The sequence below is a fragment of the Glycine max genome, chromosome 2, assembly GCF_000004515.6.
Source record: "Glycine max cultivar Williams 82 chromosome 2, Glycine_max_v4.0, whole genome shotgun sequence".
Classification (NCBI taxonomy): Eukaryota; Viridiplantae; Streptophyta; class Magnoliopsida; order Fabales; family Fabaceae; genus Glycine; species Glycine max.
Genome location: NC_016089.4, coordinates 44,837,272 through 44,901,263, shown reverse-complemented (window position 1 = coordinate 44,901,263; position 63,992 = coordinate 44,837,272). Strand labels below are relative to the sequence as shown.

The 63,992-nt window shown below is 31.5% G+C and overlaps 5 protein-coding genes, 1 long non-coding RNA gene and 1 pseudogene across 9 annotated transcripts; 3 read left to right on the top strand and 4 right to left on the bottom strand.

Annotated features, from left to right (window-relative positions):
- Positions 1-20,199: 20,199 nt before the first annotated feature.
- LOC121173379 (uncharacterized) lies at positions 20,200-21,119 on the bottom strand. Of its 2 annotated transcripts, none has more exons than XR_005888125.1 (2): positions 20,599-21,119; positions 20,200-20,512 (listed from the first exon to the last, which is right to left on the bottom strand). It is a non-coding gene; the product is annotated as an uncharacterized lncRNA (long non-coding RNA). The 2 variants fall into 2 exon arrangements; XR_005888124.1 differs by having other exon boundaries at positions 20,200-20,508.
- A 2,665-nt stretch (positions 21,120-23,784) lies between these two features.
- Positions 23,785-24,849, bottom strand: LOC100795806 (protein OPI10 homolog). The gene is made up of 2 exons (XM_003518318.5): positions 24,569-24,849; positions 23,785-24,464 (listed from the first exon to the last, which is right to left on the bottom strand). The coding sequence occupies exons 1-2, from the start codon at positions 24,669-24,671 to the stop codon at positions 23,998-24,000; spliced, it is 570 nt and encodes a 189-aa protein (XP_003518366.1). The 5' UTR covers positions 24,672-24,849; the 3' UTR covers positions 23,785-23,997.
- Positions 24,670-34,422, top strand: LOC100795268 (hydroxyisourate hydrolase-like; annotated as a pseudogene).
- Positions 34,423-39,382: 4,960 nt separating this feature from the next.
- LOC100788237 (pre-mRNA splicing factor SR-like 1) lies at positions 39,383-45,191 on the top strand. 3 transcript variants are annotated; one of them, XR_005888122.1, is made up of 7 exons: positions 39,383-39,539; positions 39,970-40,343; positions 41,464-41,544; positions 41,981-42,052; positions 42,206-42,380; positions 43,109-43,255; positions 44,197-44,306. XR_005888122.1 is itself a non-coding variant. In XM_026126378.2 (6 exons), exons 2-5 carry the CDS (start codon positions 40,056-40,058, stop codon positions 42,369-42,371), a joined length of 519 nt encoding a protein of 172 aa, XP_025982163.1. In that variant the 5' UTR covers positions 39,383-39,539; positions 39,970-40,055; the 3' UTR covers positions 42,372-42,380; positions 44,197-44,246. The 3 variants fall into 3 exon arrangements, 2 of the variants coding, with proteins under 2 accessions (XP_025982163.1, XP_003519321.1); XM_026126378.2 differs by lacking the exon at positions 43,109-43,255 and having other exon boundaries at positions 42,294-42,380; positions 44,197-44,246; XM_003519273.4 differs by lacking the exons at positions 42,206-42,380; positions 43,109-43,255 and having other exon boundaries at positions 39,384-39,539; positions 44,197-45,191.
- A 708-nt stretch (positions 45,192-45,899) lies between these two features.
- LOC100794738 (transmembrane 9 superfamily member 2) lies at positions 45,900-49,811 on the bottom strand. Its single transcript, XM_003518317.5, has 7 exons — positions 49,368-49,811; positions 48,475-48,515; positions 47,795-48,380; positions 47,555-47,692; positions 47,300-47,456; positions 46,509-46,993; positions 45,900-46,418 (listed from the first exon to the last, which is right to left on the bottom strand). Exons 1-7 carry the CDS (start codon positions 49,517-49,519, stop codon positions 46,199-46,201), a joined length of 1,779 nt encoding a protein of 592 aa, XP_003518365.2. The 5' UTR covers positions 49,520-49,811; the 3' UTR covers positions 45,900-46,198.
- A 4,789-nt stretch (positions 49,812-54,600) lies between these two features.
- On the bottom strand, positions 54,601-56,127 carry LOC100794213 (uncharacterized). Its single transcript, XM_006576029.4, has 5 exons — positions 56,002-56,127; positions 55,738-55,847; positions 55,599-55,647; positions 55,240-55,356; positions 54,601-55,035 (listed from the first exon to the last, which is right to left on the bottom strand). The coding sequence occupies exons 1-5, from the start codon at positions 56,090-56,092 to the stop codon at positions 54,770-54,772; spliced, it is 633 nt and encodes a 210-aa protein (XP_006576092.1). The 5' UTR covers positions 56,093-56,127; the 3' UTR covers positions 54,601-54,769.
- A 2,735-nt stretch (positions 56,128-58,862) lies between these two features.
- Positions 58,863-61,085, top strand: LOC100793691 (universal stress protein A-like protein). Its single transcript, XM_014769514.3, has 4 exons — positions 58,863-59,124; positions 59,777-59,886; positions 60,020-60,138; positions 60,742-61,085. The coding sequence occupies exons 2-4, from the start codon at positions 59,875-59,877 to the stop codon at positions 60,836-60,838; spliced, it is 228 nt and encodes a 75-aa protein (XP_014625000.1). The 5' UTR covers positions 58,863-59,124; positions 59,777-59,874; the 3' UTR covers positions 60,839-61,085.
- Positions 61,086-63,992: the final 2,907 nt, after the last annotated feature.

Sequence of the window (63,992 nt, the reverse complement as noted above, 5' to 3'; positions counted from 1 at the left end):
AATTAAATAAAACAACAATAAAAGCACTCTCTCTCACACACACAAAAACAAAAACATCTGTTTGACTTATGACTACAGTTTTTTCGTTGGCTTTTACATTGGTTTTTTTTTCTGTTTCTGAAAGCATATATATAGTAAGACTTTTCACCACAAATTTAATTCAAACATAGCTCTCTCTTTTTCTTGTTGTGAGAATATTTTATTGAAATTAAGGATGTACATTTAATGATTTTCTTTCCACTAAGTGCATTGTTGAAAATATAAAAAGGACTATTTTGTATTTTATTTCTTTATTAGTTGGAAAATTATTAGAAAATTGGGATTTTTTTTTAACGAGGACACATGTTAATGAATAAAATTAAATTATATTCATTAATTTAAACTAAATTATAAATTTTAAGGTCGACACTCCTGTTAGATTAATACTTTTACTTTTCATTTTATAATTTTCACTTTTACTAATATCTACATACACATGTAAACATTTTTTTTACAATTATTCTAAAAGATAAATTCATGTTCCAAATATATCCCTTTATTGTCTTAATTTCTTACAAAACTAATAAATAATTAAAGAGCTTTGTTGTATAACCATAGTGTCTTAATTTAGAAAATCAGGAGTATTTTAAGGAATTACAATTATTTAAAATTATATCCGGGGTTGATACTTTGCCCACTTTTTAATCCTTTAGCAAAGTTGAAGATTGTGTTAGGGTTTCCAAAACCCTAGGCTAAATCGAAGATAATCGTAAGTTATCTGTCATAAAAAAAATATGCATTAATCCATGACTCTTACAGTATATGGGGAACTAACCCCTTTCTTTAATTGCTGACACCGTAGATGACAAACAATGCTCTAAGCTTGCTCTTGGAGTCTCCGCTTTTTAATCAAGCAGTTATTAATGAAGGTTTATAGTTAGTGTCCCAGTGCCACCAACTCCAATGTTACCAAAGGAAAACACTAATTCAGAGGCACTGTTTGCGGGATTCATTAAATGCTAAAATTGGATACAGTGAAGTTCATTAATTTTCTTTATTTGTTCATGTAGTATTTGCAAAAGGATTTTTTAAAAAATAAATAAATGTACGTATGTTTTAGTTTAACATTACTAGTAATTTTTAAAATAAGAAACCAAATGATTAAGTAATACTACCACTATTAATGTAATGATTTTATTCATTTATTTTTATTAATATCACAACTATATAATTTTTTAATTTAAAATACAATATTTTTCTCCCTTTCCAAAACTCCCAAAGTAATAACCTTGTTTTCTCTTCCCCGCCAACGCTTCCAACCATTCTCTTACATTTCTCCGTCATCTTTTTGACGCGTGGTGGTTATAAATGGTCTTTACCCAACATGTACAGAAAAGTAGTTAAACAACATTTTATTCCTATTGTTCATTGTATAATGGCAAATATTAAATAATAACCTGTTTTACAGAGCATGATCATATAGTTACATAAGACCTTGAATCAGACTTTCTGTCTTCTCCATGCATGCTCAGGAATTTTCAGAAAGATTAAGTAATGATGGTATTTCATAAAAAAGTTTACTCCCTTCTTATTATTTGTTTTTAATTTAATCATGTTTCTGCTTAGCATAGCCAAAATAAATGCCTATTTTTAGAGGAAGTAGTATTAGGACCAGAGTTACTGCTTGAAATGAGATGAATAATTCGTTTCATTTGAAAATAATTGTTGTTTAAGATTTTGGACAGGGATTATGAAAGTCATTGAACATATTTAATTTTATAAAAATGTGTTTAATTTTTAAAATAAAGATGATAAAGTTTGAACTTTGATCAAATTCAAGTCAAATTAAGAATATCAAAAAGTAAATTTGATCATATAAATATGTATTTATTGAAGTATAATATTCTTTTATTTTGTTTGTGTTTGACAAGAAAAGAACAAACTTACAAAATAGTTAATTTTTTAATTTTATAAAATAATAAATAATTTGAAATAAACTGAAACTTCAAATGATTAATTAAATTCCTGTTCCTATTTCTGAAATGTATACATAAATAACTTTAGCTTTAACATTATAAAAACCCCATTTTAGTTTCTAAATTAATTTATAATATAGTTTATTTTAGTCTTATTAATTTGATGTAAATTGAGAAAAAAAATAAAAGTGAAAAGATTAATAAACGGCCTTTGGCAATAAGAAACTAAAAAGAGGATTTTGTAGAGTTAAGAAACTGAAATGATCTACGTTGATAAACAATATATCTATTTGATTGATAATGAGTTAGACATATCACAATCCTACAGCTGGTGTATATATATATTGACATCTATCTTATTGACATTATCATTGAATACTTTCTAAATTTGCTAACTCTATCTTATATATCAAATATTAAACTGAGTGGTAACTAAATCAAACTTGAGTTGCAATAATAATTTTGGTCATCAACTAGTATAATGTCATAATCACATTCATAATTTTAGTATCTTATCTCCAGTAGTTAAAATTGAAATTATCAACTTAAAAAGGTCAATGTTTGAAATTTCAACAGGAGTAGCGGGTGAAAACTTATCAGAAGGGGATATGTTACCTTTCCATTCGTACATCCATTATGGAAAGACTTAAGTAGATGTAGTTTTGTCAAAATTCTATGTAGTTCAAATTCTTCCTATTGTCAAAGCAGATTTTAAATGTAGTAGGAAAAAAAACATTTTTTTATGTAATAGTCAAACTGTCCTAAGGCTGATATATATGCATGAACATGCGGTATATGTTGGCACTCATAATAGTCACTACTTAGAAAAAGGATCCATTTGATCTGGTACTCTTATATATAGTTATGTGATCATTTGATCTAATGGTCAGAAATGTTATCACGCACGTCGGCAACTAGATCCTTTGGGTCAATTAACCAATTACAGTACAACTTTGCTGAAGGGGTTTGGCCAATGGAAACATATCAAATCAATCGGTAAATGTAAAGCAGCCAAGACATTGAATGTGATATTCCAATGCTAAAATATTTTTGGCTATGTTCCTATTAACCTTTTCACTATGATAAATTTCACGTGGAAGACATTGAGTCAATACTGGCAAACACTTCCAGTATAACATTCAAGGAATAAAACGCAAAAAAAGAAGAGCTAGAATTAGTTTTTCAAATTTGGTCCTGACTCCTAAAATAAGTTTATGGGATGCATGGCACAAGATCAATTGATCTTCTACTTTCATTTATTAAGATGAGTGGACGGGATATTTACCTTTGTTTCTTTAGAAGTCAGTAGAGAGAAAATGATCGAGAAGGGATAGAGAAAAAATAACTTTATGTTGTTTGAATAAGAAGATAGGACATAAAAATTAAGAAAATAAAGTCATAAAGTGAGTCTCATTTCAAAATAAAATATCTATTTTTTTAGTAATAAATTCTCTTTTTTGATGAGAAAAAATAAAGATAAAAAATATTTAACCCACGTTTAAATTACAATTTTAACATTGTTATTTTTTTCTATTTCACAAGCAATACGTACATATATTAAGTACAAAAATATATTTATACAACAAAATTTATTTTCTTTTTCTTCGCCTATTCAACCGAACTAATAAAGAGTAATTAAACTAATAATCAACTTAAAAAATTATCTGCTTTCTACTCATTCTACTCAATTTATCTTTTCTCTTGCTTCTTTTTATCCTACTTTTTTGCGTGTTTCTCTCTATCCAAACCAAGAATTTTAGTCAAATACCTTGAATTATTAAGATTCATTTAATAAATTGAGATTTTCACATAAATATTGATTCATACATAGACTTAATGATTGAAACTTAATCACATATTTAAATAAAATAATTATTTATCAATTATATCACACACACTATAAGTAAACAACTTAGTATGATTATAAAAATGAGTGGATCAATAAAATAAAATTAATTCTACTTTTTTAAGGAAAATACAATGTTACTAGGTCATTAAAAATAATCAATTATAATCGTGTATTTTTTAAAGTAACTCTATCACTGTTAAGTGATTTCAAATTTTAAACCGCCTCCACATAATATTAATTGTCAAAGATTAGTCTTTATAATATGATATTACTCTAATTGTTAATTGAGATAATAAGTTTTTTTTAACAATGAGATAATAAAATCACCCAAAGAAAAAAAAAAACAAAGAACAATGAGATAATAAATTAAGACGTATATATTTTTTTCCTTATTGTTTTGTTTTAATCTTTATAATATGTAAATCATTTGTCTTTAGTCTTTATCCGAAAAAATTCAAAGAGACTAATTCAAAATAAACAAAATATTATAAGAATTAAAACAAAAAATATAGGTGTATTGTAAGGAGTAAAATAAAATATTAAAAACCAAAAAAAAAATTACAAGGAAAGACCAAAACTAAAAAAACATTATATTTCAGAAACATATATAAGTCTTAATTTGTTTAAACTCAAATTAGACTCTATCAAAACTCAATAATATACGTGATAATGTCATATTATTAATCCAATTTGTTGACATTATATTATATATAAAAAATAACATTATGTATCACTAAATCATAGAATTAAAAAAAAAAATAACTCAATTATTTTTCACTTACTATTCCCAAAAGTAATTTCAAGTCATACTATTTTTTTTTATTTTTTTCTGAATTGTTCTTTTCTAATAGTAATAAGAATACATGTTTGAAGACATTTATTATATATTATAAAACCACATTTTGAAACTGTAAGTGTAGACAATGTCATATGTGATAACTATAGATTAATTTAGGTTCCTCTACAAATTTTTTCTGAATAAATAATAAAAAAAATATACAAACACTATAACTTTTTCTTGATGTAATTTTATACCTATATAAAATCATCTTATCAATTTGTTACATTTGATTTATCCTACAACAATTCAACGATTCTTATAATGATTTTGACTAGAGTTGACAAAATGAATTGGACCAATTAGATTGGTCTACTAGGTCAAATCGAATTCGACTAAAAAAATGTTGGCCCAAATAGAATTGGATTTATTTGAATCAGTTTGATGGTCGATGGAGTTAGACTAAATTTAAGAAATATAAATTTGAATTTAATCGAATCTATTTTAGTTTGATATTTTAAAAATATATATTTTTAATTTATATAAATTTAGATAAAATAATAATATGGGTCAACCCGATAGATTATCAGACCTAGTTAAACTTAAAAAAATAAGACTCATATAAAACATGAATTAATTCAACCCAATCTATTTTTCAAGATTGATCCGATGGATCATCCCGATTTGATCCATTCATTTTTCAACTCTACAAAAGACCATCTAACTAGACTTGAGTAAGTCTTTTATAGGCAACTATTTTTTTCTCCAATTATTTAACACAAATGAATATCTAAAATTTAAACTCAACATTACTAATTATTAAACTAAAACAATCTCATTCAATTCACATACACGCTCAGTAATTTCATATGGAGATATGATTTAAAACAGAATTATTTTATTTAATTATATAATTAGTTTACTAATTAATTTTTCTTTTTTGCCTTTTTAGTTTATTATGCTCAATAATATATGGTTTGACGTATAATAAAATTTTATATATTAGAATATATCAATTCAAATAAAATAATTAATTCCAAATTATAAAAGAATTTATATTACTTAACAAATTAATATGCACAAAGACTCCACAGACACCAATTACATAACTAATAAGAAAATGAACAAAAAAGGATTTTGATTCTTGCTTAATGACTGTCCTTGTCGTATTAACAGATTTCTTCATCACTCAGCGACAGACCTAAATGCGTTTAGGTCACTACTAGTTGTTAGCATAAACTTTAAAATTTATCAAAAAAGGGCTAAGAAGAATTGTTAGAAAAACTGGGCATGGAAAGACTTGGTCGACAACAAAATACAAGCTTTTGGAAGTTCCCCATTCATGATATTGTTTGTCATTATTGGAGAATTGAGTGAAGATTTTTCTCTCCCACATGATCACATTTATTGGTTGTCAGATTGACAAGAATGTATGGTAGAGAATATGGAATAGCGTGTATTATCATACTTAATATTTGGTACAGACCCTGTACCATGCAAATAATGCTCATTCCTCTCTTCAATCACTAACCAATATTCATCAACGGGGTCCCATGAAATGAAACATCGCCCCCACGTCTTAAAAATACTATAACACAAACACTAAATATGCATTTATACCTATATTATTTTATTTTATTGTTATCTAGTTACGATTAGAGCCCCTAAGAAAATTGCGATTAGAGTGTAATTAGATAAATTGCTGTTAGACGAATTAACTACGTACTCACTTTTTGCGGTGTGGAATTATAGATTGCAGGGATGTATCTGTCTACTTAGTGGTGTTTTGGTATGGAATCAGTATAGCTTTAAAGGTTGTATAGTTACATAATATCTCAGTTACTAACTGCTATGTTAGTCTTTTGGGTTAGGGAAGAAGGGAGGCTTAAATATACGTACATCATAGGCAACGTATGTTGATTATGGTTATTGTGTATTAATTTGTCATTGGATACACTTAAATACATAATAACCTACGGTGGCTTTGTGGCTTTGGAGGGTTGTAGTTTATCCATGTACATTTTATATGGATTTGAGTATCTCTTGTACTTGTTTTATAATATAATAATGTTATTTGCTTATAAAAAAAGTTAAACATCTCCATTTTAACTGTCTACTTATTGTAAGTTTTTCTATTACGAGTAGATTTTAAGTTTAATGTTGATAGATTAACTAATAGTTTTTACAAAGTCAATTAAGCAGAAATTATTATTGGTATAATTTTTAAGAAAATTATTATAAAAGTTAATAAATTTATTATAATAATTTATGATTAAATAATAATAAGATTATTTTACACGCTAAACATATAACATGTTTTCTCTCTTCTTTTGTGCAAAAGCTTTTCTTATCTTAAATTGAGACACCGTTATTTTTCCTTTAATTATTATTTTGTAACAAAAAACTCAGCGTAGAAGTGAAGCACCACATTCATTCAGCGTGCTTGAGCGGCCTAAGGCAATCTTTATGGGCTAGTTGCATGAAAATAGAAAGAAAAAAAAGTTCAGTCCAAATTAAAACAAGTTAATTAAAAAGAGAGAAGAGAGCTTCCCAATAGGGATCTTCGATCTATTCTAAAGACGGGATGTGAGGAAAATTAAGCTTGCAAACTCAACCTATGGCCATGAATCTTGGAACTCGGGTTCAATTTCCTAAGGTTTCATGGCCCTTCTGTCTTTTTACTTTTATCTTTGTTTTGTTTTGGATAATTTATGATAACTATATTACTTAAATTTTATTATTCAAATGACTACATCATTATATTTGATTTGAATAAGATTGCCTTTAATAGAAAATATTAGTCTATATTATAAAAATAACATGTTGTTCAAATTAATTTTTATAAATGTCTCAATCATATTAATTTGATTAAATATGATTTTTGACTTTGTAAAATGAGAACTTTATTTTGGTGCCTAAATTTTTTTATTTTTTTATCTCTCTAAGTTTTGAAATAGCTGTTTTTTATTCATGTAAAATGATTCAATTTTAGTTTTAGTCCTTGTACAATTCTTTGTTTTAATTTTTATCTCTCAAACATTTAAAATATTCTTTTAATCCCCGAAATTCATTTATTTTTTGTGTATAGCACTAAGGTTTAAACTTAAGATTTTGTGCATACTACCCCCAAACCCCACCACTAGCCTGACCCCACTGATTCATTTTAGGATACATAAATATCATCAATTTAGAGCTCAATAAATATTTTAGAGTCACAAGTTAAGTTAATATAATTGCATATTTTATCATTCCAGTATACCACTATTATCATTTCATAAATTTTATCAAGCAAATTATTTTTCTCATTTTATCATGATATTTTTCAAAATACTTGAAAATTTAAGATGAGGACTATTATCGTCTATTATATACAACTTTTTAGAGTTAAATATCAGTGTCATTTAATGAAATGGAATAATTTTGATATAGGACAAAAAAAATACCGTAATAAATGTCTATTTTCATTGTAAAAGATTCTAATGAAAAAAAACAAATTACAACAATATTTTTATTATTTTTTTATGAATCGTGAAATTACAGATAACTCTATCTTTTTTATTTATCTACACTAATTTTCCTTTAAATTTGAAAACATTAACACATTTTTATATGTTTAAAAGCGTTACACTAACGCTCCCTGTAGAGGTCGAAAGTAATGATTAAAACAGTATGTTTGAAAGCATTAACACCTCGTTTGAAAATATTATACTGACACTTCCAATATTACACTAGCATCCCCTGCTAAAATAAAAAGTAATGGTTAAAATAGTAGGAATATTTATGTTATCACACAAAATCTCGGGTTTTTCCTGTAATTTGATCAATGAAAAATTAATATGAACATTTGATAATTAAAACTGAAAAATTTACTACTTTAAAAAAGAAGGAAAAAAATGAATCACGTGTGCAATTAGAATAAATATATGACGTCTAAGCAAAGTCTTAAAAAAATATTACCCTAGAATAGTTAAGATCAAAAGTCATCTAAATATTACTCCGATCCATTATATTTGATTGATTATTTTTTTTTTGGAAAAGTATATTTAAAAATAATTTTAAAATATATTAAAAAATATTATAATATAAAAAGTATGATTTTAACACTTGTATATTTATTTTAATTAATTCAACAGTTTTGGTTTGATATGATGAGACATTTTGATTTATACAAAAATATGAGTTTGGTAGATCTGCTGCAGTAAGCAGGCCGACATAAACACCCTCTATTGATGTCATCCCCTGAGCATCCTAAGCCCTCTAGTTACATTTTTAACAATTAAATCTCTTACAGTAACTCTAAAAGGTACTATCAAGTGAGTGTCACTTAATTATATTTCTCAATGCTACAGGGACAACATATATTTCTCATTTATGAACAAGGTACTGATGGAAAGCTACTGTTGAGTGAATGAAGCCATACATGTTGATTGTACAAGAGATTGACTTTCTCTGTCACAGATTATACAGAGAAAAACACAGTTCTGAGGAACATGAACAAAATAGAAAATGAAAGTAGCCCGATATTAATATTGGTCCCCTCATACGAGGCACTTATGATGTTGAAAGAAAGAAAGAAAAAAAATATGTATGACAAACACAATTGTCCAAATTAAAGAAAGGAGGACTTCTTTTTGCTATGAATTGTTTGAATCCACAGACGTAAAATAACTGCTACATGAAAGTGCCTATGGAAACATTATGTAAAGGGAAATAAAGGGTACTAAATGGAACATAAGAAAAGGCAGAAAGATAATATAACAAAATGCATGAGTGCTAGCTCTCTAACTGTGTGTTTAATAGGGAGAGATATCAAAATGAATTAGAACAATATATGTCCACCTGCCAAGTTGTTCCTTACTTAAGGTATTTAGAAACTTTACAGCAATAATTGAAGTGATGATAGAAAATAAGAGTAAAAAAAGACTGATGAAAAACAGAATTGTTGTAATGTGATTTGATAGAGAGGGAGGAATAAAGATATGTGTCGGGAGAATAGGAATTATGTGAGACCGAGATAAAGATAACTAAGAGGACAAAGTTCTTGGTGCTTTTTTAGGTTGTATTATAAAAATAAATAAGGGATTGGAATGGAAGGAAAGGAAGGATATGTATAGATTTTCTTTTTTAAACTGATGAAAAGCTAGATTCCCGGAGGTCGATCACGCGAGAGAGAAAGATTAGAAAAAGATTGATATGTACAATCATTAACATAATACTCAGAATGTGTGCATGAATTAAAAAAATGGATTAAATCATTCACTACTTAATAATTTAGTTTATCGAGTGCTGATATTTGCTATTCTTTGAATTAATATTAACCTAAAACTCTAGTTTGTGTGTGAAGTTTGGTTGAAATATTAATTTAATCTCAAATGGTTTTTTCAACGTGATCTTAGAAGTAAAAGGGATTTTTTTGAATGTTTTTTTATTGATAAATATTAGTTGTTAGTTTATTAAATTTTTTTAATGGGACAATTCATACTCACACACTCTCTTTTCCTTTCACTCACCTTTTACCATTAAATCAACTTTATAATCTCTAATAGAATTTTGGGTTGATTGCATGATGTCCTAAAACAAACTTCATTATTCTTATAGCTAAATTATGCCTAAAAAAAAGATTTAATCTAAAAACATTATTAAGTGTAATCTGTCCTCTAAATCAATTTGAGATTATAAGGACGTGGATCATGCGATAAACAACCTCGACCTTCATCGAATCTCTATGGTCGTTACCTCAAGATCCATGGGCACATACCTCATGCGGTTATGGCCACCACCCAACTAGGAGGTTCAATGCCTACCGATTGAAGGGGTACACTTACCATAGAGAAAAATAAAATCAGCATTGTACTTCAATGTCATTCTTATGTGTCTCATTCCATATATATGTATTAATCCTTATTTTTTGTTCAATTATTTTTAAGTTTACATTAATGATAATAGTTTTTCATATTATTTTTCAAATTTTAAAAAATTTACATTTTAGTAGATGGATATGCCTATGAGAATAATTTGATGTGGAGTGTTATGTATGTGGGTGTACGTTCCTTCTCAAAGCTATCAAGGGTAATAGAGGGAATATATTGGGGAATGAAAGTCTCCGATGATTCTGGTGGACCCTACCTTTTGACTCTTTCAATTCCAAACTATATATATATATATATATATATATATATATATATATATATATATATATATATATATATATCAACATTTGCAAAGCAAAGCAAAAATATCTCCAAATTGTGTTTTCTTCATCTAGTCCATTATTATGTTAATGTGTTCGTGACTTTCTATGAATAAATTTTGTAACTTAATTTTAATTAAAAATAAACTCAAAACGGAGTAATTTATATTTACAAACCCTAGTCTCAAAAATAAATTTATAATGAAATTTAATATAAAATCAATTTGATGTAAAAGTAACTTTTTTTATTTTTTTTAATCAACCCTGCTTTGGAGAAGAAAAGCAATTTTAGATTATTTTGAAACTTAATTTGAAAATCTCCTACCATTTTTTCCAAACATGCTTCTAGTGGATCTAAAACGCGCACATGTATCATGTATACGGTCTCCAACACACAGCTGTCCCAATTTCCCATCTCTACGTCATTTATATTAACTTTTCATTTGGGCCCACCTCTGGCCCGTATCCTAGCACAACTTTGGAAATTATTTGAGTGCCTTTTCAAGGTATTATGTTTAGGAATATAACTTTCATGAACAATGTTTAGTAATTTTAGAAATAAATAAATAAATAAACTTTATTCAGCTAAAACAAATTAAAAATAGAAGCAGAAGGAAAAGAATGTGAAAAAAATAAGTGTAGATAGATAATTAGTATAAAAAGAGTATTTTTATTTTCATCATATTTAAGATATTCAATTTTTATTTTGGGAATAAATATTTTATATTTTTAAGAATCAAGCATATTTGAGAATATTTTTTTCAAAACGTATATCAAATATAGAAATATAATATTTTCAAGTTCGCCTTTCTAAAAAAAAAATTGATAAATAAAACGTCTACCTCCTAAAGCGTTTCCACATTCTCTCTAATAGTGTATTTGAATAATACGTAAGAATTAACTCCATCCTGTAAAATAATAATGATATCATGAAAAAAAAATATAACTATTTATTATTTTACATTTACTATGAAAAAATAAATAATTAATTCTCACTGTAAAATGAATGTATCTCTATGACGTTATGTGTGCTAAAGAGAGCTAAAGTGCTTTGGTGATTCCGAAAAGCAAAGAGAGGAAAATGGGAAGGTCCTTGTGTCTTTTCCTGCCTGATCAGGTGACTTGTAAAAATGTTCACGTTTTCACCAAAGCGGCAAAGCTAGCTCATCTCAGCACCACCATGACCAAAATTATGGTAATTTCCTTTCCTAAAGTCACATATGTATTCATTTCATATCTCTTTTCTAATTTTTTTGCATATATGTCATATGTGGGAATATTTTCAATCTGTCTTTTCTTCCATTGTGGTTCGCAAATTAAAGCTAAATACTAAACTTGCCTATCTATCTAATAAGTCATGTTACTTTTAATTTTTTGGGTCAGCATAGACATTATTTTATTTTTCCTTTTTAGTTAATTAAACATAACGTGTATGGGTAATTTCACTATTCCTGGCTTTCTTTTAGCCTTATAATCACTGCCATTAACTTAATAAATTAAAATAAATGATTAATTTGTCCAAAACGGAAGCATATGTTCGTATAATTGTGAATGTGACCTACTCTCTCGAGAATAATTTATCTATGCAGGGAAGACAAAGTTTAAGTACAATCTACTGTTATTAGAAATTAATGTACAGTATCAGGTGGGGGAAAGCTATAAACATCTACATCAAATTCCAAATTAGCCATTCACACAGTCAGACACACAAATTGACAACTAAATAATTTAGCAGCAGCAGCAGATACATTATACATAGCCTTAATTCTGGTAATTAAATTAGGCAAATAGAAAATTACGAAAGCCATTGACTTGATCACGTGACATATACATTTGAAGTTTCTGGAGAAGAGCAATGCTTTGTTCTCTTTGTGTTTCTAGGTAGCAAACATGGATTGGACCTATGTCAAGTGTTAGGATGTCTTTTTTAATATATATATATATATATATATATATATATATATATATATATATATATAACTAACTCAAAAGTTAATTAATAATTGAAAAATTAATCAAAAATTAAAAAGTTAACTGATAATGGAAAATTGAAAGCTAATAGTTAAAAGCTGAAAAATTAACCTATTAAATTAAAAATATTTGATAAAATTATTAAAGTAGTTGAAAAGTATAAAATAATAAAAAATAATAAAATTATTATTTATTTTAAAAAAAGTAATAAGAAAAATGAATAAATATATTAAAGATAAAAATAAAAAAAAATATAAAAATTAACATTTAAAAAAATATTATTTCAAGTAATATTTTAAAAAATACTAGAAATTACTAAAAAAAAATTATTTATCAAACAATCAAATAATTTTTATCCATCGGAAATTAAATTATTAATATGAATATATGTAATAACAACAAAATTATTTATCAATGAAAGTTAATCTAATATTTAATTGTTTAGATATATATATAATAATTTTATGTAATTTTTAAAAGATCCAGTAATTAAGAAACTTAGACTCTAGTGAATCTGATCTTTTTCTCAACTAGCCGAGAGTATTCACTAGATGCATCATAGGTTAAAGAGGAAGACAAAAATATATTTGGACTGGTTTAACCTATACCAAATCCACTTACACGACTAGACTAGTAAATCTATTCTCTACTTTAATCCAAGAATTGATTCGAAAACTTCAAGTCTCCAAAAAAAAAAAAAAATTACCATCTAACTAAATTAATTGAAACTTTCGTCCAAATTGTATTATAGTGACCAAAATCCATGCACTATCAAACCCAAACTAACTCTAATTAAAAATAATTAATACAACATTAAAATAATAGCATTTTTCATCATCGTTAAATTCTAATTATTTTTCCTTTTAAAAAAATAAAATAATTTTCAAAGTAATGAGAAAGATACTAAATATTTTTACATTATAACAATTTTGTTTTGATTCTTTATTCTAAATGTTCTGTTCATTTTACTTGCATCCTATGCATTTTGGACAACAGCACAGATCAAAGATTCAATAATGAATAATTACATAAAATAAAGATGAAGATAATATAACAATTATCATTGTCGTGCAAATAGTTATTTGTAAAGTCAAAACATCTTGATAGTTGTAAAATTTTGTCCCTAAGTATTATTTGGAAGAAACCTATATAATTTGTGGCCTACTAGGCTTGCTTTAGTAAATGCATGTCTCGCTTTCGCTCACTTACACGCGGACAACCCCACATTTTATTTACGACAAGTGAAGAAAAGTATTTACTATATTATTATAAATGTAAAATTAGTTACTTAATGCACATTTAAAAAAATAGAACTTTTAAACACAATAGTTTTATTTTTCTTGCATTTAGGTATTGTTTCCATTCCCTTGCTCATTCTTCCTATATTCAATAACCTAAATACTTAAGTTAAATTCGTGTAATTTTCAATTAATTAAAAGTCTCACGTAAACATGAATCAAATAAAATTTCATATTATTGAATTATTCTCTCATAAATGTCTTCTAAGCTAATACAAATGTCATGTAAATTAATTAATAATTCTATAAATCTACATACATTGTAGAATTATCACTATCTATATGCGATAACAACGTTCAACTTTTAATCGGAATAACATGTTCAATAATGAAACATGCAAAGTTTCCTCAAGTGGCTAAGTGTCGGGGTTGAAAAAACAGTCTCCTCCAAAATGGTTGTTCATAAGCCTTGAATCAGGGCCATATATCCAACAATATTCCATGAACCTGTGATATATATTGTCATATCAAATCGATGTAAATGTGTAACAAATGGACCATATCATTATCCCTTTTGTAACACAAAAGAATATATAAAGTGTTCCTTTCTCTTACGTTCATTTAAAAATAAGAGTAGAAAAGTGTATTATCCTTTTCGAGCATTCCACCCACTCCATATTTTATCAATAACACCTCATTCCTGATGACCACCTTCTTTTTTATACAAACTACAATTTTCCCTAAAGTTTTTATCACAAGTACATGAGGTAGCTAGAATTTACACGACTATGTTACCCATGCTGCTAGAATAGTTAAGTAGATTCCTTTCTTTGGTTCAAATTCGTGAACTGTTATTGTATATAATTCCCAAAGCATTTCACATCCTCATTGAACACTGAACAAATTTAGTCTTACCCTAGCTAGCAGCATAGGTGCTACACATGTTGTACATCTAATTAACAGCAACATTATATAGGTTCATTTATTAAATTTTGAATATAGAGAAAATTGAAGGAGAAAAGAAAGCATGAGAAAGACATGTCAAAGTCCACTTTTGTTGTGAGATGTTAGGAATTGAAGGGGAAAAAAAAAACTGGGGTCCAAATTTTTGCAACCCCATTGCAAGCGAATATGTTGAAGGTGAAATGCCACCACCCAGAGGATTGTACCTTGCAGTGTCCACCTCATACACATACCCAACCCAACCACCCACTCTCTCCCATCACTCACAGAACTTCTTCATCCTCCACTACCTCTTTGCTCCTATTCAGTACACAAATGATATAACGCGTCCAAATTATAACCCCATTATATAATATATACTTGTCCTTTCCTTGATTGTTTATTATGTCCATAATTAATTGTCAATATTATTATTGTCCAACCAAAATTGCAAGAATCAAATATGTGCAAAAAGTTGGAGATGACAAATGCAGTAATCTAAACGCGCTTGAGAGGTAATTAAAGAAATAGAAATAAGTATTAATTGCAACTTGCTAAATCAACAAATTTATCAATCAGTGTTGAAAAGAGAGTGATTAAGGCATTAATTAATAGATGTACCCAAAAAAATTATTAATAAATAATATAATTTTTATTTTTTTACTGTGATAAATAATTAAATTTTATTAAAAGTGGAAATAATAACATATAATATATTAATAACAGTAAATATTATACACTTTATATTATTATTTAATTCTTACTCTAAACACCAAACAAAACCAAATTATTACGATCTTTGATTGTTTTTATAAGAAGTTTTTAAGAAATTTGTTTTTATCATTTTTATAAGACTCTCTTTGAATTACCTATATATAGCATTACTTATTCTTTAACAAAATTAAAGTAATCTTAAATAGAATTGTATTAATTAATTAAATAAAGAATTTAGATAATAGAATTTTAATATTTTTAGGAATAATTCTAAAACAATTATACAAATTATTGATAAACTTAACAATATTATATTGATTTAAATTTAACCAAATTCATGTACCCAAAAAAATGAACAAATTTACTTAAGTTAGTTGACAAAAATTGTAAGTAAGGATTTAATTCAATTATCATATAACACATTCCTAAATAAAGATAAAACTTTATTTAAGTAATTAATAGAGTACCAGTGTGATTACATCGATCGTATTGATTCACACATATTTTAAAATAACTTATATATACTGATAATTCATATGATTGGTTTAAATAATTAAATTTTGTAAGAATAATTTATAATTTCACTAAAGAGCAAAACACTCTAATTAGGTGGTTAAGAAAATAACTAAATTTCTTAACTTTTGTAAAGCAAATAAAAGATTCTTATACATAAGAGGAAAGACAGTAAAAAAAATAAAATAAGAGAGAAGAGAGTAGTAATTGGTAAAAGAAAACCACAGTCATAGGCATCATAAATTATTACAGCTGATACGGGGAACAAGGTTGTACCCTTCGAAGTTGACGTATGTATTTGTGCTTGAGAGGTTTAGCAGAATAGGTGGTAATGGCGGTGGTGAAGAAGAGAGTATGGGGTGTGATGAGTGATGACTTGTAAGTTGTAACCCTATCATGGCTCGTTCTTCGAAAGGAGAATAATAAATGCAAAGGGTCAGAGTGAAAAACAGTACTTTTTTGGCAGAACAGAAAAGAGGGTCCTGATGTGAGAGGTGAGAAAATGATTTTGTAATCGATTGCTTTATGATTGATGAGCATTGAAAAAGTAGTATGCACTTGACAGTGAGAGAGAAAAAAAAAATAAAGTTTACTAGGAAAAAAAAACCCTTTTGAAAAGTTGTTCTTTATTTTAACTTTACTTTTCATACTGACAAATCAAGAAAACTGTTCCAGAGAGAACATAACAAGTATTAATTATGAGGTTATGATGACCATATGATCAAGAATGCAGCTAGCAGCAGCAGCAGCTAGCAGCGCATGCATAGCTTCCTCTTCTTCCTATTGACTTGATTAAATATATGTGCAGTACAATTTGTCCTCTGTTGATAAAAAGGCAAAGATAAATTGGTGGCGGTGCCCCTTTCCAATTTAGCTTTTTTCCCCTAGAGAACAAGGCATTATGCAGATAAGAGCTACATATGAATCATGAACTAGTTAATGGAAACTAGAGTACTAGAAAGCTATCTTACGAAAATTGAACCAAATTCATCCATTAATCACGGGTTAAATTAGAATGGTGAAAATTACCTGAATGTAATTCTTTAGATATTTAATGTTACTTTTTAATGAGCTAATTTTGGGGTAGAGGAAAAAGACAGACAAAAAGAAAAAGGAAAAAATGTAGTATGATATTGATAGATTATATGATATGTATCATATATGTTGTGCTTTGTAAACATACGTGTTGGCAAAATTTCAGGTTACCTGTACTTTGATTCTTAGATGTGAAGTTGCTCAATTTGATTCTAAAAAATGTTAGTAAGGTACTTTTTATCACACATTTTTAGATACATTTTTAAATTATATATAATTTAAGTTAAAATTTACTATAAAGTATAAAATATTTAACGAGATATGTCAGAAAATGTATTACTAATTTTTATTTTTGTTTGAAGAGGAGTAATACACTAATACATTCTTTATTATTAACTAAAATTTATTTAAAATTATAAAAGATGTTTATATTAAGTAAGATGTAGGATATGTGAAGCTTTATAAAAAAAATCAATAAATTTAAATTAACAAAAAATGTTTTTAGAAAAGTTGTAAGAAAATAATTTTCTCATTTTAAATATGCTTATGATACGTAAAGAAGAAAATTGAGAAAAAAAAAGGGCAACAAAAAAGTTGCATAATTTCTTCTCATCATGGGCTAGTGTATAGCATATATTTTTTCTAACTTTTCCAACTTGAGAGACTGCTTAGGTAATTTTATCAATTGTGTTAAATTTTCAATATTTTAACCTTATATTGAGAATAATCATTATTGAAAGAAGTAATTAAGATTTATTGGAAACTGTGTAAAACATTCAAACCTTGAATCATTTTGATGATCACATATTTAAAACAGTTAATGGTAATGTACTAGTAATTGATTTTAGATTATAAGAGAACAAATCTATATCTATGTTGGTGTGTAGACGTTTGTATTGGTATGCATGCATGTGTGTGAGTGGCATGAGAGACTGAGCTTTCACATCATGGCTTGTTAAGGGCCCTGACAGTGTCTTTCACGAAAGTCGCTGACTCTATTGTCTGCCCCGCATTTAAAGCGCGCTCTGTTTTCCTAGTCTCCAACTGTTTCTTTCTAACTCTCCCTCTCTATTAATATACTCTCTACTTGATTATCAGTTCCATTTCTCTTTTCCACTTTCTTGATTTATAACATACATTGCACAGCAGCCACCAGGGTATGTTTTTCAAATGGTGTTTGACATATTCAAAGCCACCTCTAATCAATATAAACGTGAGTTTATTTGAAATAAGTCGTGGCCTTTTCTGATTTGTTTTCAGATACACGTGATTATACCTAGCATGTTTGTTTAAAAGTGGAATATAAATTTTATGTTGAGTTGATTTTTTATAATATAATTTTTTTCTTATATATGTAATGTTTGTCTCATATTTTAAACTCAATTATAAATAAATTTATTTTCATACAAAATTAAGTCTCTAAATGATTATTCAAACAGACTTAAACTGTATGATATGATTTAAACATAAATATATAAAGACATAAGGTAAAATAAATTATAATAAGATAATAAAATTATTAGCATACTATTTCTAAACTAGAGACCATTTTCTTTTTATTTTAGTTTTTCACAAAACAATAAAAGATGTCTTTACATGGTTTAAAGTTTAAGTGTTTTATGTGCCATTTTCTCGTATCTTAAAAGTATAATTTTTTCATAACTTGGATGACAATTGATAATTTATATTTCATTCTTTTAGTAATTTTATAATTCATTTACTCTATGTTGAAACTTTTTGTATCACAAGTATCGTTTTTATTCCAGGCAAATGTGACCTAATGTTTTAAAAGTGTCAGTTAAGGAAACAAAAGTAAAATTTTAAAGAAAAATTGTCAAACTATAAATACAAAACCAGTTTAAGTCTTCAAATATTTATCTTTTTAAGTAACTTAAAAAATTTAACAAATAGTATATTAATGCTCCCAAATTGTCTCTTTGATCATAAAGACTTAAACTAATTAAAAACCAGAATTTTTACATTTTCTAAGAGTTAATTAACTTCGCCAAAAAAAAAAACAGTACTGTATACGGATGAAAAATATTAACATCAGTTTTTCAAACAAAGTTAATTTCACACTCAAAAAATATAGGAAATTTGTACAAGATCGATCAAATAAAAAAAACAAACAAAATTGTCAAGAAAACAAACTGTGAAAGATAATTATAATGAGCAAGAAGAAGGTAGAGAACAACAGGAAAGCTTGAACCCAATCCCTACCGCGATGAATAAAAATACAATTAAAAATTCTAAGAAATTATACATTTGTGTATTGATAACATAATTCACTATTCCTGGGCCTAGACCCAACAATAATTAGAAGGCTACCCGAAATGCTTCAGCCGAAGAGTTTACTCTTCTTTACTCGATCATCTATTACTTTCTATATTGCGGGGTCTTCTTTAATAAATGGACTGAGATTTGTTCTTGATAATGGTATGTACCAGTTAAGGACTAAATACCTACATGCTTTGATAGTGTCTTTACCATCAGGTTGTTGGAAAATTTAATAACAGTAATGACTAACCCTCTACCACACATGAGGTTAAAGGAAGGGACAATATTGAACAAAAGAGAATGGGATAAGGAATGAGACAATTGACTTTGCCTGATCAAACATTTTTTTTTTTTATTGTTATGGACTTTGGGGGCTAGGGTGTACCAGAAGAAATGGTCCTCACTCCTCATTGGAAGCCTAGCTAGTTATAGCTAGGACTTTGGCTCAAAAGGAATCAACTTGTCTAGTCCTTCTCACTTTTATGATTTAATAATTTTTAGTTCTCTTTTTCTTTTGAAAATTTAGCACTTTAATTATATGTGTTTAGTTGGTGCATATAAAAATTTACTTACAATAAGTTACTAAAATAAGTTGAAAAATATATCCCAATTTTATATAAGCCTATAATAATAGAAAAGTAACACCATATATAATTGAAAAACCTCAAAGTGACAATCTATTCAGAACTCTCAACGCTCGCAATAATTTACTTACAATAAATTACTAAAATAAGTTGTGTATTAAACAAGTTTATTTTTGTCAAACTAACTTACAAATTAATCAAAATAACTTATAGACTATTAAAGTGTCTTACACCAAACAAACGCGCAATATATAAGCCTCGTGTACAAGTAAAAGTCATGCTCCACACTTACATCAAATACTTAGCCAAATTAAGCAATACTTCACTGACTTCAAGTGCAATAATACACCCCTCGTGTCGTGTACAATACCAATCAACAACACTGACATGTATTGCATCGATACTCCCATAGCGCAAGTGCGTAGTGTAGAGTGATCCACCCCTCCAACAATAGGAAATTGACTTCCTTCAACAAAATAAAAGGTTATGTATGCTTTTGAGAATAATACACTGAAAAGGAGAATTTAAAAGACTGATGTTGCAGCACGTTACTTTGACAAATGCTCTCAGTTGGTGAAGGTGGGACATTGACCTATTTTCAAAGGGTGAAACTTGAAGTTATCCACTACTACTCATTCTTGGGACACTGTCATGATGGATATATATATGTCAAATTACCCATAACAAAATAACTCGATTTACAACAGATAAATTAACCTAAGAACACTCGACCTATGCAAAAATTGGCCATAAAACTTCTAATAGAAGCCATGGCCATGATTAGTCACTGAAATTAGAAGAAGAAGAAGAAGAAAGAATTAGGATCATTATATTTTCTTCTTTATTTCAACGTGTTTATTTCAGAGTGCTTAAAATTCTGTTCAAAGTTCTCTCAAAACTTTTCAATTTTTTGTAAGTTCTGTGCCTAAAATTTTATTTTTGCAAGTTTATTTTCTTACCTCTTTATATTGAATCTATATTGTCAAGTATTGCTGTATTAAGCTAATTGTTATATCACTTTCTTAAAATAAAATAATTACGATTACTTTAAGTTCTACTTTCTTGAAATTCTATACTACAGAATTAACTTTTAAGTTCTATTTACTACTTTTTATTTTATTTTAAATAAATCATTGAATACAATGAGTCCCTTTAGAATAATCTTTTCGATAAATAATCTAATTTTGCATGTGATGAAACTATCTCTCTTTATATATAGCATATCAGAGGATCATTTTTAATGAGAGGATTAGATATATGTAAAGGTCAACTCAAAGTTACCCATTAATGCTGACAAGTATATCCGAAAGAATGGACAGTCATATTCAAATTTACTTTTAGAGATTCTGGCTTATTAATAGTCATGTAATTTCTATGAGATGCCAAATTCTGAAAGTGCAGGCCCTGCAAGAGATTACTGCGCTGGCTTCACTTCTGATAGCTTTGGGCCACTTTAGGTTATGGGCTAGTCTAAAACAATATTATTTCTCTTTTCAATAAAGATGAGTAGGGAATTGCTATATATACCTTCCCTTTTTAATAGTACACACTCCCCTTTTATTTTATCTTCCAAAAATATTCCGGAAAAATACACTCCCCTTCACTCCACAAGTCTCTCCCATGGCCTTCTCCAATCTCCACCGCTAGTCAAAGAAGACTAGGCATTCTCTACAGATGTGTTTGATTTAGAAGATAAAATTTTAAATTAATGTAGTGTAAAAAGAGTGAATCCCACAAAAAAAAAATACAAAATTTCTCTCCAATATTATTTCTCTCTTCTCTACCAAACACACCATATATGTTGTCACTATCACATGGCCAAATGTTTCAATTGTTTTCTGCTTCATACATGAATCATGGGTGCAATTAACATTTGACAAAATTAAATGATTTGAGGGCTCAGTCTTGGAAAGAAGAGGGACTCTATTCGTGCCAAATTCCTTTGCAAGTCCACTATGCTGAGGATTCTTATGCGGGCATATATTTGCCTGTTACGTGGATCTTTTAAAGCAACTTTCTACTTTTATAAACACTGTTTTGATTCAGCATCACCTCCTTGATGTGAATTTCATTTTATTTTTTTTTAGTTATACAAAGGGCTACTATGCCAGCAACATCCGCCATCAAGAGAATCAAGATGAACTAAACTGCAAACTTGATATTTGATATATTGTAAAGATAGAGTAATCTTTTCGTTAAAAGGGGGAGTGTATTCGATAAAAAGAGAGTGGAATTTTGGGATTTTTAGGAAAAATAATTAAAAGGGAGTATTTTAGTAAAAGTTTGGATATAGTAATTCCCAACTGAGTAAGGCAGTGTTGCCTAAGAACCTCTAGTGGTTTGGATTCAACTACAGAAGAAGACTCTTAACAGAATTACAGATAAATAATTTTTCTTCAAATATGGAATAATAAAATAAGAAAGCACTTCATTTTCTTATATTTCAAAAATGCGACTACTCACCTACTAATTACTTGACTGAATCTTTAACACCCCCTTCGCCAATAACATTATCTAAAACCACCAGTAGATAATTTCACAAAAATCAAAATAAAGTGTGTTTGACAAAGCTTTTAACTAGCTGACATGTTACTTAATTACTTGAAAAGCTTGTTTAAGCCAAATAGCCGTATTTGATAAAATAACTTATTTTGGTGATTTGTGATACTTCTTTGAAGCACTACTCGAAAATAGCATTCTAATTTTTCAATTCTTAACTAAACGGGAGTGACCTTAGTTTTAGTTTGTCTTTCCTATTTTGTAGTTATCATGTCCAAGTTATACCATGTGCGGCTGGTTTAGCTCAATTATATATACCTATATGCATCCACGACCCAATCTACTAATATTTGTGTGTCATTAGTATAAGTACAAGAAACCCATTTTCTGATACGTCTTAAGATGGCATAATATGATAATGTCTAAGAGATAAGCCAGAAGAAAACTATAAGCAATTAGGCATGACCTACTAGGAGACGAGCCAACCCTTGGCAAGCTCATCCCTTAAAACTTCAATTGTAGAACAAAACTGGGATTGAATCAGAGAATTGATCTAGGGTGCTTTTGAGAGGATTTCTAGCAAATATCCACCACAGATATCATTAAGTAGTAGTCCATGTTTAAACTAAAACCTTTATCACAACTAGGATAGTTTACTCCCATAATCCTCTTAATATTGTGGCTTGCTTGCATACTAACTATAACCAAACCTGCAACAGCCTCACAAGTCACAACAAGTCAACAACCACTCCAACGTTTGCCTCTTGATTCAGCCAATTCTTTATCCTGAATCAATATACCTATGATTTTGCTTACACCAATCAAATCATGATGCTTTCAAGAAGAAAAAAAACTAGGCAAGAACTATCACCCATCATGACGATTCCAACTATAGTTATCTCACCTGAGCATTTTTATCTTTAACCCTGCATTCTATGTTTCAGTACTACTACCAAAAATGAACTTTTCCCCCCAATAAAAACCATAACAAGACTTAGTAGCATGAAGATATATTAAGAACTAAATTAACCCCCATATTATTCATCACCATCAACACAACAACATTGTTAGACACTCCAAAGTCCAACTTCCAAGTCCTAAACTATGATGAAACCATAATTTCCAACAATTTAACACTAAAGCTTCAATTTTTTCCAAAACAAATCCCCCATAAATACTTTCAGTATGGGCACAAAATCATGAATTGAAGCACAGCTTTTTCAGAAAAACACTTCTAAATTAGGATCACAATACAACATGATATCCCATTTCTATTATCTATCATTATCATCTTACACCATTAAATTACAAAAAAAAAGCAACAAAAAATTAAAAAGAACCCTTTTTCAATTTCAGAATTACAAAGCAAAGGAAGAGAATCTAGCTAAGTTGGTTGAATTGTTGTAAACTCCCTTATACGGTCGCCGATTCCTACAGATAAAAAATAAAGACTTACGAAGCGAAACCCTTCAAGTATTCAGGGTCACGCCTGGCCCGCTCCTGAAACTTCTTGAACCACCGGTCCAAGATATCCATCGGAACAATCAGCTTCGACCCGTCCACGCCGCAAAACGATTGCATGAAATTGAACAGATTCTCTCCGACCTTCATCGCCAAACCCTCGATTCGCTTCTCCGCCGCCACGTCGAGCGACGGCAGCGACGCCAGATCCTCCACCGACACCCCGATCTTCGCCGACAGCGGCTGCGCGTCCGCCGTCAGCTGCATCGGCCCTCCGGCGCCGGGCTCTGGCCACGCCAGCGTCAGCACGGCGGAGGGCCGCGCCACCGTGACGGCGCCGCAGAACACGAACGGCGACCCCGGCGACTGGATGTAGACGGCGAGCGCCTTCTCCGGCGGCAGCGTGTAGCCGTTGAGGAGGAAGATGCAGAGCTCCCGGACCTGGTCGAAAGCCTCGCCTGCGCATGTTAGAAAGTTAGTGTAACTGAAAGATAATGTGCGCCGGGTGAATTGGAATAGGAAAAAGAATGTGTGGGTTTTTCAGTTAAGGGTTTAACGTTACCTACGAAAGTGTTCATGTCGAGGACCCAGTGGAAGGTGTCGATTTGAGCGAAGGTTGAGATGTCCATGGGGAAGCTCCGGTTCGGGAAAACTACTCCGAACATGTTGTTGATCGGTTCTGTTCCTTGCGAGGATTGTGATTTGTGCTTGTAAAACTCGATGATGATGATGATGATGATGCAGATTCGCACTTGCAGGGGTTTAAGTGTTTTCTAGTTCCATGGATTCAAAGGAAAACATAGAAAGTAGAAACATCATGGCTTGTTTAGAACATTCTGGATATACTAGGGGGCATATACGCCTTTTCACTTCATTTATATAGATAAAAATATATTATTGCTGCCTAATTTGTTAAAAAAATGTATTATTCATTTTTTATTCATATATAATATATACTTTATTAATATCTGTTATTTTTTAAAAAAATATCATATTATATATCATATTTATAAATTTTATTCTAAGACTATCCATAATATTAAATTATTTAAGAGAGGATTATTTTTTAAAAGATAATTTTTGAAGTAATCAATATTTTTTTTCCTTGATGATACTCAATAAATACACAAAACAAGTGTATAATAATTAATAGACCTCACTAATCAAAAATAAAAAGGAAATTTAACCATAAAATGATCTTATTTTCTTATAATTAAGAAACAGAAACTAGAGATGGAATCAGAAATATCTCTGAATTTTACTTTGATGCTGACTCTCTTACATTTGATTAAGCTGGTTGTGGGAGTGTTGATCAATATAGCAGACCTGACTTTCTTGTTGAATTCGTTTTTGGTTCAGGCACCACTGCTTATCAAGTTAATTATCTATATTTTCCTTTGATGCCAAGTCCTTGCAGTTTTGAAAATTAGCGAGTGTGGCGATTAATTAGCCATAATATTATAATTAAACATATGATTAATTATAAAACAGGTGGAAGGTGCTGCTAATGAAGATGGAAGAACTCCTACCATCAGGGATACCTTTGTCCATGCTGGTCATTTTCTCTTGCTTCTTCTTCTCATCAATCTTAATCACCTTATTAAACTAATCATCGCTTTTCTTAACTTTGGAAGGTTACTTAATTTAAAAAGATGGTCTTTGTGATTAAAACACGTTTTTTTTATACTCAAAATACGTATTATTTGTTAGATTTCATCTTAAAACCAATTGACATTAAGTGAAGTTGCCCAACAGATATATAAGCTGCACTCCAAGGATTGAGGCAGCCAATGTGGGACTTGGGTATTTTCCCAATACACCCCTTCACGCCCAGCACTTATTGGGCTTGGTGTGTGAACCACAAATGGTGGGTGCTTGTCGCAGCCCATAGAGTGCCTTTTTGAGGCAACAAACATGATCAGGAAAGTTTTTGTTGACAAAACCAGGTGGTTGTATCATGAAGACTTCCTCCTTAAGTGTCCCTTGAAGAAATGCATTGTTGACATCAAGCTGACGTATGGGCCACCCTTGACGAACTGCCAGAGTTAGGACAATGTGAATGGTCACCGGTTTAACAACGGGGCTAAAAGTTTCTGTATAGTCCCAACCAGAGCGTTGGTGAAACCCTTTGGCGACTAACCGAGCCTTGTAACGATCAATTGATCCGTCTGGATTTCGTTTGATTCGAAATACCCATTTACAGCCAACCAAATTTTGATCAGAGGACCGACTGACAAGATCCCAAGTGTTGTTGTGGTGTAAGGCATCAAATTCGGCTTGCATGGCTGAGCGCCAATCAGGGTCGCGAAGGGCCTGGGTGATGGTGTTGGGTTCAATGGGAGAGGAGGCTTGGACATGGAGATTAAGCTTTTGGATGGGTTTGATAATGTTGTTTTTAGACCGAGTGATGATCCCACCTCCATTTGGGTTGACAATGGTTTGGGGTGGTGGAGCAAAGAGTTGCGGGGATGATTGTGAGGTTGGAGGAGGAGATTGAGTGGGGTTTGTGGGTTCGGTGGAGGACTGGGCCATATATGGGGAGTTGGTGATGGATGGGGAGGAAGGGGCAGGAGATGAATCTTCCGGTGGGTTCATGGGTTGTAAGATGGAGAGTTAAAGTGGGCCTGTTTGTTGCTCCGGACTTGGACTAGCGTGAGTTACTAGGGAGTTGAACGGGAATTCAGATTCAACGAACTTCACATGCCGAGAGGTGTAGATCCTTCCTGTTGTGGGATCGAGACACAAATATGCATGTTGATCAGCCGAGTAACCTACAAAAACACACATAGCAGACTTTGGTGCAAGTTTATGGTTAGCATATGGTTTAGTCCAGGGAAAACACAAACATCCAAAACACTTTAACTTATGATAATCCGGACTAATGTTGAGCAATTTAGAATAGGGTGATTGGTACCCAAGAATTGGAGTTGGGAGGCGATTTATGAGATAAGCGGCGGTGATCATGGCGTGAGGCCAATAGGTGAGGGGCAAGCCCGAGTGATGGAGAAGAGAGAGACCGGTTTCAGCAATGTGACGATTCCGGCATTCTGAAATTCCATTATGTTCAGGTGTATGAGGTGGCGTTGTATGATGACTTATACCATGATTTAGTAAAAAATGGCGAAGACCAATATATTCGCCACCATTGTCTGTGTAAAGAATTTTTATTTTGTGATGATAGAAATTTTCAACTAGCGATTTAAATTTGGGAAATATAGTTTGCACATCAGATTTTCGTTTCATTGGATATAGCCAAATATAACGAGTAAAATGATCAACAAACATGCAATAATAGCGAAGACCATCAATTGATAAAATAGGAGAAGTCCAGACATCATAGAAAATTATTTCTAATGGATAACAAGATTGAAGAGTGGATTCATGGAATGGAAGTTTATGACTTTTGTTAATTTGACACGAGTGACAATCGGATTGCGGAAATTTATTTGAGCCTAAGGAAAAATGTTTCTGAACAAATTTGAAAATAGAAGATGAAGGGTGCCCAAGCCTATGATGCCATGATGCAGAGGATTCTGTTCGAACCGTGTGGACGGAGGGTGAGGTGGCAGGCCAGAGATAGAGTCCATCCACACACGAGCCTTTATGGGTTGTGTGACCCGTCTGCAAGTCCTTCACATAAAAAGAGTTTGGCAGGAAAACAACAGCAGAGTTGGTTTGTTGGGTAAGTTTAGAGACAGAGATTATTTTTTGTTTTATGGAAGGAACACATAGAGCATTAGACAAGGATAAATCATTAAGTAAAAGTGTTCCAGAATGAGTAATGTTTAAACCTGAACCATTACTCATAAACAGTGAGTCAGGACCAGTGTACGGATGATGAAGCGCCAGATTATCGAGATCATTGGTTACGTGATGTGTCACTCCACTGTCAAACAGAAAATCATGTTGCGATGGGCCGGCAGTTGCAGTATTGACCTGAACCTGTCCAGTGTGAGCCGGAGAGTTACGAGGTGGCGGTGGGACACTAGGATGCTGCTGCTGGAAGGTTTTGCACTGAGAGAGAACATGACCTTTGATGTTGCACCACTGACAGCGGCCGAGAAAAGGTTTGCGAGATGCTTTGGCATAGGTGTTTTTGAGAAGGATCCAGAGATCATGCGAGGTCTTGGTGTGAGACACCAGAGAGGCCACTTCATTAGAGAGAGTGGTGAGGAGAGCACCATATATAAGGCGGTCCTGTCGACGCCAGGTTTGGTAAGCAGGATTCTGAGTTGTTACCGGAAGTGATGCAGTGGTGGGGGTCGTTTCCGACGGCGCAGGAAAAGATCCATCTGGATATTGGAGGAGATCATAGCCATCAAGGATGATACCATATAGAGGAATAAGTTTGTAACTTTTATTGATGAATTTGATATTAGTTTACAGTGATATACATACAAGTGAACAGCCCTAATATGTAGTGAATCAAGCTACCAATCTCCTAATAATTCTCAACAAATCAGAATTGGAAATAACAGATTTGCACGGCTAAATAATTAAAGGAATTGAAAACTAATTATTATGATTGATATCCTCCCGCAAGTTGTATAATCTGGATGAGAGATGCAACTTGGACAGTAGCGATTCGAACCGAGGGCGAAGCAGAGGCTTTGTTAGAATATCAACAAGTTAATCATCGGTAGACACAAAAGACACTCGAAACTTGTCATGTTGAACATGCTCTCGGACAAAGTGGTAGGCTAAGGCTATATGTTTCATTCGAGAGTGGAAGACAGGATTAACACTGAGATTTGTGGCACCAAGATTGTCACAGTATATGACTGGATTGGCAGTGGACATGTGACCAAGTTCTGTGAACAAGGAAAGAACCCATAATAGTTCACTAGCCGTGTCAGCCAAGGCTTTGTATTCTGCTTCAGTTGATGATCGAGCAACAGAACGTTGTTTGCAGGAGTTCCAGGAGATGGGAGTGTTACCGAGATACAACAAGTAACCAGTGGTTGAAACATAATCATCCTTGTCACCAGCCCAATCAGCATCCGAGTAGGCATGAAAGGTCAAAGGAGCAGTCGCTGAGATGAAGACTCCTTTGTCACAAGAGCCCGCCAAATATCGGAGCACTCGTTTGAGTGCAGACCAATGCGCCGTTCTTGGATTTTGCATGAACTGTGCGAGTTTGTTAGTGCTGAAGGCGATATCTGGACGTGTAAGACTCAAGTATTGAAGGCTTCCAACCAGTGTGCGGTACTCCTTTGGAGAGGGTAGGAGATCACCAGAATCCTTAAGTAATTGAACACTCGCTGACAAAGGAGTGGATGCTGGTTTTGTATTTGTCATGCCTGATTTATGTAGCAGATCAATGATATATTTCCTTTGTGAAAGAAACATTCCTACAGCGGAAGGAATTACTTCGACACCCAAGAAATAACTGAGACATCCAAGATCTTTTAACGAAAACCGAGCACCAAGTGTGGCAATGAGTTTGGACAGCTCTGCAGATGAATTTCCAGTGATAATTATATCATCAACATATACTAATAAGTAAAGTGTAACCTTTGGTTTTTGGTAGATGAAAAGAGATGCATCTGCAGTGGAATTGACAAAACCAAGGGAGAGCAGGAATACGCGAATAGCATGTTAGATTTCATCTTAAAACCAATTGGCATTAAGTGAAGTTGCCCAACAGATATATAAGCTGCACTCCAAGGATTGAGGCAGCCGATGTGGGACTTGGGTATTTTCCCAATATTATTATCTTACGAGATATATCACTGGCAAACAAGGACACAGATGAAGTTTTTTATTAAAAAAATTAATAATTAATAACTAATATTTATCGATAAAATTACTTAATTTTTTATTACAAATAGAAACTTGTTCTAAATATTCACAATATTTCGATTCTTCCTTAAAATATAAATACGACTGCTTTGTTTCTGGAAAAAAAGTAAAAAGCCCCTTTTCGGGGCTTCTCTGTAGACTGTAGTTATGAGCTTGTGTCCTATGTGCCGCCGCCCGAATTATCATTGAACGAAATTAGTTTTGTTTGTTAAAAATAAATTTAATTTTAAGTCTTTATGATCTTCGAAGATTTTAGCTAACAAAAATCCAAAAGTTTATCTTGGATGATAGGCAGTGTGTACCAATTTCACTGAAGCAAGAATCAGTTGTGAGAAATGGGAATATTGGTATAGCATGTACAGTTAATTACCAAGTTTTTTCTTTGCATCCGGTGGCTATTGTATAAGGGTTAGCAACAATAATATATTTTTGCTCGAATGATTTATAGAAAAACTCTACCTTCTCTGATCTATTCAACATGTGCAATTTTTTTTTTTTTTTGTAGATACATCCTACAATTTATATTTGAACTCCTTTTGTACCCGCTGATAAGTTAATTCAATAGTTTTTTTCATTATTTTATGAAAAGAAACTATATTCTTTAATTGTCCAGCCCTTTTATGCTATCATTTTTCTATAAATATTGTATGGGCATGGAGAAAATGGAGATGTACCCTCTGATGGGTACCATAAATATAAGGTAAACAATAATACAATAAGCTTTTGTCTTTTTGCTTTTGTCCAGTAAAACATTCTTTGAGTCACCAGATAATTAGTGGAAATTTAAATAAACTAAAAAAAATCAAGTTAAAAATTAAAATTCTTTGAGATCACTTCACTCTTTCCTCCAAAAAAATCTATAATGCAGGAAGATGTGCATCTCATGGAGGAATCAGGTCTTGAAGCCTATAGATTTTCCATTTCTTGGTTGAGATTAATACCAAGTATTTTACTAAACTTAAACTTGAGTACATAAAACTTTGATGTTCTTTATTTCCTTCCCACTAATGCCTTTTGAAATGCTTTTATTTTTCTCCCCTGATGGTAGAGGACCTATCAATCCCAATGAATTACAATATTACAACAGTGTTATTAATGAACTTATTAGCAAAAGTTAATTACGAGTTTCTTGATTTGTAAATTGCAAGATGAAACATGTATTGAAACCTTGAACAAGAATCCAACCTCATGTTACACTGCACAATCGTGATCTTCCTCACGTACTTGAGGATGAATATAGATGTGAAATTTGGGTTTCATTGATAGTCAATTTTGATTAAGAATTATTAGAATTCATCTACTTTACTGTTGTTTTTAATGGAATAATGAGGATTTTATTATCATTTTAATTTTGGACTAGTAAGATTCGAAAGAAGGAAATTACAAGTACTTTGAAGGAAAAATTGATACAAAAACTTGAAGAAAAAGCCAAGAAAAAGTTGAAGATGGAGACAACTCGCTTAACGCACAAGACAGACTCAGTGCGTCTCATCGCTTAGCGACCAACTCAAGCTTAGCGCGAAGAAGGCCCACGAAGAAGCTCAAAGGCACGTTTAGCGCAAATTCCACACTAAGTGCATGATCATCGCCATACTCGCTAAGCCCAGGTGTTGCCGCGCTTAGTGCATGATCACACCACCATACCTGCTAAGCCCAAAAGGGGGTGTTTAGCACGAGGTCGCATGAATTTTAAGCTACTTTAGGCCTATAAATAAAATTATTGCTAGGAATAGACTGATGTTTGTTTAACCTATTTTATGCATCATCTTTTATCTTAATGTGATTTATTATTTTATCTTTGCAAAAGGATTTGAGAGAAAAAATAAATAAATTAAGCTCTTCATGCGGGAAACCAAAGATAAAGTATCATAATAGATGTGAGTGTAAACTGGGATAACATTAGATAGAGAAAAATTATTAACATTACATCACAAGTAGTTTTGGCATGCTAGGCCCCAATATATTTGCATTATGAAGTCATCTTTTGCATTCAAATTATTGTTTATTTTTCTTATCTTCTTACCTTTTACTTTTCCCTTTGATTTCACGCTTACAATCCCTTATCTTTTCTACTCTATAAATTGCTTGAAAATTGGGTTTGCACCAATCTAAGTACAAAAAAAGTCTCAATGAACTCGATACTCAGACTTCCGTTTTACTTTACTACTTGTGGCAAATTGATATACTTGTCAACGAGTTAACAATGAAGGATGGGTTAGTCGTGATATCATGTACGTTCTTGTGCTTTAGCAGTTCAATCAAAATGATGTTCAAATTAATTCTTGAAAGTTCTGGTATATACTTGTTGTTTGAAATAAGATTATTGTCAATTTGTCAATGTCATTAGATCTCTAAAAGAAGACATTGTATGATTAATTATCCTACTTTATGGTTCTATAGTTAATTCTATTATTCTTTTTTCTCTTTTTATTATTCTCATTCCTCTTGTTCATCTGATCCTTGCCCTGTCACACTTCATTGTCGTGAACAATTCTTTTTTTAACATGTTTTTCTTCTTCTTAGAAAACATTGTCCTTAAATAAATAGAATTGATGCCAATTAATAAAGAAATTAATTGAATGTCCAAATAGAAAATGCTTCACAAACTATGCAAATGTGTGTTTTACAGAGTTTGGTGATTGTTACGCTCTTTGCTATTCGACAAGTGTACCGAGTCCACAAGTAATATATAAAACGGTAAGACCGAGTGTCGAGTCCACAAAAAATTTGTTTCACTCAGAAAAATGTATATTCAGTGAGCAAACATTTTGTGTATACCGAAAGCAAGTAAATATCAAGTTGGGTTTTTTTGTGTGAAAATCTAGTTAACTATAAGAAGTAAAAACAGTCAAGTGAAAAGCGTTGGGTTATTCTACTGAATCAACCTTGATGTTGTTAAATATTTTTCTCTATTTAATGTAATCCTAGTGTTCTTATGCTGAGAAATTACCCAAACCAAGATCCCTCGAGTGAATGGGCCTAACTCTCTTTAAACCTCGTCCTTGATCCCTCAACAAACTCAGCCTAAAAGAGTTGTATTTACAACATAATATGGACTAGATTGTTGCACTCTATTCCTAGACATATAGCTTTGAAGCTTGCCCTATCAAGTTCTAAGGCTTTAAAACACTTTCCAATGCTAAAAATCCTAACTATACATACAAATGGGTGATCAAGCTACAAGCATGTAAAAATAAGCATGGATAGAAGCAATGAACACATAAAAACAACATTAAATAGATAGTGAAAGAATATTACATTAAAGGTTCGGCTGAACTCCCCAACCAAGAGGTTTAGCCTTCCATTACAAGTAATGAGCTTTCAATACAAAGAAGAACAAATTTTGAGTGAAGAAAAATGGCTAAGAAGGGTTGAGACTGCCTCATTCAACCTCTAGAACCCTAATCTCACTCCTATAACCTAAACTCTCTTGGTGACTTCGTTTCTGTCGCTCTAGCTTCTCCCTTGGCTCTGTTTTTCGACTCCTCCCTTGATTTCTGCCAACTTCAATGTTTTAAAGACTACTTGGACGTTTAAGCTTCTGAAAGCTCGCTTAGCGAGATTGGCTCGCTAAGAGAGAATAAGTGAATTTTTGCTTAGCGAGCTGGGCGCGCTAAGCGCGAGAAGGGACAAATGACTCATTGGGTGATCTTACGGCGCGCTGAGCATGTACATCTGTGACTGATCCTCTTCTAGGGTTTCCCAACACGCTAAGCGAGCTGCATGCCTCGCTTAACGGATGTCACTCGCTAAGCGCATATGTCTCGCATAGCGAGACATCAGCTGCTTGAACCTTCTTTTCTTTTAGCCTGAAACTGAAGTGGTTTCAACATTAATTCACAAAATGAGAGTATTTATTATATAAAATCAAACTAAACATGAAAATATGTACAATTCCTACAAATAGAACCATAAATTGAACGAAAGATGCTAATTTCATGTCAATATTCAATACAAAAGTTAGTTGTAAATAACAACTAACAGTGATAGAGTTCGGTATTAGACTATTGTGAATGAGCCCAATGTTTTTTTCCCTAGGTGGTTATGATCAAGGAACCACCCCGCCTCGACGATGTTCTCCCCCATTTTGCACTAGAAACAACAATAGGGGCAACTAAACATATGAACCCTACTGTGTAGTTAATCATGTTTTGTTATCACATTCTTCAGTTGTGAGATTATATAGAAGAAAGTATAGGGTACATCACCTAATCTTTTCCATGTGTATTTTACCCCATAGATTGTTTTAAACTATTGTACTCCCTTCATCCCAGAATGATTGATGTTTAAGGTTTTTCACACAGACCAGGAAAACAAGTATTCCAAGAGAATTATCATTTATTAGGGATGATTTTGAAAATAAATGTTTTATATCTCATTGAAAAGTGAGAACATCACTCAATTTGAATTTTTTTTTCAAGGACTAAAACTACAACCATTTTGGGACGAAGGGAGTAACTAGCTAGGTGTTGACATGTCAACAAAGAATATTCATGATTCAGTGGAAACAAAATTCAATTTCAGGACCAACAATATGGATATGTTGGTATATTTGTTTATACATTTGGGTTCATTCCTCTTACAGATGCAGAGAAAGATAAGACAGCCTTCTAAAGAGCTCATGATTTTTTTAGTTGGCTAGTATGTTACAAATTGTAACATTAGTTGTTATTATCGAGTATTTTCCAACATATGACCTTTTCAAATGCTTGGAATTGTAAAACTTAAGCCTAGATGGATTTATTCAAGATTTGGTGAACCATTTATAACATATGTTGTCAATGTCACACAAGGTAAGTTCAAATGGATTAAATTATCGATGAAAATCTGGCTTGTCTTTTAGGTCAACGAACAATGAGAAATTCATCACTTCAAGATGTGTCAAGGATGGAATACTTGCATGGAAACATTGGTGGTGTGCTTGATGCAATAAGGTATATAGTTGTTTCATTTTTTTGTGTAGACAACCATAACAACCAAAAACAATTCTTCATTACTACAAGAAGCTTTTAATAATTGATTGTAAATCTATTGAACCATATAGTTATATTAGGTTATTGATATTCATAACAAGTTACTTATTCGATGAATGAAACAAAATTCAAAACACAATTGAAATAAGTCCCTAAAATTAACACTTGTGATTTTTATATGCTTTTTAATAATCATAGGCATCCTAATTTTTTTCTTAGAGATGGATCAAACAAAAAGTATTTTGCATGGTCTTTCCTAGATGTATTTGAATTGTTGGTTTGATATAGATCGAGCTTCGGGCTATACTATGTTGATAGGGATGATCCAGAGCTGAAGAGATACCCAAAGCTATATGCAAAATGGTATAGTTGGGTTTTGACAGGAACTATTAAACCTGAGAAGGATAGCTCATTTGATTATGTTAGACCATTTATTTCAATAGGTTCTATAATTTGTTTGTATTACAACATTGTTGCATAGTGGTGTGTTTGACTTTCCACTTCTATAAGAATAAGGAGTACATTTTTAAAATTGTATTTAAAATTATTTTTCACTTCTAAATTCAATTATTTAATATGAATTCATCTTTAAATTTATAATACGAGGAATAATCAACAATGATGCATTTATGTGTAAAGTAGGATGGGAGATGTGTGCATAACCTTCCAAATCATGGGTTCCAGTGCTACAAGAGATTTATGGTTGTGGAAGCGGAACCTAACCTGTCTATTCATAGCAATGTGCAATGGAAGCTGGGGAATGAGGTTCAAATTCTCTTATAGAAAAATGATTAGGTGTCAGATGTAGGTGTTGGGGATAAATATGTATGTCCAAGATCCAATCTATCATGTTATCAATTTTAGTAAAAAAATATTCATTATTTTATTATCATATTTATTGTTTTATTAAATTGTTAATTTGACAAGTCCTTGATTAAAATTAGAGGTTTGTTATCATGATAGAGATTATGATAATGAAAAACAAGTCCTTTATAAATTTAATCTAAATTGTTCTTGATTGTAGGATTATTGTGAATAGGACATAATAATTCAGATATATCAATATATATGTAATGATCTTTATTGGATAAAGATTAATAGATCTCATTTATTAAATTGCATATATAAATGATGTATATGTGATGTCATCATTGAACTGATTTAATTGAGAATTCTTGATAGTTAATATTATCTTGATATGTCAATAGGAAGTTCTCAAGAAGAAATACAATAGTTTCCTTTGATCTGAGATTATCATAGTAATTAACAAGTTATTTGTTATATTTTAATTTCGGAAACCTAATGTCTTAGAGCACTAGTTGAATGAATATTGAATATAATTAAATACTTCTAAAATTAATGATTAATCAAGAAAGAATCCATAAACTCTAGGTAATGAGTTTGAGATCTATGATAGAATTAAGACAATGACCAAGACAATCAAATGAAAGAAAAAAGAGTTTCTTAAGTCATTCATTAAGTGTGTTAGCTCATTAGAATTTGACAATAATACTATACTCTAGAGTTAACCTTGAGCTATAAATAATGAAGAAAATATTACATTATTCTTCTATTGGTTCTAGAAGGGAAAAGATGTTACTTCATGTTATGCGGGCGTCAAGGAATGTTGCTAGATGTCAACCTTGACTAGTAAATTAATTATGATTAATTTATTATCGGTTTAGTATTAAACCTACGGATCACACACATACAAATGAGTGTTTCAATCTTTGTAAAAGAGAATAATTTATTTGATAATTAAATTAGAGAATTTAATTTAATCAAATAAATATTTTAATGGAATACTATTATATTTTTTGCTAGCAACAAGAATTTAATTAATATAAAAAGGGGAATATTATTTTATAGATGTGAAAGTTGTCCATAAAATGTAAATAATATTTTATTGCTACATATTAAGATTAGATCATGTGATTAATTATCATAATTAGTCATGTGATTAATTGTGAATTATCTTTGTCTTATATCAGAAAGCTTCTTACAATAAAAGATATGTGATAATTTTTACTTTTATAAAGATAAAGAGATATGAAATTATTTAAATAAAATCTTTCCTTTGTTTTCTTTGAGAAAAAGACCCAAATTCATATCTCTTTACCATTATAAATAAAGCATTTACATGAGACAAAGTGCACCAGACACAAATTACAAAAATTCAAGCCTAGTTTTAGACCTGAAGTAGAAAGAGGATTTGCCCTTTAAAGTTTCACTCATCAAATAGTTTATAGTAGATATTGGTTTCGGTGTGGATACACGTACTTCACATTATTGAAGAAAAATTTTTGTTACTTCAAGAACGCACATCCGGGTACACAAATCTATTTTTCTCTATTTATTATTGTTGTATATTTTTGAATGCAAAATATATCATAATTTTTCGCTGCACATGTTGGGAACACTTCTATGTAATTATCAGTAGGCCCCTTAATGGGTACGACGATATCCAACTTGAATTTGTATGACTTAAGTATCTTTGAGTGATGTTATTAATGAGAATGGGAACTGAAATTCAAAGTATTTGGAAAGCATGATGCCAAGGGAGGTTGGTGACAAGGTGCTCTTGTTGAACCCTTCTAATGGCATGAATGAGGAGGATAAGATTGTCTAACAAGGCATCACAAATGGTCAATTTTCAATTCGCTCTGCCTATTCCTGGAAAGCTTCGAATAACAGATAACTTCCAAATATTCCACTTTTTTCAAAAAATCTTGCATGGGAAAGGGTTGTAACGAATCAAGAGTCTGTTTTGGAAGATTGGGAAGTCTTGTCTCAAATAACCAATGTGTCAATGTTTTGCATTTATGATAAATGGTAAATGAAAACAATAAGAGGTTTTATTTATAGACATTTTTCATATCTTCCTATCCAAAGAAATCAAATTCATGGGATCCATTGGATAAGTAAGTCATGACATTGGTAGGTATGTTAGGAGGAAGAAGGTTTGTCCATGTTTAACTCAAAAGTATGCACTCTACTAAAAGGAAAAGACTGGAAATTCTGTAGATAAAAAAACATAGTTAGAACCTAAGAAATATCCAATAGAAACAAAAATTTAGTTCAAAGCACAATTAGGACTATACATACAACAAGGCAACTTAGGCCTTCTAACGAAAAAGTTACAAATATAAAAAATTCATTGAGTGACTCAAATCACAACACAACAATTAAGTAAATGGATGATATCATAAATTATAAAGACTCAATGGTAGCAATAAGATTGCAATAATTAATTTTTCAAAATTCACGTATCCAAATCATGGCTAGAGCAATGGCCATTGAACTTTTAAAGTTGTTTTTTTAATGGTATATTATAAACGTTTTAACAGGGAACTTAAATAATGATATTATCTTGTAATTAATTATTAATAATACATGTAACGATTGTTACTGAAAATAAGTTTTTTAAAATTAAAATTACTTATATCGTTATCTAAAATCAATAATATTATAAGATAAATTAAATGAATTAGCTATTTTATTGAATGAGAGTGAAATTTTAGAATTATTAATGATTTTATAGCTTAAAAAAAATTAAAATATTAATATAAAAATTAAAAATTAATATTTAATTAATTTTATTTTATAAATTTTACCTTAGGCCCTAATTTCTCTAAACACGACCCTGAGCACTATAAGATAACTACTGTTAATTGAAGTACCCAACCCAATTGACAAAGAATTATGCTTACTTCAATGATCTCAAATGATAAGGATACAAACTATATACACTTGCCATCACTTTAAATAATTCAATTAGTCGAATAGAAAAATCAGCATGTGTGGTCAAACAGTCCATAGTAATATCCACTTTCTCCACAAAAGACCAATTCACCTTCATAGAAAAATCATAAAGATCAGTGTCGCAATAGCTAAAAGATTGAAGCTTTGGCGTGAAAAGCTCAATGACTCAGTCAAAATCAAACACTTCATGCAGTCGTATTCCCTCAATGCTTAAGTTGACAATGTTGGAAAAAAGGTTTGTCCATACCTTCTCATCCAAAGAAATCAAATCTAAGAGATACATCAAATCAAATAAGTAAGCCACGACATTGATAGGTATAGCATAGGAGAAAAACGATTTGCCCATGCTTAACACAAAAGTCTGTACTCAAAAAGTCGACACATATCAATAGTTGTTACATTATTTACAATCAACAATATATTAATATTAATAGTTTCTTTATTAGTGACCTCTAAACAAAATGATAATTTAAAAATATTTCATTTTTAAAATAAATTATACTTTTTTGTAAAATTATTATTGCATAGTAAAATTAAATATTAAAATTATATTTTATTAATTACAATATTTATCACATGCCATAAAATAATAAGAAAAAAAAAACAACAAAGAGATGAAAGAAAAATTTTCCAAATATTGACACGTGTAAATATAGGAATAAAAAAGTAAAATTGACCGTTTATTTTTTTCTTATCTTAAAATAGACGTGTTAGATAGATAGATAGATTTTTCTAAATCTATTTTATATTAAATTTCTTTTATCAAAATAAAAAATTGTGCCAAATAAATGGTGTTTTTTTTCCTCCGTGAGCCGGTCCGGTCCGGTCCGGTCCAGTGAGAATAAACATAAAGGAAAGAAAACCTGCAACAGATGTCTCCTGCGTTACAAGTTGCGTTCCGAGTTTGCCCACGCAAACGTATCGAGCCAGCCTCTCAAGCTAGGGTTCTTCACCGCGCTCCAACCTTCTTCTCTCTCCCTTCGTCCCCTCCAATTGGTACCAATTTCTTCAACTCCGCTTTCTTTCTTTCATTCATTACTTTTCCCTCTCTTTCCTCTTCAAATCCCTAATTTCAATTTTGATTTCTTTTGTTCCCTTCTTCACGCGCCTCTGTTCACCTACCTTTCTGTTTTATTTCCATTCGCGCGTTCAACCGATTTCGTTTATTCACTTTATCACAGTAATTCCTTCACGCAAGTACCAAATTTCGTTCTCACTGAGCGGATCTATTTTAATGTAACCTTTGAAATTTTAGTGCCCAACAAAAAAATTGTCTACTGCTTGTTAATTTGTTGCAAGATTTTTGTAGCTAATGATTGTTTTCTTTTGTAAGCTTTTTCATGTTTGTTAGTTCATCTTTATAATTATGATTATGATTATTGTTGTTTTGAGTATTCATTCGCACTTGTTTTGTTCTTTGCTGTAGGAATGTGATTGTGACTTCACATGCTGGTAGCTGACATTTTGAAATTGTAACTGTGGTGGGAGCAATATTATATATTTTGCGACATCATGGAGATACAGACTTGTGGCAGGCCGATTGACTCCTTGCTAGAGAAAGTGCTTTGTATGAATATTCTCTCGTCTGATTACTTCAAGGAGCTCTATCGATTGAAAACGTATCACGAAGTTATTGATGAGATCTACAATCAAGTTGATCACGTGGAGCCATGGATGACGGGGAATTGTCGTGGTCCTTCAACTGCATTCTGTCTTCTGTACAAGTTTTTTACTATGAAGCTCACCGTCAAGCAAATGCATGGGCTGTTAAAACACCTCGATTCTCCTTACATAAGAGCGGTATGTAGGCGTGCCTGACAATGTATATGGGGCTTTACTGATTTATTTTTTTAGGAGTGAAAACATTCTGTGTTCATTATGGTATGCTTGTTTGCGCTTGAAAATTTTGTTGGTTTGCGCATTGATGCCTTTCTGTTGATCATTTCTAATCAAGTTTACGGTTTTATGCTTGCTTTGAATAGTTAGTTATTTTGTATATCAAGAGGAGATGCATGCACGTGAGACTATTTGATTGTATTGGAATCACTTTTTTGCAGCATAATTGCATAGTTGAATTGCCATAACAGAGCCTAGACTGAGTGAGTTGGTGGATTTTTGTTGAGTTGTCAATGTAAGGTAGCCAAAATTGCATGTTAGATTGTAGGATTGTATGTTTCCACGATTTATGCTTGCTACCACAATCTCAGCCACACTCAAAAACATCATTTGGTGAGATTGTCTGGTCTTGCTGTGATAGATTTTATATAGATTCTTTGTTCATCATACGCTTGTTACTTTTTTATTTGCATTACTTGGGAATTATCCACTTACATTTTGATTTGAGGTGGCCCTGTTGTTATAGTTGCTTTATACTTTGTACATCACATTTTGATTTTAATTTATATATATATTTTTTCTCTTTATCTGTCTCTTCCTCTGGCTGTGGTAAAGTTTTATTTGGGGGAAAAAGACAAAAGAAATGAAAAACTATTTTGTTTCAGAAACTACGAATTACATAATACATAAGAAATTAACAATCTCCCCACTTTTAAGTTGCTTTTAAAAACAATTTCTTTGAAAGAACAAATGGTTTCTTTCTGGTAATAATTCAATTCCTGAGAGTGAACCTTGGCACATTGGTAAGGATTTTTGCCTTATGATGCCAGAGATCATGGGTTCATATCTTTGAAACAATCTCTCCATTTGTGGCGTAAGGCTGCATACATCTACCCTTCCCAAACCCTATTAGGTGGGAGGCCTTGTGGCTGGGTTTCTTCTGTTTTAATGAGATGAAGGATGGTATGATTATATTCTGCTTGGCATCAAAATAGAGACTGTTCTGTATGCAACATTCTCATTAGTAGTTTTTTCCTTGTACATTTATCTTACGCTCTGTATTGATTCTTTTTATTGTTTATAGGTTGGATTTCTCTATCTGAGATATTGTGCTGATCCAAAGACACTATGGAATTGGTTTGAGCCATATGTAAAAGATGATGAGGTAGGATGACATGGTTATGATCTTTCTATATTCTGATAATTCTTTTTCCTATAACTTTTTACTTAAAATTAATAGATTATTGCCTTATTTCATTTGTGTGTACTTTCATCATGCCTCAAGTTGGATTTGATCAAAGTGGTGAAACATGGATATAATTTTTTTGTTATTCCATTTTGCATTTGTCTAAGCACTGAAAATACCTTTGCTACATACCATGCTAATAGCATGTCTTGTCAAAAAGAATTTGTGGGCCAGGTTTTTTCATATGATCTGCTTTTAAACAAATCTGTCTTTGGTAATTGATAGATGTTTTGCCCATGCGTTCCTTTGCTTTGTAAGATAATTACTTGTTTGGGTTTCAGTTGTCTTGAATTATCTCCAATCTTAAGTAATATATAAATTATTATTCATTTTAAATTTTGATGCTGTGTTTCAGGAATTTTCTCCCGGATCTAATGGTCGAATGACTACAATGGGTGTATATGTCCGTGATTTGCTTCTTGGACAGGTTTGTTATCCTTAAATCTTTCAGGCTATATTTTACGTAAGAGAATGCTTCCTGGTTTACCCTCTTTGGATTCATGCTTCCGTTTTGCTTGTAGACAATGAAATTAATTTACATGATAAATTGGCAAATTATACCCTGACCTTTTTTATTTAGAGATTTTTAAATGTACACCACACAATGGCAAGGGGAAAAATCATTTGATTCGAGTATTGACTAGTTAAACTGAGAATTCTCTCTTCAGAGCTCTCCTACCAGAATTCAGATGCATCACAAGATTGCAGATGCAGATATGTCCTCATCATCCCATAATTTGGAGTAACAGTATGAGGTGCTTTCGGTATCTTTGGATATAAAACTTTTATAGCTACCAGTAATTTCTGATAAGAATTAGTTCCAAAGAATCTTCCTTTCTTTCTTTCACTCACATTCTTTTTTGATTGCATGCTCATGATGGTTGATTTCTCATCTCTAGAGAGGCTTCTAGTAAAAAAAAATGAGTACTTTTTCATGTAGTTGCTTTAGAGTAGAACCTCTTGCTGAAAGACATGCATGCATGTTATCAAATAGTTTGATCCCTGGAAATAAATTGATAAAAATTAAAAATCAATGACAGGTGTATCTTTTAGGGACTAAAATGAGATTTCTCATTTCACTTATCATCATTTCTTCTTTTCTTTTTTCCTTTTCTTTCAGAGATTGAGCTATTGTTTGTCTTTTACATTGTTAATTTGCATTTTTGTTTCACCTGGAAATTTTATTTACCAGTTGTATGATACCCGATAGTATAGGAGATCCAGGTCTCACTTTTTACACCACCTCTAGTTGGGTATTTACTTCTGGCTTTGGAACATGTTCTAACTTTCAAGTCTTATGGAGCTATAATCCCTGTCTGCCTTTTTCTATTTATCTTCAAGTCTTTATGGATTATCCTTTATGAAGCTTAATTTCTTTGAGGTCTTATAGAAAGATGTAGGCTAAATTGATATAATTTCTTTCTACTTGGCAATTTATGTCTTCAACCATTGTAACTACCATTCTGTATCATATAATATGTAGCTGTCCATCCTGAAATTTGGGAGGTTCGGTGTCAAAATTCATCAAGACTTTTGCATGTACTTTTCTACTCTAGTTGATATGTTTCTTGTTTTGCATGTAAATGAGAGTTCGTCTGAGTTTCTATGTAAGGTGCTGGCTTGTTGGATTGTAAGTTTGTTTCAGTTCGTATTTTCATTTGCATTTCTATATTTCTGCTATGAATGGATATTAACTTTTTAAGTTTGTATGTGTAAAATAATTCTATATACTGTAATTTTTTTAATTATATAGCATATCCAACATTCAATCTTTGACTGAAATTCTTGGAGAATAAATATTCTCAAGCCTGAGCTTGAACCTAGTTTTTTTTTTTTTTGTGCGTGGGAGTTGATATTCTTGCCCATAAGACTGAATGTATCCTTGCTTTGATGATTTCTACTTGTGTTAATTAGATATGCTGCTATAATGTTATTGGTAACTAAATTTGTTTTTTGTTTTTTACTTTCCTGATTAATTGTAAGGGTGTTTTGTAATGCTTATTGTTCACATTTCTAATACATGGTATTGTAAATTGTGAAGAAGTACCAAGGATTTCTGTTAACTGCAACCCTTGTTTCCCCTAAACAACTGATTCCATTTCTGGGGTGGGGGAGTTGCTGGGACCCCCTTGCCAGCAGAATGTGAGAGGCTTTAGATGCCTTACCAAAATCTTGAGGACTGAAAATTGAATGATTCAAACTTATGGATATTTTTAATTCAAATGGAGGAATAAATGCAAGAACTGAAACATCTAATTCTGTTTTTAATGCATGACAGGATTCTAGAGAGGCACACAAGAGCTTAATCTTGTTCTTTCTATTCTCATGAATAGCTAGTATTTATATCAATGTTAAATGTTTCTTTGGGTTAAGTGGTTACTACCTCTTCATGGTAATTGTCATCTTTGTTCTGTGTTGATGTTTTATGATTTTGGGAATATTGTGCATGGTACACTATATGCCTTGGCTGACAGACTTGATTGGTGCAGTTCCCAAGTTTACTATACCCCTTTAATTCCTGATTATTTAACTATACTTTAAGGGATTGATGAGTCTGTTCTGCTGTTGCAGTATTATTTCGACACGTTGTTTCCTCGCATCCCTGTTCCTGTATTGCGGCAGGTTGTGTCTAATCTTGAAAAGTTGAAGCTCCCCACTACACATTCTGGTTCAACAGGGGAAACTACTCGTCACGGTTCTGATGATACTGCCCGAAGACCACCTTCTGTTAAAGCTGCCCTTTCTGTCTCTTTTGGTCAGCGGGCTCCACATCGGGCTTCCACAAGGGATTCTTCACCTATTCGCCGTACATTACCTTCTCATGAAAAAAATGGCAGTGATGACATAAGAAGATCTCCAAGTAATCGCCGCAGCCAGAGCCGTGAATATCCTGATAGGGATAGGGAACGAGACCGGTCACGGTCCAGAGACAGGGATAGGGAACGTGATAGGGACAGATACTGTGACCGAGATAGGAACAGGGAGTGGGAGCGAGATCGAGACCGTGAAAGATACAGAGATCGTGACTTGGACAGAGATCAGGATAGGGACAGAATCAGGAGGGATAAGGAGCGGGAAAGAGAGAGAGAGAGGAGTTTTGATTATGACAAGAGGTCTAAGTACACAGAGAGAGAAAGCAGCCGGGATTATGACAATGGTAGTAAGCACTATCGTAGGAGCAGGAGTCGGAGTAGAAGTCGGAGCCTGCAAGCTGGCACTGCTCAGTATGAATCACGTTCTAGTCCTCAGAGAGAGGAGAGTAAGAGAACTTCTGCTTCGAGTAATCTAGCTCAACTTAAAGACATGTATGGTGATTTAGGGGATAATAAAGGAGATGCCAACATGGAAAGAATTCCTAGAAAGGATAGTGGAGGTGAAGAGGTTATTAGACTTGGCGGGTCTACTTGGAAGTATTGAAAGTTATCATGGAATGCTTGTATCAGATGTTGGATGGATTTCATGGAGAAAAATATTGGGACTAGCCCTTTTGTTGCCAGATGTTTAGATTGGTGAATGCTATCATTAACATTTATAGATAATGTATACTAAAACTTATTCCTGGTGCATTGAATTTCATGCTTTGTAATCGCAAGTTTTAGACTAAAGATCATTCCTGAACTATCATGTTTTACATTGATGGTTTAAACTTTGATATTTTACTTCGTTTCCGTACATATAATAATTTAAGAATAATGTGTATTTTGAAACACGCCTTTAGGAGGAAGATTGATGATAAGATTTATACTTTGATGCCTTTATAATATGCTTCATGTAGGATAAGTTGCCGTATAGATGCCATTGGTGGAAAAACTTAAATATTATTTTGGCTTAAATTTAGAATGTATTTGTTTCGAAATACGGTGGTGCCTTTTTTTAACATTATTTATTATTATTATTATTATAGAATTAACAGGAAATCTACTTTAATTTAGTGGCAGTGTGTCCTTTTATCTTGTTAGTTTGCAACATTTTGCCTATGATATTGACCATACCCTGAAGCAAAAGCCGCTCATAATGGTTAGATTTAGACAAATAAAAGGTCAATTGTAGAGGTAGAGAGGTATTATTCTGATATTGCATATTGGTATTAGAATTAGTAGCATCGGATCCAAAGAGAATCCTTTCAGGAATTAGGAACTTAGGATGCAAATAGTACGATGCTCTTAACATAAGCCTATCAGAAACTTAAAAGTAATGCAAAAAGCTTCTATAATTCCAAGAGAGAATTATGTGTTACACTACTGTCATACATGTTCTGTGAGAATATAAGAAGCTAAAGCAGAAATTTGTATCCATATCTATATATTTCTACATTTGAAAGTAATGCAAAAAGTTTCTATAGCTCAGAGAGAATTTTGTGAGTTACACTACTGTCATACATGTTCTGAGACTATATGAAGAATTGGTAGAAATCTAGGATTCGGCATTTGTATAAAGCACTTCAGGCTCTTAAAATATTCCCTCACTATATTTTGACAAATCATTTGCTACAAGAACAAGGACATTAGAGGAAAAGCTTCTGTATCGCTATATCAAAGGGATAAGAAAGCATCTGGTTGGTACCAGTAAGCTATTATTCACATTTGATAGAAAGATATATGTGACGGACAAAGATCAAAGCAGCACGGAAACCCACAGTTCCAAGCATGAGAAAGAAACCATAGCAAATGCAAGCCATGTAGCCAAAAAAGAAAGTGGTTTGCATGAAGCCAGACATATCTGATCTTGCATAATAGTAATACAAGCAGTAGCCATATATGAACAAGCCAGTTGATCCACCACAAAGGAAAGACCTAATCACGCCAAAATCAAAACCGTTAGCAGACGGAGGAATATGGATTAGGAAAACAGTGAGGGCACTCTCATGTAAAAAGTTTACATACCTCCACCACCATTCATGGTCCTCAGTAGCAAGCTGAAAGTATGTCAATGCCACAGTGACAAAAGCAGTGACAATCAACAGGATGATGAAAACAATAAACAAAATGCTGTATATGGTGTAAATTTGGTGACCCCAGACACTAGCAAAAATGTAGTAGAGTTCTATGTAAATGGCACTGAAGGGCAAGAAACCTGCCATAGCCATTTGAGCAAGAGTTGTACGGTACCAAGGTACTTGTGGGATCTCCCTAGGATACTTATTGGTGCGGCAAGGAGCTTGAAACCCTGATTGGCTATTCTTACCAGCAATCCCACCCAGCACTAGCAAAGGTGAGGTTACAAGAGTCCATATGAGGAAAATAACCACAATTGTTCCTAATGGAAGCGCTGCGGTGGCGTTATAGGCGAGCGCAACAGTATTAAGAAAGCAGAATGTGAAAAACAAAGGTCCAGAGAACAAACTTCCAGTCAACACCAAAATTTTAACCTGTCAAGCAACAAATCAAAACCTCTATTAGTGTACTTCATTTTGGTTGCAGTGTACTTTCACTTGTTTAAAGCAAAGGTCACAACAAGAAGAAACTATGACACAACAATTAAACATTGTTCTTTAATAATAATTCTTCTTAACAGGCAACATTTTTAATCCAAAACTGTTTGATCCTTATGGATTTTCAAAAGCTAGTAAACTACACAATATGCTGATATCCAACAGGAATTTCAGCAACAACTTCAATCAAATTCACTAGCTATTCAGACAGAGAAATTCCTATGAAGTAATAATGTAATGTACCCAATTTTTTCCTTCAATCATATAATAGAAGGAAGCTGCATAGTAGCCCGCGATGCCAGACGTTAGTGCATATATGATCACCAGTGCAGTAAACAAAGCTCCCCTATTGTATGGATAGAAAACACCAACTAGAGCGAGCATAAAGATGAAGATTGTACTGAAAGCAGGAGAAAATAATCATGGTCAAGAAAGAGCTGAACAACAAAAGGCAAAAACACCTTTAAAAGATAAGTACTTAAGCTGGTGGTAACTCACAGTGTAAATAGCTGGGTTCCTGTTCCAAGTGCTGCTGCAAACAAAGACTTGAATCTTGGGTACCTGAACACATCACCATGAATATACTTCCATCCACTTTCCTCCTGGTCATCAATTGCTTCCTCATCAGGAGTAAACCTGTCATGTTTGAAACGGTTGATACAACAAGTTCATCGAATTAAGAGGTTTAAAGCCTTGAAAGTACACACTGCTGAGACAGTAAATGAGAATGGTTCTTACTTAACAAAATCATTCTTGAGCACACGCATGAGTATTATGGCCAGGAATCCAGTCAAGAGGAGAACAGTTACACAAGAGTTGATGACAGAAAACCAATGGATTTCCAAGTTATGTGACAGTGAGGATGTCTGTGAGTATTTCTCCAGCCTCTTCTCAAATGGAGTATCTGTTTCAACCCATTTGGCAGAATATGTGAAGTCCACTTCTACTTCCTTATTTTCTGTCAGGTCCACAACTGCTTGTGGATCGTTTCGAATGAAAACATCAATGATGCGATCCTTATTGTACAGAATCTCAAAATGGACATGCTTGAAGAGGTGGACTATGGCCCCACTTTGATCATCCTTGTCTTCACTGTCAAATTTTCCAAGGAAACCCCAAATGGGCAAGTCATCATAGTACATTTGGTAGAAATAGTCCTTCAAGACAGCATGCCTGAATTGAGCAACCTCTTTTATTGTAAGCCTCTTTTTGCAGTAACTTTCAGGTTCTATGTCAATTTGGAAGTCCAATTTGTAAGGAGCAGCAACTAATCGATCCCCATTCAAAACTTCACCAAGATCTTCCCTCTTTTCTTCCACATTAGCTGCAGCTAACAAGTTTTGGAATTAAAGGGAATAGGAGAAACCAAAGAGATTAGTAGGAAATAGGAGAAAAAAGAATGGTACTTGCAAACTAACCTGGCGAGCAAAAGGGAAGATCGAAATATCGGTATGTCTCACTGTGGCAAGGAAGAAAAAGGGGAAAGCACAAAGAATTAATAAAGTCATTATTCTTTTGTGAGGATGGAATTTATGCATATGATACTACGCTTTAGTAATTAATGCATGCATTAGACTATCCGAATGTACATTCTTATATACAGGCATTAAGATTAATGGATTTAGTAGTCTTTCAGTAAAAAAATATTGCACTTTCTTTCTAGGCCATAGAATAATCAAACTTGAATAAAAGGAAATGGTATGGTAGAGGTAAAAATTCAGAAGGGATGCATTAGAACATTACTTGATTGAGAAGGTAAGTATTATATTAAAATAATTTAAAGGTCAACTCTGCCAGCCTGATCGTTTGGATTCATTCTTTATTTCCATTGAACACTGCCTACAATTTCTGTATTTCGACATTGAAACAAAGGAAACTAATATCTCTTGATTTTGAGTTTCCTACTGTGAAATAGAAAGTATTCATAACAAATATCACAGTTTCTAAGCCACATTCATTTCTTCCTCATCCACAGTGAAGAATTAATCCCTTTCATCACTCAAACAACTAGATTTCTCTGATCAAAAAAGTCTTGAACAGGTTCCAAAATCCAAATCCACGCCATAAGATGAAGAGGCCATTGACCCTTCATTACACATAATCAGAACAGCAGTAGGGAATGAAAGATGCAAGGCACCCAAATTCAAGAGGAAATCTCATCCTCAAAATGGTAACCCATCATAACACAAAAAAAATACATTTTTTTCTTTTTAAAATATCTTTTCAGGAACGTTGGGATTGAAATGTTCTGAAATCTGAAGCATAAACATGAATTGTTGAAAGTGAGAGTGACATAGATTTAAAATCTGACCTGGGATTGTGAAAGGGTCCCACCTTGTTGGCATAAAAGGGAACGGAATCTCCTTTCATGTAACGGTGATCCGATGCATCAGATGTGACATGGCTTATGCAGCACCACAGGATCACAATGGCACCAACCAAACATGCCATTGACTTTTCCATACAAACACAGATTGAAAGAAAGAGACAGAGAGAGAGAGAGAAACAAAGAGAGACTCTCCAATGCAATAGCTTCTTCTTGCACTTATAAGCCAAATAAGTGCATAAGAGTGAGAAAGAAGAAGAGGGAATATTCACCACGTTAATTACTTCCTTCAACCAAAAGAAAAGAGAGAAAATGAAGAACGAAATAATAATATTAATAATAAGAAGATTTGAATTTCCATTTCCACGCACTTGTTCTTGTTACATTGTAATGAATGATGGTCGTTTTCTAAGGAGTTGAAAAATGAATCATCTTCGTGAATGGAGAATAATGATGACAAATACATACATACGTGCCTAACACGAACAAATGACGCAGTGACATCGTGCCTAAACATTCTCTTCGCTTTCAACAACATATGTGCATCCGTCCACTTTTGTTATTATGTCATTTAAGATTTGAAAAATACTACTTGATCTCATTATAACTGTCGTTGTAGATTATATATATATATATAAAGAAAAATTAATAAATAAATAAATAAAATAATAATTTTATAAAATTAATTTTATTATTATTAATTTATTTTTTAATTTTACAACTCTTATTATTAATATTATAAGAGATACAAATGAAAAATATAAATAATATTACATTAAAAAATTAAAATAATAATTGTTTTAGGAAAAAAATTCAGAGAGAGAGTATCAAGGTTGTTCCTCCTTTGATTTATTTCACTAGACAACATCGTTTTTTGTGTGGTGATAATCACAATTCAACTCACCACTTGATCTTTACCTCGCATCATACAAATAGCTTGTTGCCACCTTTGGGAAGATGTTATTGCTAGTTTCTTAATTAAATTATTAAACGTTTATTAACTGCTATTTTCATGAGTACGCGTTTGGATATTGATCTCGTATAATTAATAACGGGCCAATATTTAACAACTTATATCCAAAGAAAATATGAGTGGTGACGTAGTGTAATAATTACCTTTTACACTAAAAAGCTTAATCGACTTTCTAAAAAAAAAAAAAGTTTGGCACTCTTGCTTTGTGAATGAGTGGAATTAGGTAACATTACATCAATGCTATAAATTTTGGATTAATGGAGAGTATATTTGACAATTCACACCATGTACACATATAATAAAAGGATTTAATTTGAGAACGGCGTTATTTAATGATGTACTGTATTAGATAAAACAAAATTTCCATGCATATTAATTTTTTTATTTAAATCATATCATTAACAATACATTTATAAAATTACAATGTGTTCTCTCACAATGTCAAAGCATGAAATTAATCTCATATTAACAGAAGAAAAAAATAATCCACAACTGAAAACAAATACTAAAACACCATTAATTAAAAAGCAGATATAAAACTATAAAAGTGTTAATACTTATCTATAGTTCTCATCCTAGAATACAATGAAGGGGAACGTATTTGACATTTTGAATTAGAGGATGTCCACTAAACTGCACGTTTGGTCACTTATTGCTTGAATCTTTTGTTGGACGTGGACCTGCTCTTTCGTATCTGTGTGGAAAATTGGAAATGGACCAACTTGGTTAATGGTTAGGCGAGGTGACTCGGATTCATAATCTAGGGTTATTGGTTAATAAATCAAAATGAAATTTTAAATAAACAGTTTTACGTTTTAATCTATTAACCAATAATGGGCAAGGTCACTTTCCTCTCTATGTACCCCTTCTTTCTTCTCTTCTCCAAATACCCCTCTAACAAAAATCACTAATATGACTAATGACTACAAAAAAGTGAAGAATCACTATTGACTAATTAACTTTTGTGCTATAATAATAAGATAGATAGTCGGGTCGAGTCACTTGAGTGTAAATAGGTTCAGTTCTAACTTTAATTCTATTGTTCTTTTACGGTTTTCATGCTTCTATATACAGTGATTATATGCCATTATTTTTTTTTTAACTTTTCTTTTCCGTATTTTGTTATATTGTTTAGAAGTTTCTGTTATTTGCTAACACATAGTGTGGCATGAAGGGTAAGCATGCATTTTACATGAATGTAGAGGTGAATACTACACAAGAATAAAAAAAATCACTACATTTAGAATATATTTAAAAGAATAAATTCATGTTTAATTTTATCATCAGAGTACACCAATCAGAAACTATATATATTTATACATAATTTTATTCAACTTACCCACCTTTAAGAAAGTCATTAACTGAGAATTCATCCTTTTGAAACATCAAGTAATTAAGTTCCCAAAATTACCATGGTCATATAGCTCAGAACTTTTCTTTAATTCATAACCCAAACCATGCAGTCTATTTCACGCTGTCCATTCATACATTTATCTATCATAATATATAAAACTTGAAGTCCTAAGTGAAAAATTGACCTATCAACATAGATAATAATTCACTAGTATCCGTGACATCGGAAGAATTTCATGAAAGATCACCACATCTAACAAAACTACAAGTTACATTATCATTGCTCTTGGGTTAATTTGGAACGTTATCTATTAATTTTTAGAAGATATGTAATTGTTTTTTGTTAACAAATATAGACAATTAATATTATGGCTAATTTTGCCGAGAGTAATGGAAACAATAATCAATGGTAGAGGGGGAGCGGGGATGCAAAAGCAACACGAGCAAACAATCATCTCATACACTTGCCAATCATTTAATTTATTTTTTTTTCTCAAATAGTCCTAGAGCCATTTAAAATATTGCTTGGACTTCTCTGATAAAGAATATTCACTAAACATCGTGACTTTTTTTCTTTTAAAGTTTTTTTTTTCAATTTTATTTCCAATCCCATCTTAACGTCTACAATCCATTGTCAAAGCCACACCGCTCAATGATTCAATTCATTTCTTGCATGCATTAGAAACCACCATTGCCATGTTCTCTGTTTGCCTCTAGCCCTCTACTTTCTGGCCTTGGATATAAGCAATAAAGTATCAACATTACACATTCACATTGCATCTTAAACTCATCATCATACTCCAAATAACACCCATTACAAGTTTACAACGACCTCGTAATTTTTTCTAGTCTTCACCTCTGTTATAGGTCATAGATTGGATTTAACTGATTTGAAATATCATTCAACTCGATGGAAATTGCTTCATGCACCTTTTTAACTTTTTGGAAAGCCTAATCTGAAATGTAATTTTATAATCCGGAATGGGGTGCAGGAAGCAATTGTCCAACGCTATTTATTTAGTGTTTCAAATTGAGTTTAAGGCCCAATCCGCTGATCAAAACAACTTGGCCCAAAGGAAAGTTTCAATCCAATTTATCAAGTATTAATTGAAGTTAACGCCAACATTCAAGTGCATGAACACTACAATACACGTATGAAAAAGGAAGAAAATCTTAGTTCAGAATAAAGTTATCTTGTTGTTACACTTTAGTTGTTTCTAATGTGATAAACATTTTAGCTCACAAGTTTATTAGCTTATTCAGTGATAGACCTATTAGCTTGTAAATTTATTGAATTTTTCAATGAGAGACCATTTTAGCCCGTTTATGTCACTAACGATGCCTTCCTCCGTTTTTTTTTTTGTGTGTGATATCCAATTTAATACATAAAAATAAGCAAAGATCAATATCTTGACGATAGTTTATTGATTAGTGATTGAAATATAAGCCATGACACACTCAAATTTTATAAGAGATTTGGCCAATTATCCTCTAAACATACGTCTCACTTGTAACCCAACTCAATTGCCGGCTGCTTATTCTACAATATTGCCTTCTCCATGATTAAATATCAATTTTACATCCGGAAGCATTAGTGATAGTGAAAGTTGTTTATTAAAAAAATATCTTTCTTTGATAATAAAAAAATCCGTTTATTGCATTGTATATGTTTCCGCATGATGAACATTTCGTGATATTTTAGCAACTGTCTCTCGTCGTAACCAATTATGATTTATGACATCAGACACTGTCGTTGATTGCTTCATGATAATGACTGGAGGGCTAAAAATAAGGTATAGATATTATTCCAATCAAACATAGAAGCGAATTTCGGGATCGTGTTTGCTCAATGCATGCACCAACGCTTGGCACGTACTAGGATAACACATATAACCCCTTCAAAGTTCAAAGATTCTCATAATGTTTTCGGTGAGAGAAGAGTTGGAAAAGACAAAAATGTCTCATAAGATTTATTTTTAGCACTAATCTCACTTTTGGTTTTTGTCAAGTTAAGAAATTTAATTATAAGTTATAATTTCTTATGCTGCTAAAGACTCCTCTCCGAACAAGTGAAGATATGAGATTGATTTAGTAATTAAAAAAAAAAAGTCACATGTTCATTCTTTCTTATGAATATCGTTTATTACATACATAACATCTTTTTAAATTTTACATTTCCTTTATGAATACATCGTCATTTCATTATTTTGATATTTATCCTCAACAACTTTTTTTTTTCAAACATGATAGAAAATATTTTTTCACATTAAAATGCACGTAAACTTTAAAAAAGTTGCCTATATTGTAGTGGGATTGCATTTTTAGTGGATACTTTCACTTACTATTGTTATTACTATTAAACCAGAAATTTAAGGAGTTAAAAATTTATCCATTTAGAAGACTCAGAAGGTTTAGGTTGCAATATTTATCAATCCTTTTTAGATCCCATTAGATGCGAGTTTCTTACACTGAATCGTCCTTTTTCTTAAAAAAAAAATGTTAACATTAGATTTTAGGACTGATTTTAAACATTTCAAAATGATAAGTTTTTATTTGCAAAGAAAGTAATTATTACATAGAAAATACAAAAAATATACTAAACAATTTCTTTCTCAATAAAAACTTGCCTTTTCAGATACGTAAAATTAGACCTTTGAACTAATGTTATACAATTATTTTTATTTTTATAATGATCCCATATGTATTGCAACACAGCATGACCTCTGATTGGAGTTTATGAAAGAGTAGCAACAGAAAACTCAATTTCATTTGCATGCCATGCATATAAATTTGGAAGATTTCCATGTTTGGCTGAAGACAAATTATGTGAAAATTGAAATGCTCTGTTCATTCCTGTTGAAACCCGTAAAACCTTCTAGTTCAATAGTGAATAGTCATAATAATGAGTGGAACTTTTTATACTGCAACAGGAAGTCCTTTTGTCATTACATTGTAATATTTGGTCATAAACCAAGAAAACAAACATCACTAGGAGTTATAGTTTATGCTAAAAAGCACTGACATTGACATATGTAACACATGAATGAGAGGGTACTTCTCTTTAATCCTTGGTCCTAATAATGGTAATGGAACCTCTACCCCGAGTGTGAATCCTAGTAAGGGATGCCACTTCTTTCCCAGACAAACCAATACTTTCTCGGACCAATTTGCATGGATTTGTCACAGAATCTTTCACAGGATGAGGAATTGGCTTTGATGCTGATGGGGTGGTGAGAATTTGGTTATTGATATCTTTGAGGGTTGTTTCCCCTTCAATTCCTCCAGACTTCACCAACTTAAAGGGGTAAGCAATTTTCTTCCTTTGACCTTGTTCGTTATACCATGAGAAAAGGAACAAAAAGGAACAAAAAGGACATGTAAGTGAACCATTATAACTTTTGAAAACAAATTAAGATGAATAAGGTGTGGAATCCAGAGAATAGGGTCATTCTAACTCAAAGACAGTTGATTTTTTGTTTCAACAAAAGCATGTGATGAATGAAACTAGAGCATCATTTTTGTCTGACTCACCATATGCATAGCTACTCCAAGCAGGATCATGTTTGATTGCAGCTTCATGTGTGTCACCTTGTGGTGATGATGATAGGTTTGAAGTGACGAACCTTTTTTGGTGTGTAAAGCCACAATCTACAAAGGTGGTGAGGAGATGCATCAGTTATATATTAACATAATGCTCTATGTTTTTTTTTTCAATTACTATGACTTGACAAAACTCCATACTCCATCACCAAACTTCATACACTTGGCCACAGAATTTGCATCAAACAGTTAAGAAAAATCAAAAAACAAAAGAACAAATTGATGATTGATGATCAATTGACAATGGAATTGCTGAACATAGATTGAAAAAGATACCAAAGCATACATACCATGGAAGGATTGGGCCGTTGTTGTGGAAAACATTGGAAATTCATCTACCTGATCATCCAAATAATGAATTTTGAGTCATAAGAATTTGACAATTACAGCTTTTGCTAAGAATAACACAATTAAGCAAATTAATATAACCTTTTGATCCTTAGAGCAGGATAGTAAATTTTGCTCCTTGCACCAAATGCCCCTGCCTGCAATGGCATCTTGAAGGTACCCAGTAGATGTATCAGACGGAAACCAAGGCTCTGGTGTAGGCATAAGCAAATAAAGATCACAATTCACAAACAAGTAGAACTAATGGTGCCAGTCATTAGCATTCTAAGAAACAACAAATGAAGCCTAAATGAGAATATAGTAATATACAAATGAAAGGTAAATATTATTATATAGCATATGTACCAAGTGTCTGATCTGTATGAGTAGCTCCAATCTCCAATTCCATGGAACTGGAGCAGTTAGAAGACAAGCTGTTGAGGTGTGAGTGTGACATAGCGGGAAAAGCCTTCTCTTCCTGCAAGACAATTGAATTTGGTTTTAAAATTCATATATGATATATATAGTATCTCTTTTTTTTAATAAAAAATAGAATTTAAAAGAGGATAAGATTAAAGTATGGTTGTTAAAAATTGAAAAGGATGATCTACATAATTAAATTTTAAAAATTGAGTTTTTTTTAAGGTCAGTTTAGTGAACACGATAATCCATTATTTTAAGAATATCTTATCACTTTCTCTTATTTTATAAACCAATTAACATTTTATCTTGTACTATCTTATTTACGGATTTGTCCTATTAATTTGTCCTATCTTATTCACCAATTAAGACCTGTATTAAAATCTAAAACAGTTATCATGTTATTAGTTTTCCGGTAGCAACTCCCACCATGCAAGTTATCATCCCGGTTCTCCAGCAACAATTGAACAATTTTAGTTTTTTTTTATCGATAAATAATTTTAGTTATCATTTCAATCTATTGTATTCTATATAATAAATTCCTCCTCCTTATTATAACTTTGGTTATAATTCTTTTTTGCAAATCTTAATCAATATTCTTAAGACATTGGTTTGAAGAACTAAAAAAATTATTAAAATAAAGAAAATTATATTATTTATGATATTTTTTACATTTTTCTATGATCTCCATTAGCAAGTTATTTTTTTACCTTTTTGATCTAATAAGTGGGTAAAGAAGAAGAAAAAAATACTGGTAATTTTTTAACAATTAGATGCGTCCCTTTTCATATTTGAATAATTAAATAAAAAAGAAGACAAACACAAACAATTTATAACATTTTTATACTTACAAGTGTTTTTATTACAATGTGCATATATTATTAACTAATGACAAATAAATCATTTTTCTCTCTAGATTTATTAGCATGGTATTGGTACACTTCGTGTTTGTAAGTATTTTTATTTATAAAAAAAAATGTGTCCAAAAAGGAAATAAAATTTCTACTCTTGTTGTGCTTTATGGTGATTCCAGACTCCATGACAAGCTCTACACAACTTTTACAGCCGCAGAATTTAAGCAAACAAGTAAAAAAATAAAGACAGAAGAACAAATTGATGACCATGAACATATTGACAACGGATTTGCTGGAGAGGTACTTCTTCTACCCAACAGAAATCATGAAAACTAAAAGCTAATTACGCAAGTTTATCAATATATTGCTAGCTGTTTTAACAAAAAATAGCTCAACATAATTTTTGGAGATTGCGCTCATCCGCTTCCTGCCTTCTGTGCATCATAAACCTTCGGTAGTTTCTATGGGGTGCTGAAATTGGTTAAAGGTTGAGTTTTGGGTTTTGATTTTCTGTTTTTTTTTTTTTCCTGTGTTTGAGTATTGCATGCTAGGATTTTGTTTTGTAATTTTTTTTCTTCGGTGAATAAATTCAATTCTATTGTTCGTCCTATGAATAACTCTGAAAGGTATATTGATTTTCTCCCATCTTAAACTGGTATAAATGCTTAATTAGTGGCCATTATGAAACTGACAAAATTTGTTGGTAAATAACTCTTCTGCCACAAACCCCTTCCTCTGCAAGACTGTAATCATATTTTAGAAGGGACCAAATTGCAATTTTCAATTAAGTTAGTGTAGATTTAACCAACTGGAATGAACGGTTACCTTTCCAATATCTCAACCGTTGAATAAAATAACAATATATCTAAAGGTGATAAATAATGTTTCACCGGTGGTGCACATTTTTACTACTTCACCATAGACACTACCTAAACCTTCTTAAAGTGCAATTGTAACACACACAAAATTTGCAACAATTACTTTATACTTGACAGCAAGAAACTAAATTTCATTGCTAATTCTCAAAATATTAAAAACAAGAGAATAAAATTATAATTTTTTTAGAGGAATAAAATTATAATTTAGAAATTATTATTTAGTTGAATTTGGTCGGATTAAGGTTTGAAATACATGAATCTGCTGTCTAATCCAATTATATTTGAAATACATAACTCAATGACCCAATTCAATCTACTGTATTTGAACAAAGTTAGAGGAGTTTGTGGGTTGATTCTGTCTGATCTACTTATACCCAACATATAATTTGTAAAATTTATTATTACAATAGGTTATTACCAAATAAACATTTATATATATAAAAAGATAATCAATCAGATAAATGATGCTATTAAGTTATTTAGATTGTTGCAATTAACTTCACACAAATAATTTCTAAATATATGAAATAATTTTTCAACTATTAAAAAATAAAAACAAAAAAACATTTGGATCATAGTGAGTTATCAAATCTGAAGAATTGGAAAAACTAAAAGTATAATAGACATGCAAGTTGTAAAGAGATTTTTCTAGCTTCTTTATTTCTAGTAACAAACACTTTTACAAAGTAGATTATTGAAGCATAAGGATGATCTCTCTCCCCTTTATTCGTTATGCCTGTTTCTTTCTTTATTTCTTAAACTAGAATTATGAAGAATAATCATTTTCAATCTAAAAAACACAATTATTTTCTTTGTTCTTTTCTAGTAATGTCTTTTTAATAAAGTAATTAACAATTGATTCTAGAAAGCAATTAGAAGCTAATTATAGGTCAATTGGCGGAATAAGACAGGACAAATGGCATTACAATGGCATAATCTTGTGTTTTCCTGTGGACTGCTGTGGGAAAACAATTAGAAGCTAATTTTGTGTATGTTACCTTTATACCATATTCTCCGCACCATCTTAATTTGTCACAATTTTTCCCTTCAACACATTCCATCTTATTCTAGCTGTTTCACGAACATCCTTCTCTTATGTAGTAGTACTTTTCAAAACCAGCGGCGCCTGAAATGAAATACCAAACAACACAAACACCAACCATAGAAACAGAACTCAACCTTTCAGTTTTTGGCATCATCATTCAGATATGGCAAAGGCACGAACTGTTGGGCCGTTGATAATCTCATCAACAAAGGTGATCAAATCATCTTGATCACCGTTCAGCCTCCCCAAGCTCATCACACCCGAAAGGAGCTTTTTGAGGACACTAGTTCACGTTAGTGCCCTTCTCTTTCCCTTTCTTATGCATACACTAATATATACTTAGTAATCAACAAAACTTAAATACAATTGCAGTGTTGTTTGTCTTATTTTCTAACCAAAATTCGAGTTTCACTTCGCTAATTTATATAATAAAGGTTTGCATTAAAAAGTTGTGCATATCATCGAAATAAAACTTCAATTTTGTACCTAAAGATCTATATATACATTTTGTACTATATGGTCAAATGGTGTATTGTTAGTAAGAAAATATCTATTTACTAAAAATATCCTTGAAAACCACCATTAAAACTAAAGAGAAAGTAAATTAAACATTCATATTTTTCATTGATAATTATTAAGAGCAACAGTATCTCATTTAAATATAACATAACTGGGTCATTTTAGACAAATAACAAATATCAGAAAATAAAAACAACTGAATCTGAGTTAAGATGAATGGGTTGGCCCTCTATCATGTATGTTATATAATATAATACTATCTCTATTCTTTTTTATAAGAAACAAGTTATAATGTATTTTACATTATAATTTGTTTCTTCTAAAATAGGAACGGAAATAGTAATATACAGGGTGTTTTGTATATAATAAGTTGTGCTTGTGTTTGTGCTTAACATTTTGTGTTGGGTTGGTTAATGGGTTTGCAGCTTTAGTGCCTCTGGAGGAATTGAGGGAGTTGAATTTTACTAAGCAATATGAGATTGCCGGGGATCCTGAGGTCAGAGATATCCTTGACACTGCCTCCATGACTAAAGGGGTATTTATGCTGTTTCTTAATTACTGTGTGGTATTTTCTTCTGCAGTTACTATGGGAAGAAAACCATGGTGTAAATGTAATTTAACATAAATATGGTAAACCTTTGTGTATTTCTGTTGATGTTATGAAACAGGCAAAGGCAGTTGCAAAGGTGTATTGGGGAGATCCAAGGGAGAAGTTGTGTAATGCTGTAGAAGATCTTCACCTGGACTTTTTGGTTGTTGGAAGCAGGGGTTTAGGTCCCATTAAAAGGTACCATTATTTACCATTTACCAAGCACCCTCTATTATACTCTTGCATCATATTATCCATATTTCATTTTCCTATTAAACTTTTAAACTACTTACTCTTTTAATTCTTTCTTAAAAGCTGCAGTACAAAAATTAAAATTATAATTGTTGGGAAATTTTAATTAAACCTTACCAAATGAGCAACAAGACACATTCCGTGATCAAGAGATTTGAAGGAATATCTAGATCCATAGAACTTCATCAACACGCAACGAAATCTTATAGTGATCACGAACAATTGGTTGGGAACCATGTCTCGAGTTTTAACCTATTAGGATTTTCATTATTCTCTAATGGTCCAAATTGATTTCCGCTCATTAAATCCATATCAAATTTTTTGTTAACAGTCTAATGGACTCATTGAATTAGATCAATATAAATAACTAATATAAATGTTATAATATAATATATAACTCATATTAATTAATTAAAATTCCTAACAACAATTACTAAGAACCTTTTTGTTAAAATTAATCTTTCACCAGATTAATATGTGGAATTATTTTAAATGCTTAATATGGTTAATGTGATTCTAAAAGAGAATTTAAACACTTGTTTCTTCTAGGGTGTTGTTGGGCAGCGTAAGCAATAATGTGATGACAAATGCTTCTTGCCCCGTCACAGTGGTTAAGGGAAAACAATCTTCCAATTCCCATCATTAAATCCGATTTGTGAATAATCCACCTATCTATATGAAGAAAATCCAGAAGTTTGTTTGAAGGCGCACGTGTGTGGGGAAATGAACATGGCTGTGAAGAAACCAAAACACTGTGGTACTATTCAATAATTGTGTTTTTGGTCATGTTGTATTTACGTAGTAGGATTGACAATTTTTATTATTTCTTTGTGTACATCTCTAATAATGACAGTTAGGTATATATCATATATCCATTAAATAAACTTTATTTAGAATTTTGGATTGATTTGATTACAATAGAATATCTTAGAATTCATCACGAGAATGTCACGTGGGTAAGATCGATTACCAATATTGTTAAAAACCTGAGCTGAGAAAAATGCAAAACACTAATAATAAGGATTGTTTTGCAATTTGCCGAGATTAATATGTTCTGAATACAAAACAATAACATGTATTAGGGAGGGCAAATCCACTAGAGGCTCGAATTTTTGGCGAAAGTCTTAATATTTTCTCATGTTTTTACGAGTTCAAACTTCAAAGTGAAATAGTAACTTGTACTCTTTAGGAGTTCTTTTTCTTTTCTTTTTTTAGTAAGGAAATTTAGGAGTTGTTTTTCTAAACCATTGAACTTTGAAATATTTAACTTTTAAAATACTTCCGACAAAAAAGATGACAGTCAACAGAAGTAAAGCCAAAGAAACAACTACAGAAAAATAAAGGATATACGCAGAAGTAAACTTGCATTCATCAAAGACTTTTGGGCAAAAACCGTTATTTTTTTTACTATCGGGTCACATGACTTTTGGAAAACTAGTTTAGGTGGGCAGTTTCTTTCTGCACCTCATTAGTTTTCACTTGCACCCCATGTAAATTTTAAAGCAAATCAAATGGGCAAAAATGCCCTTAGCTGTCTCAAATTGAATTTGGCAGTGGTGCTTGAGAAGAATCACAACATGTGCTTTGAAATTTCTTGCTGCCCTAACATTGTCCTCTCTTGGAATTTCAGTGCGTAATGAGATATTAGAAATTATGGAGGTGCAGGTGAAACTTTTTTGAGATACATATAGTAGCAGCCCATAAGTGTTTGGGGTTTGGCCCATGTAGGATGGGCTTAATTTGTTGTAGGCTAGATATGCTAATTGCTAAATATGAGTTCTAGCTAAGATTTTTTATTCCATACACGCATATACATTTCGGCCCGCAATAACAATGATGGAAATAAAACTAAGTGTAAATACAAACTAGGACAACTTAGTGCATGATTATTGATTAGATTAAATTTTCCAAACTCATGTTTTGATTAATTTTATTTAGTAGCTGAGTTTGTAAAAACAAGTTCACCTTTATTTATATTTTGAACTGAATTTAAAGACAAAATTATGTTTATATTTTGAACTTAAAAATAGCTTTTAAGCTATAAAAAAATAACAAATAATTTTTAATTTATTTTTAAAAAATAACTTTAAATTTAAAAGTAACTTTGAAGTAAAAAAAAAAAAGTTGGCCAAACAAATTACAAAATAAGTATTTTTCATGAAAGTAATTTTATTCCATCTGGATACAATTATTTTATAACATAATGGAATTATTTTTTCCAACAATCTTTTTTTATACAGAAGATTCAAATATAAAATTTTTCTTTTAAAAAATTAAACATATTCCACTTAAATTAATCACTTATTGATTTATTTATTATAAATCTATTATATTTGAATTCAATTCTTATTTATTAAAAAAACGATATCATGGCAAAAAAAGGTTATCATTTATAAATATTTTGTTGAAAAATGGCTCATCAATTTACTCAGCTGACAGAGCCATAGCGATCCACCTCGATCCTATATTATTGAAGAAACTTCCTTATTTGACCGAAATTAGCAAGAACGTGCTTAAAGTTAATCTTTTAAAGCCTATTATTGTTGTGTCTTTTAAAAGTAACTTCACATCAAGCATGGTATCAGAAGTGAACTTGGGAAGCAAAAGTGAAAGCATTGATAATTTGGCAGCATTACATGAATTAATCATCTCAACAACACAATATTTTCGATGAATCAAAATGGTCCAAGCCCATTATTAATGTATATGTTAATGTTAGTAGCTGAGTGTGACTGTGGCACGAGGCTTCAATACCTGGCGTTTTCGTATTTGTCACTTGTCAAGACTTAGAACTAAGTTTAGTAGTATATAATGTCAGACTCTGCCTACGAGCTGACAGAAGTAATTGTCCTTTCTTATATCCTTATCATATATATATATATAGTAACGGTCCTTACCAACTACCAAAGTAAAAAATATATTTTTCATTTCTCATGAATATGAAAATTTACTTTTTAATACATTCTTTTTAAAAATACATTTTTTAAATATTATTATTTTTAATTGATTAAAATTTATTAAAAATTACAAAATGCTAAGAAAATAAAAGATATTAAGTATGGTGTGGTCTCACCAATTTTTTTTTATCTTTTTAATAAATTTTAGTTAATTAAAGAGAGTGTATTCCTAGCATTTCTTTATTCGAATTTTATTCTTATAAAATTTTAGTTGAATCAATATCATTTGTCTTAAAAATGATGTCAAATAAAATACCGTGATAATTTTGATATTAAGTACAACTTGTTGATGTCAATTATTAAATAGTTGATGTTGAAAGTTTCTTTCAACATTAATTATTTGATGAATAGATATTGAAAGGAGCATTTCAACTCATTTTAATTCAAAACCAATGTTGAGACTTAAGAGGGCTTATAAACCTTTTTTGTTTTTCACTTCATTATCCTCTCTTTTCATAACACAACATGTAATTCCCCTCTTTATGCGAACCCCTCACTCTTGTGCCCTTATATAGTTAAGAGTTCCTCTCGCGCTCTCACTCCGCTGTCGTATTGCCATTGCTCTGTCCCTCTGTCCTATCTTTTGTTCTTCTAAAAATGAGAGAAGTAGAATAGGAAAAAGAAAATAGAGGATGGAAGAAGGAGAGAGAAAGTCAAATTTCATGACAAATTTGGTGATTTCCATATGCAATGATGATAATAGATTCATTAAAGGTAGGAAATTGTATGTCAAACGATTTTGTAAGAAATTAATATTGTATAAGTATTTTTTTACATTGATTAATACAACAACAAATATAAAAAATTTGACACATAAACAGTGACACACTCTTTGCATCAATT

Excerpts from the sequence above, each read along its gene's own strand:
- LOC100788237 (XM_003519273.4), top strand. The coding sequence starts at position 40,056 with ATGGAGATACAGACTTGTGGCAGGCCGATTGACTCCTTGCTAGAGAAA. Across the intron at positions 41,545-41,980 it reads CATATGTAAAAGATGATGAG|GAATTTTCTCCCGGATCTAA; the intron begins GTAGGATGACAT and ends GCTGTGTTTCAG. Across the intron at positions 42,053-44,196 it reads GTGATTTGCTTCTTGGACAG|TATTATTTCGACACGTTGTT; the intron begins GTTTGTTATCCT and ends CTGCTGTTGCAG.
- LOC100793691 (XM_014769514.3), top strand. Across the intron at positions 60,139-60,741 it reads GGTTTAGGTCCCATTAAAAG|GGTGTTGTTGGGCAGCGTAA; the intron begins GTACCATTATTT and ends TGTTTCTTCTAG.
- LOC100795806 (XM_003518318.5), bottom strand. The coding sequence starts at position 24,671 with ATGTTCGGAGTAGTTTTCCCGAACCGGAGCTTCCCCATGGACATCTCA. Across the intron at positions 24,465-24,568 it reads CGACATGAACACTTTCGTAG|GCGAGGCTTTCGACCAGGTC; the intron begins GTAACGTTAAAC and ends TAACATGCGCAG.
- LOC100794738 (XM_003518317.5), bottom strand. The coding sequence starts at position 49,519 with ATGGAAAAGTCAATGGCATGTTTGGTTGGTGCCATTGTGATCCTGTGG. Across the intron at positions 48,381-48,474 it reads TCTTCCCTTTTGCTCGCCAG|CTAATGTGGAAGAAAAGAGG; the intron begins GTTAGTTTGCAA and ends TGTTAGCTGCAG. Across the intron at positions 47,693-47,794 it reads CTCAAGAATGATTTTGTTAA|GTTTACTCCTGATGAGGAAG; the intron begins GTAAGAACCATT and ends CAAACATGACAG.
- LOC100794213 (XM_006576029.4), bottom strand. The coding sequence starts at position 56,092 with ATGTCACACTCACACCTCAACAGCTTGTCTTCTAACTGCTCCAGTTCC. Across the intron at positions 55,648-55,737 it reads CCTGCTCTAAGGATCAAAAG|GTAGATGAATTTCCAATGTT; the intron begins GTTATATTAATT and ends TTGGATGATCAG. Across the intron at positions 55,357-55,598 it reads AACGGCCCAATCCTTCCATG|ATTGTGGCTTTACACACCAA; the intron begins GTATGTATGCTT and ends CCACCTTTGTAG.